Source organism: Dasypus novemcinctus, chromosome 19 (genome assembly GCF_030445035.2).
Source record: "Dasypus novemcinctus isolate mDasNov1 chromosome 19, mDasNov1.1.hap2, whole genome shotgun sequence".
NCBI lineage: Eukaryota > Metazoa > Chordata > Mammalia > Cingulata > Dasypodidae > Dasypus > Dasypus novemcinctus.
Window position 1 is genome coordinate 41,191,223 of NC_080691.1, and position 72,089 is coordinate 41,263,311.

Consider the following 72,089-nt stretch of genomic DNA (forward strand, 5'->3'; position numbering starts at 1 on the left):
TCACCATGCAGGCGTTTGCATGGGCACTGGCTCGTGGTACAGGCACACTTTCTCTTCTTCTTTTTCACTAGGAGGCCCCAGGGATCAAATCCAGGTCCTCCCATATGGTAGGCAGAAGCTCTATCACTTGAACCACATCAGCTTCCCTCTAATCCATATTTTATTCTTCTTTCCTAAGGACCCTTGAATGGTGATGTCCACTCCACCTCTAAATCAAGAGGAGGCTTAGATTCCACATGGCTGATGGATGAATTTTTCCTGCTTGCAGTTGTAGACACTCTCAGTTCCCTGGTGTGATGGCCTCACCTCCCTGTTAGCTGGCCTGGGTAAGTCCTATGAACTGGAGAGTAGGTGTTACAACTCTGCTGAGGCTCAGGGCCCAGCTGACACATAGACAATCCAGAGATTCAAGTCTTCTGAGCATACACCAACCCCAGGACCAACCACAGGTTCAGTAAACATGACACAAGAGGCATGCATAGAGAGGTCATATCTGAGTCCAACTCCATCACACTCAGGAGCACAAATTCCAAAGTAGGGCCCACTGGCAAGGCACTGAACTCCAGAGCCATCTGTCATGATTGTAGAACCTGTGTGTCTCCGTAGTCCTCAGGAGCACCACTACCTGGGGTTGTACCTATTTTGACTGTCTCTGAGATCTTGCTGAGTTGTGCATAAGCACAACCCTTCTGATGCATCCTGACTCATTTCGAAGTCTTTTTATTTTGAAAAAAATTAAAATTTGCCAGAATGGTGCAATGAATTTCTTTATATTCTTGACCTAGTTTTACCATTTATCATATATTCTCTTCCTCTCTTTATTTAGACAATAATAATTATTAATATTATTACAGAACCATCTGTATGTGTTATAGACATCAAAACTCTTTACCGCTAAGTATTTTAGTATTAAGAGATCCTCACCCCATTTCTCAAGTCTCTATTTGAACGTTCCTTCCTCAGAACAGACTTCCCTGAATTCCCAGGCTGGATTAGGAGCTCTGCCCCAAGAGCCTGAGTACTCTAGCATATCTGATTACTTGTCTTTTTCTTCCTGAACTTTCATATCTTGGGGGAAGGCATGGCATACAGCCATATCTTTGGCACCTTGCACAAAGGTAGGTACCATAGTGGAGCTAACTAAATATTTCTGAAGTGAAGGACTCTCAGATCTCCAACTCCAGCCCAGCTCTCCCTCCTGACTGCTTTCGGTCACCCAGTGTTTACAGGGCATCTCCATTTCAGTGTTCTAAAGGCACCCAAAGGGTTACCCAGTCCCAAAGTTCTCCTTCTCCCTCATAAATCTGACCACCCTCTGTTGTTTTCCAGCTGTGCTAATGATAACTTCATGTACCTGAGCTCTCAAGCTTGAAGTCTCAGGGCTGTTCCTAACTGTCCCATCTCCACTGTCCTCCCCAAGGGGCCAAGAAGGGATCATGTTGTTCTCACATTTACATTCTCAAAATGGCAAGGCTTAGCTGTTCTTTGGTGTATAGTCAAAGTACAGGAATTCTGAAGGTGAATTCCTATGATGTCTGTCTGTGCAGGTGATGGCCATGCCATGTATCTGAGGAAGAAGCTTGGTGGGAAACACTTTAGATCTATCTCTCTATCATTTTCCTCTTTAACTGTGTGGTTGTGAGAGTGACTCCCAGTCATTTTAGCTGTATGACTGGGAGAATGACTCCCAGTCATTTTGACCCCCAACTGAGTACCTTGGAGTGTCTGCAATGTTAAGAGCAGACAGCTATATCTATCCACATTATGTCAGGCTGAACCATTTGGAGTCTTAAAATTCTCTGGGGGTTTATCTCTATCAAGTCTTTGAATTTAATTTAATTTTTTTAAATTTTAAAGAAGCTTTAGATTACACAAATGTTACATAAAAAATATGAAGGGATTCCCATATATCCTACCCTCTCCCCTTCCCACACTTTCACACGTTAACAATATCTTTCATTAGTGTTGTACATTTGTTACAATTGATGAACACATATTGAAGCATTGCTACTAACCATGGACTATAGTATACATTAGGGTTTACACTTCACCCTGCACAATTTTATAGGTTTTTACAAAATGTATAATGGCCTGTATCTGTCATTGCAAAGTCATACAGAACAATACTAATGTCCTGAAAATGCCCCCATGTTGCAGCAATTCTTTCCCCTCCCTCCCCTCAGAAACTCTGGTGGCCATTGCCATTTCATAAATTATACAAGTTCTTCCATTTCTAGAATAATAATAAGTCTACTTTAGTCCATTGTTCATTCCCCAATCTTGAGGATCTACCAAAATAGATTACAGAAAAAATAGATGCTTCAGAGACTCAGTGTCCTAGATTTCTAGAAGTATGAGTTAGAGAAGACTCGATGCCTATTATTGAACAGATAAAGATATGGAAATGCAGAAAGGCAAAGTGTCTCACTCAAGGTCACATAGCAATTCAGTGGTAGAACACAGAAGGAGTTTTTGGTCTCAATCTATTCTCCATCCAGGAGCTTGTTCAACCAAGTCTTTGGAGCAAGACCTGGGTTATTTTTCTATTTAGCTTGATTTTCTGCTAAGAAGCAAAATACAGTGCTTTGCATTATTATCCACTGAATTTTCCAAAAGTTACTCTATTTTATCTAAGACTGTCTGTAAAAATGATGCCACCAATCTCTGGTGGGAAAAAGTTACAGTCCTTGATAATTGCTAGGTTGAAAGAGGAAAGGAATTTGAAGACTCAGCAGCATAACAGAAAAAAAAGAGCTTAATTTCTTTTACTTCTCACTTATCAATTACTAATGAAATACTCTGAAAGTTCATGAGTTCAAGCAATTGTCTAAAAGCTGATGAGAGAAGCTGAGCCACACAGTTGTTTTCCTGTTGAGTTGAGTCATTGTTGGAAGTCAACTCAAGTACTCAGATTAGATGTCTTGACCCTTTCTATTGCAATGTGAGAATTCAATGGGGCACTTGGTTTGGTGGTATACCATGCTAGGGCATACCAAGGATTCCATTGTTCAGGGAATACCTAATGCTTTTCAGGAGTCAAGTTGAACATTATACTTCAAACCAGTAGAGATTAAAAATCAAGTTACTATATGATCCAGCAATTCCAGTCATAGGAATATACATTGAAGTTGAAAACATAATGTTCACACAAAAACTTGTACACAAATGTCCACAGGAGCATTATTCAGAATTGATAAAAAAGGGGGAAGAACTTAAATGTCCATCTACTGATGAATGGATAAGTAAAAGATGGTATAAATATACAGTGAAATATTATTGAGCTGTAGAAAGGAATGAAGTTCTGATACATGCTACAGCATGGATGAATCTTGAAGACATCATGTTAATTGAAATAAGCCAGAAACAAAAGACCACATATTGCATGATTCAATTTATGTGAAATGTCTAGAATAAGCAAATGTGTAGAAACAGAAAGTAGATTAATGGTTTACAGGGACAGGAAGGAGGGGACAATAGGGATTGACTATTAATTGGTACAAAGTTTTCTTTTGGGGTGATGAAAGTATTCTGGAATTAGATAATGATGATGGTTGCACAACCTCGTGAATATGTTAAAATTGTATACTTTAAAATCATGAATTTTGTGTTATGTTAATTATATATCAATAAAAAGCTGTTAGGGTGCAAGATGACAAGACAATTTATGGCAATATGTAATATACTAAAATGTGAAACAATGTGTTGACAAGTACAAGAGGACGGGAATGGTCCCTGCTGGGTGGAATGTGGAGATCATCTTCATAGAGCGGGAACTTGAAGGAAGGAAGACCGTATGATGGGAAGGGTTAGGACAGGCAGGGGGAACCAGAGAAGTCTGTGGGTGTCTGGACCCTTGTGCTTACATTTCCACAGTTCCACAGTGGGTTGGACTCTCTGACTTCCCAGTTCTCCTCTAACTCGGTCATCTTTAACTTTATGGTTCTATGGAGCATGAACAAGGTGCTGGGGCAGAATGACAGTGGCCAAAAGGACCTTCAGGGGATGAAGCCTCCTGCAATGGAGGTTTCCTGGCAGTGAGGAGAGGCTGGAATGGTGGAGAGCTGGAGGGGGGTGGCACAGAGTAGTCCAAGAGCACGTGTGACTGTGCAGGGCCTGCCATCAGCTGGAATAATATGGTGGCAGGAGTCCATTCTTGTCTACCAGGTTTTGTTTTAGATGTTATTATAATGATTAAACTTAGACACGGCCTTTTGGTTCCTTGTCACTCTGGTAGCAGGTTCTGCCCTGGTTATGATTTAAATAGTAGTTCTCTGTTTCTGTAGTCAAGAAAGCGGGCTAGGTGATAATTATGACTCCCTTTTCTTTTCTTTTTTAGGGGGTCTTCTGGTCTTTAATCATTGGACTTGTCAGAGGTCTTATTTGTATGATTTAAGCCAGTGGCTGTTCCAAGATTTTCTGTGGAGCCACCTATCTTTACTTTGCCATCACCCTCTGTTCTGTGTCTTCCCCGGTTATTCTGGGAACCTCCCTGGCAACTAGAATATAAAAAGAGGGACTACTCCCCAGCTCATTCATGATACCAAAACCAGGCAAGAACAGTACAAGTAAGGTAAATTCTAGGCCAAATTACTCAGGAAGCAAAAAATCCAACAGAGATATGAAGTATTGATTCTCTCCTCAATGAGCAGGCAATATTTTTGAAGAAACAAAAATCATTGTAGACAAGAGAGTATTAGAAGGTAATTCAACTTAATATATAATTATGTTCTATGTCTTATAACTCATTTAAGAATAATAGGTAAAGGAAAAGACCAGTGGGGGTTAGAGTTGCTAGGGAAGTTTTCACAAAGGAAGGAGAATTTAATCCAGGTTTTATAGAACAGGCAAATGTTTAGAGTTAGTTGTAAAGGAAAACTATTCTGAGTGGTGAAGAGTTAAAACAGAGATAGAGACAAGGAGTCAGAGACAGACAGAGATACAAAGAGAGACAGACTGAGATAGAGAAAGACAGAGACAGAAAAAAACACAGAGACCAGGCAGAAAGGCAGAGACAGAAAGACAGAGAGACAGTGAGAGAAGAAGAGAGCGAGAGCAAGAGAGAGACATGGAGATGAGTAAAGAAACCTACCTGACTGGAGTGAGGATATATTTGAGGAGAAAAATGAGAAATTTCATTAAAGAAGTAGGTGGGAGTAGAATCTCAGACACAATCAGTCAAGCCTTGGTGTGTTGGATATTAGTTTGTTATTAGGAAAGAGAAGGGTTGGAATTGACTTTATATATATAAAGATTTTGTCCAATTCTCCTTCATAGGTTTGTACCGTTTTTGCATCTCCCCTACCCCCTGCAATGAATGAAAGTGATTGTTTTCTGCAGCCTTGTCACAGAATATTCTCAAGCTTTCAGATTTTGCCTATTTGATAGGTGAGAAACTGAATTTCAAGGTAGTCTTAATTTGCATTTTTCTTATTTTGAGCAAGTTTGAGCATCTTTTCTTCAGGTAAAGAACCATTTATATTTCTTTTTCGGTGAATGTTTCTTTATATCACTAGGTAATTTTCTTACAGAGTTCTTGGTGGTTTTCTTTCTATTTTTAGAAACTCTCTATATTAGGGCTTTTAACCCTAAGTCTTTGATCAAAGTTGCAATTATTTTCCCTTGTTTGCTATTGACCTTTTTGCTTTACTTATGACACTCCCCCCCCCCACCACACGTTAAGTTTTAGATGTTTACATACTCAAATTGATCAGTCTTTTCTCAGGAGTTCTTTTTTTATTTTAAAAAGATACACTTCACACAAAATGTTACATTAAAAATTATAGATTCCTATATGCCCCAGCCCCTACACCCCCACTTTTCCCACATCAACAACTTTTTTCATTAATGTGGTACATTCATTGCATTTGATGAACACATTTTGGAGCACTGCTACACAGCATGGATTATAGTTTACATTTTAGTTTACGCTCTCTCCCATTCCATTCAGTGGGTTATGGCAGAATATATAATGCCCTGCATCTGTCCCTGCAATATCATTTAGGACAACTCCAAGCCTTGAAAATGTTCCCATATCATACCTCCTTTTCCTCTCCCTGCCTTCAGCAACTCCAGTGGCCACTGTCTCCACATCAATGATATAATTTCTTCCATTGCTAGAGTAACAATAATAATTCTATAGTAGAATACCAGTAAGTCCACTCTAGTCCACATTTTATTCCCCAATCCTGAGGACCATGGGACAGTGATGGCCACTCCACCTCTCAATTGAGAAAGGACTTAGATCCCACATGGCTGATGGATGGGACTCTCTTGCCCGCAGCTGTAGACTCTCTTGGTTCCTTTTGCAGTGGCTGTTCATCCTCACCTCCCTTTCACCTGGGTAAGTCCAGCTGGACTGGAGAGTAGGTGCTGCAACTCGGCTGAGGCTCAGGGCCCAGGTGGCACATGGACAGGCCAGAGATTCAAGTCTCCTCGGCATACACCAACCCCAGCGCCAACCAGAGGTTCAATAAAAGGGACAGAAGAGGCATGTATAGAGAGGTCACATCTGAATCCAATCTCAGGAGCTCTTTTTACATACATCAGTAGTTGTAATCACTTTTCAGAGTTGTATGTGAAATTTTGCTTTGGAACCGATCAGTTTTAGCTGGCTTTTGGTTTTACTTCCTGTGTTTCATTTTTAAAAATTTCCTTTGCTCCAGATATTGCTTATACTCCTTGGGTTTATGATTTATTCTGCAGTTTGCAGAAGAAAAACTCAAAGCTGACCTAAGAGGAGGAAGCAGTCATAAAGAAGAAGCTGATGGACATGTCTGAAAAGCCTTATGGAAGATGATAGTGATCATCAACGCCTCCTCCTGCCCGTAATAATTCTCCTTTATCAATATTTTGCCTGAACTGTGTGACTTGAGCTACTGTGAATGCCTATAAAGCCTAACTTAATTTTTAAAAAAGATATATTTTATTTTTTAATTTATTTCTCTCCTCTTCGCCGCCGCCCCCCAGTTGTCCGCTCTCTGTGTACATTTGCTGCATGTTCTTCTGTGTCCACCTGTATTCTTGTCAGCGGCATCCGGAATCTGTGTCTCTTTTTGTTGCATCATCTTGCTGCGTCAGCTCTCCGTGTGTGTGGTGCATTTTCTGGGCAGGCTGCACTTTTTTTTCACGATGGGCAGCTCTCCTTATAGGGCGCACTCCTTGTGCATGGGGCTCCCCTATATGGGGGACACCCCTGCGTAGCACGGCACTCCTTGCACGCATTGGCACTGCACGTTGGTCAACTCACCACATGTGTTAGGAGGCCCTGGGTTTGACCCTGGACCTCCTATGTGGTGGGTGGATGCTGTATCAGTTGAGCCAAATCCGATTCCTCTAATTTAATTTTTATTGAATTTTATTTTTCTTAGTTTCTTTGGGTGGCAAGAGATGATAAACAGTTGGTAGTTTGGTTAAGATGACTATATCCATGACTATCACCTTCATTGGTCCTTTGTATTGGTAAAGGTAGATCAGAGTTGATACTTTACCTCTCTGGCAATTATTATTGCCATTTTATAAACTCAGTTTTCCTTTAGATATACCCACATTTCCCCACTTTCTTTAATTCTAATTTTGCTGATTATCTGTGCTTTTGACTGAGATTGTTTTCTATCTCTTTGAAGGTCAACCTTTACAACTTCCTTTAGAGCAGGCCTGCTGGTAGCAAATTCAATCGTTTTTGTTTTAGTGAAAAATGTCCATTTTGCCTTCTTTCTTTCTCTTTTATTAAAAATTTTTGTAATATAATAAACTCCATTTTTAAAGAGGTTTTAGGTTTCAGAAAAGAGGTTTTAGGTTTCATCAAAGTATGAGGAATTCTCTTTTTTATGTGACTTTCACATATCATAAGTGTACTGTTCAATGGGTTTTCACAAATTTATATATCTATATAGCTAACAGCCCAATTGAGATTTAGAATATTTCTATTACTTCAGAAAGAGGCCTCATACCCCTTTCCAGTCAATGTCCCTCAAGTCCCTTCTACTGATAACTATTGCTATTGATTAGTTTTGACTGATCTAGAACTTCATATAATTGGGTGTTACACAGTTTGTACTCTTTTGCAAAGGTTTTGAGATCCATCAATATTGTTTTATTCCATTCTACGTATATGCCACAATTGACTTATCCACTTACTAGTTGATAGACATTTGGGTTGTTTCCAAGTTTAAGCTATTTGGAATAAAGCTGCTGTGGATGAGAGCCTCAAAGGGGTTCCCAAATGATCCCCATTCCCTGGAATTCATGTCCTTGCATAATCTCCCCCTTAATTTGGGTTAGACCAAAATTTTGCTTCTAATGAGCATAACACAGCAAAGGGATGGGCTGTCACTTCCAAGACTGGGTACAGAAAGGCTGGTTTCTGACTTTTCTATCCTCTCTCTCTCAGTCTCTTAAACTACTAGGGCAAGCAAGCTGTCCTCTTGCTATGGAGAGGCCCAGAGCAAAGAACTTTTGTCTCCTGCCAATAGACAGTGAGGACCCAAGGTCAGCCAACAGCCATGTCAGTGGGCTTACATGTAGGTTCTCCTTTACTAAGCCTTCATGTGAGGCTACAGCCCTAGCTGATACCTTGATTGTAGCCTTAGGAGTGACCAGATCTTGAGGCAGAGGTGCTCACTTGTGCCACATATGGATTTCTGGCCCACAAAAACTGAAAGGTAATGAATGCTTGTGGTCATGGGCCACTAAATTTTAAGGTCATTTGGTACAAAGCAATAGGCAACTAATACAGCTGCTATAAAAATTCCTATGTAAGTCTTTTTGGGAACTAATTTTTTCATTTTCTTAGATAAAAGACCTAGGAGTACAATTCCTAGATCATGGAGTAGGTTAAGCTTAACTTTATAAGAAACTGCCAAAGAATTTTCCAAAACGACTGTACCACTTTAATCTTTTACCAGCAGTGTATGTTCAAGTGCTCTGCATTCTTGCCAAACATTGGTGTTGGTGCATTTAATAGCCTTTTTAGGGAGTGAGAACTGACATCTCATTATAATTTAGCTTTCCATTTCACTGATGACTAAAGATGTTGGTCATCTTTTTTTTTTTTTTTTTTTTTTTTTTTTTTTAATTTTTTTATTTTTTATTGACTTTGTAATAATATTACATTAAAAATATATATGTGAGGTCCCATTCAACCCCACCCCCCCCCCTCCCCCCCCCCCCCAACAACACTTGTTCCCATCATCATGACACATCCATTGGATTTGGTAAGTACATCTTTGGGCACCTCTGCACCTCATATACATTGGTTCACATCATGGCCCATACTCTCCTCTATTCCATCATGTAGGCCCTGTGAGGATTTACAATGTCCGGTGATTACCTCTGAAGCACCATCCAGGGCAGCTCCATGTCCCGAAGACGCCTCCACCTCTCATCTCTTCCTGCCTTTCCCCATACCCTTTGTCCATTATGTCCACTTTTCCCAATCCAATGCCACCTCTTCTATGTGGACACTGGATTGGTTGTGTCCATTGCACCTTTATGTCAAGAGGAGGCTCAGATTCCACCTGGATGCTGGATGCAATCCTCCCATTTTCAGTTGTAATCACTCTAGGCTCCATGGTGTGGTGGTTGTCCTTCACCTCCATCTTAGCTGAGTGTGGTAAGTCCAATAAATCAGATTGTAGGTGCTGGAGTCTGTTGAGGCTCAGGATCTGGCTATCACATTGTCAGTCCAGAGATTCAAATCCCCTAAATATATCTTAAACCCCAACATTAACTGCTTGGTCATCTTTTTACATGCTTACTGGACATCAGTATACCTTTTGTGACGTGTCTGTTCAAGTTTTCTGTTCATTTTAAAATTGAGTTATTGGCCTTTTTATTGTCAGGTGCAGGAGCTCTTTAAATATTTTGGATATAAATCTTTTGTCAGGTATATATACTGTAAGTAGGTGCTGCCATCGAATGCCTTATCAGGTCATTTTCTTAAAGGCAACTCTTGTTAAGTGAAAGCTTCCAATTTTGGTATGCCAATCATTTATTTCTTTTATGATTAGTAATTTTTAAAATTTTTAAAAATTTTATTTATTTCTCTCCCCTTCCATTGAAAGCTTCCAATTTTGGTATGCCAATCATTATTTCTTTTATGATTAGTAATTTTTAAAATTTTTATTTATTTCTCTCCCCTTCCATTGTCTGCTCTCTGTGTCCATTCGCTGTGTGTTCTGCGTCCACTTGCATTATCAGGCGACACTGGGAATCTGTGTCTCTTTTTGTTGCGTCATCTTGCTCTGTCAGCTCTCTGTGTGTGTGGCACCACTCCTGGGCAGGCTGCGCTTTTTTCATGCAGGGCGGCGCTTCTTGCAGGGTGTACTCCTTGTGTGCACCCCTACACAGGGGTGCCCCTGCGTGGCATGGCATTCCTTGTGTGCAGCAGCACTGCGTACAGGCTAGCTTACCACACGGGTCAGGAGGCCCTGGTGATCAAACCCTGGACCCTCTATATGAATGGCAGATGGATGCTCTATCAGTTGAGCCATGTCCGCTTCCCTGGTTAATAATTTTTGTGTCCTCTCCAAGAAAACTTTGTTTAAGGACATAAGGATATTCTTTAATAATTTTTATAGAATCTTTTTGGTTTTAGCTTTTATGTTTAGGGCTGTCATTCAAATCAAATTAATTTTTACACATGGAGTGAAGCAGAGGTTAATTTTCATTATTTCCATACAGTAATCTACGTGACCCATTTAAGAAAAGAACAAGCCATGATTACCTCTAGGGAAAAAACAAACAAACAACTTTTGGTAAAATTCAGCATCTATTTGTGATTTTAAAAAAACTTCTGAGTAAATTAGGAATCAAAGAGAGCTTCTTTAACCTAATAGGATATATAAGAGCATAACGATTTTTAATAGTTTAACATTGAGGAGATCTATTTAAATCAGGGATAAGAAAAACATTATGCATCAAAAGAGGCTTGTGAGTGTAACTGTATTGGGTCTTGGGAAGTGACATGTTAGAGTACAAGAGTTAAACCACATGCAGAGAAGCTCAAATCTGTCCCTTACAACTGCTATTTTTATTCCTTGTTACAGTCTTATCCAGTTGCAGTTGAAAAATATACTTGTTTGTCTTTTTCTCATTTATTTCTGGGAACTCATTTTAAATTTTGTTTGCACTGCCTTTTTTTTTTATTTTGACAATGCCCTTTATTTTTTTAAAAATTATTTATTTATTATTATTTTTTTAAAATTACATTAAAAAAAATATGAGGTCCCATTCAAACCCACCACCCCCGCCCCCCACACCCCCACAGCAAAACTCTCTCCCATCATCATGACACATCCATTGCACCTGGTAAGTTCATCTCTGAGCATCACTGCACCCCATAGTCAATGGTCCACATCATAGCCCAGACTCTCCCACACTCCATCCAGTGGACCCTGGGGAGATCTACAGTGTCCCGTAACTGTCCGTGAAGCACCATCCAGGACAACTCCACGTCCCAAAAACGCCTCCACATCTCATCTCCTCCTCCCGCTCCCCACACCCAGCAGCCCCCATGGCTACCGTTCCCACACCCATTCCACATTTTCTCTGTGGACATTGGATTGGTTGTGTCCATTGCACACCTATGTCAAGTGAGGGCTTAGATTCCACATGGGTACTGGGTGCACTCCTCCCGCTTCTAGTTGTAGACACTCTAGGCTCCATGTTGTGGTGGTTGACCTTCTTCAACTCCATGTTAGCTGAGTGGAGTAAGTCCAATAAATCAAAGTGTAGGAGCTGAAGTCTGTTGAGGCTCTGGGCCTGGGTGTCATATTATCAGTCCAGAGATTCAAATCCCCTACATATATCTTAAACCCAGCACCAACTACAATTCCAATAAAGTAGCATGCAAGTCTTGTGAAAAGCGATCCCCTCTGAGTCCAATTCCATCATGCAGAAACACCAGCTCCAAAGGGGCAGTGAACCCCTTCTGCCATGACCATAGAACCCGTGGGTCTCTTTATCCCTCAAAAGAACCAATACCTGGGGTTGTATCTACCTTATCTGTCTCTTAGACTCTGTTCAGTTGTACATAGGGCTATTCCTTCTGACAACCTCCAGACTCTTTTTTAGAGACTCACAGCCTTATAATCTCATTTCTCCTTTCCATTTCACCCTTACATTAGGTCAAACCGCTTCCCGAAGTCATGTTATTATATGTAGACAGGTATATTCTGCTGTTCCGCATTGAATCTTTAATTCAAGGTCATTTTCTAGTTGCTTCTTCAGCTGGTATGTGGTAGTGATCCCTCGGTGCCAGGGAGGCTCATCCCCGGGTGTTGTGTCCCACGCTGGGGGGAATGCATCGCATCTACACGCTGAGTTTGGCTGTGAGAGTGGCCACATTTGAGTAACATGAAGGCTGTCAGGAGGAAACCCCCAGGCACAATGCTACTCTAGGCCTTGTTCTTATTGCAGGTGTATAGGCTCAAAAGTGTAGCCATTAGTATCAAGAGCCCACTGTTGGGCCCTCCTTCCTTCCTGGTTCTTGCTGTTGCACCTGGAGGATTGCCGCTGCTCTCCCAGGGCCCACAACAGTGACCCCCCGGCCAGGAGCCCAGTACCCCCCCAGCTGTTGTTTTTAATTGTTTCCACTGTGAGTATATATAGACATTACCATATACCCTGGGCATATGCCCTGTATAACTCCCTGTCAACCATATATATCCTGTCAATAGCATCCCATATCAGTATTCCTCCGCTGCCATTGTTGAACCACTCTGTGATCCAAAACTTCCCGTAAAGTGAATCCCAACATAATGTCAGCTTCTGAAGAGTCTTAGATCACCGAAATTCATATATACAATATACAGTATTTCCCCAGATCCACCATAAAACCTTTTCCCTTCCACAGCAATAATCTTTTAACTTATTCATATCATATTTCCTGAAACTGATGTACAGATTCCGAAACTATAGTTTTCAAACAAGGTGACATTTGTGCTTACTATGTGGTCCATACTTTAGGTTGTACAGTTTTCTAAATTTTTTAGTTATCCTATGTTTTGTCTTATGGTTTTCATTATTAGTCTGTTGTCCCCTATATGTTTTTGGTGTAATATTAGCTGTTTTATATTCATCCTCGTGTACTCTCACATAACTCCTCTTTTGCCCCCTTATTTACCTTTGTTCCATCCATTGCACATCCATTTTCCCCTCCCCTTAGGGCCCACACCGCCTGCCAATCTAATGCCCTGGGAGCCGTCCTTTCTCACGAGAGATACAGTTCTCTCTATTCGACGGCATTAGTCTTCCCCAGGATATGGGTCCACCCCACCCAATGGTAGAACCCACCTTGGCAAAATGAGCCTTCAGCTATTCCCTCCGGAGTCCGTCCCGCATCAGACCATACCCCCTGAGCGTCCTAACCAGTGCACTGCCTTTTAATATGCAAAATTTCAACTGTTTTTTAACCAAACGTGTATTTTCACCTTTTGTGGTTTCTAGATTTATTGTTTTGGTTAAGAATGCTTCCCACCACAAACCACCAGATAGAAAAATAGCTAAAGGTTAAAAATAGGAAATGCACTGAAATTAAAAGAGGTGATTAATTAAAGCTCCTGTGAGGTTTTTCATCAATCAAATTAGTAATTTTTTGCAAAAGCAACAACTTTTAGAGCCAACCTTTAGGGAAACAGGTTATGCTATTGGTAAGAATGTGGATTGCTCTAATTTTTGCAAAGCAATCTGTGAATATCTATTACAATTATAAATAATCATATTCATGGTTCAATTATTTCGTTTTGAGGGTTCTATGCTATAGAAATAAAACCATCAGTGTATATTTCTGGTAAAGATGATGATTATGATGATTGCAACATTATATATGGTTGCAAACATTTTGTAAACATCCATCAAACGGAGGATTGTTAAAAAAATCAGAATAGATCTATATTATTTTTAGGCAAAACTTACAATGAGTAAGTCTGATCTACATTAGTTTGCCTTGGTGATATGTACCATGTTCTATAAAGAGAGAGAAGTAAACTGCAAAATAATGTGCAGTTGAGTCCATTCTTTAAAAACAAATAAACAAAATACCAAAAGCCATAAGGAAAAGATCTACAGTTTGACCAAGTAAAATTTAAAGCTTCTGTATACCAAAAGATAACATGAGCAAAGTTAAAAGGCAAAACATAGACTTTAAGAAAAAATAAATGCAGTTCATATGCAAATATACAAAGAACATGTGTAAATTAGTTACAAAATAGATAAATGATAGGAAATTCATGGAAGAAAAAGTATAGTTAATAATAAATATATATAAATATGCATAATCACACTAATAAAAGAAATACAAATGTTAAAAATGCAATTATTTCTCAATCATCAAACTGACAAAAATCAATTAAGATTGATAATATCCTCTGTAATTAAGGTATGTGTAGATAAGAAGTTTAATATACTGATGGAAGAATGTAAACTTGTGAATCCTTTCTGGAGCACAATTTAAATTTTTTATAACAATATTAAATGTTCATACCTTTTACTCCAGTATTCTATTTCTAGGAATTGATTGTTAGAGAAAATAAAACTAGCTAATGTGCCAAATGATGACTATACAGGTATGTCCAGTTGAGCGTTGTTGATAATAGGAAATGATTGAAATCAACATGAATGTTTCTCAGTGGAAAAGTGGCCAAGTTATGGTAAACCATTCTATGGAATATTCATGCAATATTAAAAAGAATGAGAGAGACCTATATGTAATGATAGGCAGAATCTTCAAGACATATTTGTTTTTTTTTAAGATTTTATTTATTTATTTATTTCTCTCCCCTTCCCCCAGCCCCCAGTTGATTGTTCTCTGTGTCCATTTTGCTGCGTGTTCTTTTTGTCCACTTCTGTTGTTGTCAGCGGCACGGGAATCTGTGTCTCTTTTTATTGTGTCATCTTGCTGTGTCAGTTCTCCGTGTGTGCGGCGCCACTCCTGAGCAGGCTGCACTTTCTTTCACGCTGGGCGGCTCTCCTGACGGGGCGCACTCCTTGCGCGTGGGGCTCCCCCATGCGGGGATACCCCTGTGTGGCAGAGCACTCCTTGCGTGCATCAGCACTGCGCATGGGCCAGCTCCACACGGGTCAAGGAGGCCCGGGGTTTGAACTGTGGACCTCCCATGTGGTAGACAGACGCCCTAACTACTGGGCCAAGTCCGCTTCCCTTTCAAGACATAGTTTAAGGGGAAAAGCCAGTCATAGAACAGCATATAAATAAAGATTGCATTATATAAAAATAGAGTATGTTCATATATGTTTATAAATGAATAGAGTTATTTCTCTGGGAAGTTAGTGAGCATGGATGAGGGGGTGGGTTGTAAGTGGATAGTATCATATTTAAATTTGTAGACTAATGCATTGTTTGAGTTTGTATGACAGTAAGATAGACATGTTCTTTGTGTAATTATTTGAAACAGCGTTTTAATTTGTTGACTTGTAAAAATGCGTGTTTTCAGCAATCCTATATAGAAATTGTCATCAGAATGTCAAATAAAACAGAGAAATAAGACAGAAAAATATGTATGTTCAAGTAAAGAATACCAATAAACAAATTAACGTTAATATCTAAAGTTAGATTGTGATGGTGGTTGCAAACTATGTTTGGTATGCAAACATACTAAAAACCATTGAATTGTATGTTTTACATGGGTGAATTTTACGGTATGTGAATTATATCTCAATCAATGGGTTTGATATTCTGAATTTAGTGGGAGATAGCTTTATTTAAAATATAAGCTAATAAGTCCCATTATATTCATAAAAACAATTTGACAGGGATTTCCAGCTTTTCCCCTGCCTCCTACCCTCAATTAAGAAGTATTTATATTTTCCAAAACCTTGAGATCAATGAGGTGAAGATGCGAGAAGGAGGTTACTACTATTTAATAGATGAGAGCTTAGTAGGTGAGGCAGAGTTGGAAGAGGCATTTCCAAATGAAAATCTCTGGAAATTGTGGAAAATAAGTCTAAGATAGGGAAAACTACCTGGAGAGCTATCAAAAAAAAAAAAAAGTAAGCCTCATGCTTCTAGTTTATGCACATATATGGTCACTTCACTGACTTTCTAAATGATCAATTCTTTTATCTTTATTGACACAACAGAACAATACAAGCAAAAAATCAGGTCAACTTCAGTAGATAGAATTACCAACTGCTCATCTTCCTTTTGCAATACACGAAAAGTCCTATAAAAGTAAAAATCAATAAAATTATTCTTACTTAATAAATATTCACAGTGACTGGGATAAGAGTTCAGGCAAAATAGCCAAAGACGAAGACCGCCACTGCCAGCAGGAGGATGGCATTGATATTCACTATAGTCCTCCACAAGGGCTTCTCGGTTGTATCTGTCAGCTTCTTCTTCAGGGCTGCTTCCTCTTCTTTGGTCAGCTTGGGGCCTTTCTTTTGCAAACCACAGAATAAGTCATAAGCATTTTTGAGACATCCTTGAGTTTTCTCAGAATAACCTGAAAGAGAGAAAACATGGATAAATTATCATAAAACACAAGGTATAGAACTTTTATTCTAAATGAAACATGCTGTTTCTTGTCAATGTAGTACAGATTACTGTAAGAGTGAACACGCCCCTAAAAACCCCTGAGAAAATATAGATAAGTTTGATTATACAAAAACTTTTGCATGGCACGTTGTTCGATAAACAAAAAGACCAATGACTCTAGAAAAAAACATCTGCATCTTATATCACAAAAGTTTTAATATTCTTAATATATAATGCATTTCTAAAAACAGAGAAGATGGTGAATAATCCTATAAACGTGCTAGAGATGAATAAACAGATCATAGGGGAAAAAAGACAAATGGTTCTTAATCTTACTTAAAACAACACAACAAACAAATGCAAATGAAACCTACACTGGGATAGTACTTCTCATCTATCAATGACAAAAATTCAGTTTCACAATATACTGGATTAATGCAGCTGTGTGGAAACAGGCACTCTCATACACTTGTTAGGAAGGAATAATTCAAATTTGGCAATATAGCAAAATTGTGTAGGCATTAACCCTTTAACTCCAAATCCAACTTTTCAAAATCTATCCCAATGAGACTGGCAAAAGCATGGATAAACTTTGCACAACACTATCTGTTGCTATTTGTTGAATTTAGACTTCTAAATTCAAGTGTCTTTGAAAAAATTATAACGAAATTATGAAAATACTTAGAAATAAATGATAATGAAAATTTTCCAAATTAAAAGCTGTGAGAGGAAGCAAAAGCATAACTTTGAGGAAAATGCATAGGCTTAGTTATTTACATTAGAAAAGAAGAGAGGCTGAAAATTAATGAAGTAAATATCCAATTTAAGTTAGAAGAAATAACAGAATAAACCCAAATAATGCAAATAGGCAGTATATAAATGAAAAAAGTAGTGACATAGAAAATAGAGTGGGGAAGCAGTTGTGGCTCAACTGATAGAGCATCCGCTTACCACATGGAGGGCCCAGGTTTCGATACCTAGTGCCTCCTGACCTGTGTGGTGAGTTGGCCCACGCGTAGTGCTGCCACATGCAAGGAGTGCCGTGCCACGCAGGGGTGTCCCCCAAATAGAGGTGCCCCACGTGCAAGGAGTGCACCCCGCAAGGAGAACCACCCCATGTGAAAAAAAAGTGCAGCCCGCCCAGGAGTGGCACCACACACATGGAGAGCTGATGCAGCAAGATAACACAACAAAAAAAGCAACACAGTTTCCCGGTGCTGCATGACAAGAATGAAAGCAGACACAGAAGAACACACAGTGAATGGACACAGAGAGCAAGACAATGGGGGGGGGGGGGGAGGGAAAAGGGGAGAGAAATAAATAAAATAAATCTTAAAAAAAAGGAAATAGAGTGAAATAAAAAAGGCAAAAGTTGGTTCCTTGCGAAAACTAAAATAGAGAAGTCTTCAGTGAGATTTCTATAAAAAAGAGAAATCATCAAATATCATAATAGAAATTAAAAGGAGGACATAACTACAGAAGTATCAGAAACAGAAAAGGCAATGAATAGATATTGTGAAAAACTTTATGCAAATACATTAAAAATTTTGGATCAAACGTATGAAATTCTAGAAAAATATACCTGCTCAACACAGATTCAGAAATAAATGGAAACCTGAAGTAGTTCTATAGTCAGTGATAAATTTAGTCTGTAATTTAAAAGCTTCACACACACATACACACACCCCATCACCACCAGACTCTAATGGTACTATTGGCCAAATGCCTAAACTTCAGTGGAGTTATAATTACAATATCATTGAAATATTTCCATAAAATATAAAAGGAGCTACATCCCCACTCACTCTATGAGAACTCAATAATCTTAATACCAAAAACGAAATAAAGACTAAATATAAGAAAAGTATAGACCAATTTTACTCAGGAACATTGTTATAAAAAAACCAAAGGTAGTAGAGGGCATTGATGCATCTTTCAACTTGAAGAACCAAATTAGAGAGTACAGTTCAAGACAACACATCCTGAAATGCTAAACCTTGTTAGTAGTTTAAAAAAATATTATGCAAACAACGACCACTGGGAGGCTGCTGGTGAAATTTTCATTAGGAAAGTGAGATTAGAATTAAGTTTTAGAGAATAGGCATTTTTTTTTCCCTTTGCAGAGGAGGTAGAAATATTCTAGGGAGTCAAGAGGATGGTGGAAAGCAAAGGAACTTGCCTGGCTGGAATGGAGGGCATATTGGGGGAGAATAGTGAGATATAAATTTGGAGAAGAAGGTGGGGCTAAATGCTCAGTGTTATCAATCAGGATTGATTTGTTGAACCCTCACTATTATATCTAGGAACAAGACATTTCAGAACTGATTGCCAGTTTCATCAATGTCTGACGGATGGACAGTCTGATGGATACGCAATTGAATGAATAGATTTCAAATGAGGCACATTGTCTTGGTTGTTAGGAAGTTAAGATTTTAATATTTGTTTCCCATAAATTTAACAGCTCTTTCAGAGGCTGAATTTAACGTCATTTGACAGGATTAAACCAAGCCAGGCATACAGAGTTCCTATGTGAAAAACAAAAACCAGATTTTACCTTCTTCAACACTGTCATCAGCTGCTTCTTGACTTTTCTCTTCAGCATCCAAATCGATTCGTTCCTCAGGACTGTTTCGAAGAGACCAGCAAAGGCGATATAGCTGACCAGAGACCATTCATAAGTACATTAGTGATGGGGAAATGTTTACAACAATACGGTAGCCCCTGTGTTTATTGGATGGCTTAAAAAAAAAATCAAACAATCCGAGAGAGAGCACAAAGGAAAGGTCTTCTACCACACCCACTCACTGAAACCCATAAAAATTTTTACTTACTTCTGTTTCTTATTCTTTGGATACTTTTTCTCAAAACTCTAAATATTATGTTTTAAACCTCTATTTCTGGATTTACAAATTTTATGAGTTGAGGATTTAGCTCATTTATTGTCACCTTGGCTTCACTGTCTCTATCACCCAAATGCTATTGGAAACATTATTATTTATCAGTTAATCTAGTCGTTACTTTATAAATTTAAAGCAGGGGTTCTTAAACTTTTGTTTTTTTCCCCCACAGACCCCTTTGCTAGTCAGGTGAAAACCATGGACCCCTTACTAAGTCCACACTATACTATGTATTATTTAATAAATATATCACACCTGCACCAACACAGTCCCGCAAGAATAATTAAAAAAAAAATTTAAATTCAAACTCATGGGCCCCTTGTTAAGAACCCTTGCTTTAAAGTAACTTTTAAAGCTCTCTTTCAGGACCAATCAAGTTTCTATAGTATCTCTGTATTATTCACAAGACCTTACAGTACTTAATACCCTTACACATCCCTTTCCCCATCGACCTCCCACCTTCTGACAACTTTTCCATGATTCTTTTTTTTTTTTTTTTTTGAGGTACTGGGGTAGGAGATTGAATCCAGAACTTGTACACAGGAAGGCAGCATTCAACCACTGAGCTACACCAGCCCCTCTGAGTTGGTTTTTTCATTTGTTTGTTGTTTGTTTTATTTTTAGGAGGTTCCAGGAATCATCGAACCTGGAACCTTGTATGTGGGAAGCAGGTGCTCAACCACTTGAACTATATCTGCTCCCTCTTCCATAATTTTTAAACTAAGTTTTATAGAATTTTAACTTTTCTGTAAAAATAATTAAGATTTCTATGCTTTGCCTGTAAGCTGATTAAAACTGAAAATAGATAGCACTTATGCTATTATGATTATGTAACTATTTTCTTTTTTGGCCACAGATCCAAGGCATGCATTCGGACCCAATGAATAATGTCAGCCCTAGGTCATTCTAAGGAAATTGTGCCAAGTATCCAATGGGGTTTTAAAATTTATAATCCATCATATGCTCAAAGTCATGCCTTATTTTAATTGGCCCCCTGTTCAGCCATGACTTTCTTGAAAAGATTTATTTGACTAGAATTTCTAATGGGCTTTCTCAAATAAGAAAGCAGACATGAGAAACAGGCTTTTTTATCACTAAGGTTATTAATCGTAACTTCTTAAGCTTCTAAATCATAGTGTCTCTTCTACTAAACATGCTTTCTTTGTGAAATTACACTTCTTGGGATTTCTTGAATTTCTTTTCTAATTTGGACCAGGTATATTCTAGTCTTGCTGAAAATCTGTCATCCTGTGATATCTCTTTACTGCACTGCTAGGTTGATTCCACAACATGATCCAAGACTTTCTCTGAAATATTTATCAGTCCATTTTGAAAGTTTACAATTCACAGTGTATTAATGAAACATAAATTATATAAATGGTCTTACTTGTCCTGCAGACAATTTTTTTCTTAAACCAAGGAATAAATTATGGTTATTTCTATGGCATAAAATAGTTTAACATTTAGATTTATTTCTTTGAAAACTATGATTTGTTTTCTAATGTTCTTTTTTAAAATATATTTTTTATTTATTTTTAAAAGGTAATTAAATTACATAAAATGTTATGTAAAAAAATATAAGGGGTTGCCATATGCCCCATTCCCCATTCCTCCCACTTTCCCCCACATTAACAATTTCTAATGTTCTTTTATTCAGTTCAACTCACAATACTCAGCATAAATATTTAGTCATGAGGTCTAGGGGCATGTCCTTGTCCTTGATAAATTTATTTGAGTTACCCTGGGCCTCAGGTTTCCCCATCCACACATAATCAGCTGGCCACTCCCCAAGGAAATATGCAAATAAGCATGAAGTGAAGATTATGAGTGAGAAAAGTTATACATGTTAGTGATAAATTTAAACAATATTAGCATATAAAGAAATACTTAAACTTTAAAAAGGTTTAGTATTTGCTGGCCCCTTTTACTATTTCCCCCAGAGATACCTATTGCTCACAATTTCGGGTATGTGTGCTTAAAGAGTTTTTCGTATGCATATGTATATATATATATATATATATCTACTTGTATTTTATTTTCACAAAGTGATATTCTGCAAGTGTTTTTTTTCTCTACTTAAGCATAGCATGGGCAGTTTTTCAAAGCTAGCTATAGAGTTCACTCATGCTTGAAACAGCTGCATAATAGTCAATGTGCTATTATTTGTGTACCTGTTCCTCTAGTGATGGAAATGTGGGTGGTGCCCATTTTCTCTCTATAGACCTTGCTACAGAGAACATCCTCAAATATATATATATATATATCCTACTTGTAAAAATATTACCACATAATAGACTTTTATAAGTGGAATTGCTGACTCATAGAGAATGGGAATTTAAACATTGATAATACTGATAAATTACCTTCCTACAAATTCATATGCTCATGGACAGTTTTTGGGAGTGGGCATTTCCACATATCCTGACCAATACTGGATATTAATCATAGCAAACATTTTTTTTTGCCATTCTGAAAGGCAACAAATATATCTCATTGTTTTATTTTTCTTTTACTTGCTCTCTGGTACCATGTGCTTTTTCATCTCTCTGCTCCTGTTTAGGCAGGATGTGAAATCCTATTTGCCCCAAACAGGCCTAACCCAGATGACATTCCCTGAAGTCTTTCTCAATCTTTTAGACAACACCAATTAATCTCTTCCTGCTATCATATATGATGGTGTAATTTACCTTGCATTGTAAGGCTATTTGAGGATGAAGCCTACTTCCTAATCTCTTATATTATAATTCTTGGGACTTTGCACACACTAGATGCAAAGTGTTGTTTGGCTGAATGACTGAATTATAATCTTTTAGGTTCCTTCTAGCTCTAGTGGTATGTAGTTCTGTGATTCCATAGGCTTGTGACTTCTAGGCCAGTTATAGCATTGGAAGATAAAGAACTGTTCTTTAAAAAATGGGTACAAGCCCATTACTCATTACTCACATGTACATCAGGAATGGGTTTGGTTATCAGGGAGATTCCCAGGACGATCAGGATACACATAAAAAAGAGAATGATGGCAAAGTACAGATAGTGCACTCCACAGATTATCTTGGGACAGACACTACCAGCCAAGCAATTCCCTGTCCCATAGGCAAACTCTGCTATCATACGAATAAGGCCAACCACAAGGCCAATGATTAGACCCCAGAAGGCTCCCTGCAAAAGAAACCAGACCGAAATCAGAATTTTAGAAAAGATGAGAAGTTATAATTACCACACTACTTGCTTTCTTGTTCTAAGGACCCAACAAATGGCTAAGCTTAAGCACAAGATTACCAAACCTGGAAAGCTCCAAATATGTGTGGTTAGTAGTGGGCTATTGCTCTTGATGAAATGCCTCTGCACTGTTGATTCTCCAAATTCCAGGAGACTACCAAATCCTCCCAAGCTGAATAGTTTTCCTTGACTTTTCATTTACATTTAGATTTTAAAAATTATGATTCAACTTGTAGAATAAAGAGAACTGACTTGTGTTGCACAATTTACAAAACCGACATTATGTAGGTTTGTCAGTTCCATTAAGTTTTTGAAACTCGAAAGCATTTACTTTCTCTGAGAAGTTGGTAGGAGTGGGGGTATATGCCCTTATTTCCCCGCTGTAGGAGTTATATTTAAGGAAAACAGTATTGTATTGAGGTAAAGAGAATGAAGTTTGGATGGAGAAAGACCTGAGTCTGAATTCCAATTACCCCACTTATAAATATTAAGTAATTGTGCAAGGCATAGGGATAGTAACTTCTCTAATCCTGTTCCTTATCTGATAATTATAATAATAAGGCTAATACCTAGGAACAATTAAGGGATTAAATTTGCATGATCTATTACAATTTGTCAATTACATATATACCATAAAAGCAATGAACGTATTTTGAATTCCTATTGTGTGCTAGGTCTGTTTAAAAAGAACTTTACGTATTTTATTTATCCTCAGAACAACTCTATAAGGTAATTACTATTATGATCTTCAATTTACGTATGAGGAAACTGAGGAACAAAGAATAGAGTCATTTGCTGAAGATCACATGCTATTAAGTGGCAGAGCCAAGATTGGGCCCTGGTAGTCTGACTCCAAAACCTGTGTTCTTTAGCACTGTGCACAGAGTATTTCACAAGAAGTATAAAACTATACTATGAATGTGCATTATATATTTATACACCTGAATGAGCATCAAAAATTGTGACTGGTTGCAAGTGAAATTGAGATGAAGCTTTGAGATATATAATTAGGGTGGGAAGGAAGCATTTTTTACACCCCAGTGAAATAAAACAATTTTTTTCTTATTTCGGCAGGGGAAATTTTTTCCCCCAATTTACCTACCTGTTCATTGACTCTTTTACAGAAAATGGCAAGCAGGAAGACAGCTGCAATTGGAGGCCCAAGGTAGCTAGAAATTGATTCTATGTAGTGGAAAAGTTGCCCATTTTGAGATAGCTCTACAAAAGGGACCCACAAAATGCTGGTGACAATTAATAGAATGATAAATAACCTGGAAAGAAAACAAAATAGTTAAATATTAAGCAAAAATATTGGAGCCCTCATTGGGTTTTTGTTCTTTCATTCACTCTTGTGGCTGTTCATTGGCTTTCCCAAATAAAATTAAGCTCCTGGTCCTAACATGAGCCCAGGCCTGTTTAATAATTATCAGTTAGTAAAATGCTGATAAAGCAACTGCTTTTTTGTACTTAGTCCTGTCTTCATCCATGTGATTAAATATCCATTCATAAAAACACTTTAAATGTCAGCAATTGATTGATCAGTCTCATATGCAATTCACATAATATACTGATTTGAAATAAACACAAAACGATTTCTATTAATAAGTAATCATTTGTGTGATAAAGAAAGCAGATTCCCATTTTTTCCCCCCAGTTTGAAGGACACTAAGTTAGTTTGCCTAGGTTAGAATTAAAACAGCCTCTATCCCTGAATCTGAGTGAATTGGCAATTAATACCACTTTGTGCATTTTACTACTTGAGTACTCAGGCAGAGAGAAAGACTTTTGGTTGGATTTTTGGTAAGTGATAAAAAACCATCAGAGACTCCTGGAGTCCAGGAGGCATGACTTGTTCACCTTTCTAAATCTCACAGTACTCTGTATTTGTTGTGTGAATCAGCAAATAAGCATAATTTACTAGGCTATCCATAAAAGGTCAGCATTTCTCTGTGCCCACCTGAAAGAGGTGGTGGTTGGGTGAAGAAGGGAGCAAGCATTTGGGCAGGAGACTGTGGCACAAGCATCTCACAAAACTGACAAAACTTCTGCCTCTTGTGGTAACTAAATGTTACCACAAAGTCTTAGCCTTAACACAGTAAGGCTTCCATGAATAACCTCTATTATCCTTATCGTTACCATTATCGGAGATGAAACCATGTCCCTCCCAGGCTCTTTTAGATCAATTGCTTTTTATCACATGTAGAATAAACTCCAAATTCTTATTATGGTCTCTGCTTCTTTTCTGACCTTGTTTCTTTTTTTTTTTTTTTAAAGATTTATTTTATTTATTTCTTTCCCCTTCTCCCCCACCACCGCCCCAGTTGTCTGTTCTCTGTGTTCATTTGCTGCGTGTTCTTTTTGTCCACTTCTGTTCTTGTCAGCGGCACAGGAATCTGTGTTTCTTTTTGTTGCGTCATCTTGCTGCATCAGCTCTCCGTGTGTGCGGCGCCATTCCTGGGCAGGCTGCACTTTCTTTCGCGCTGGGCAGCTCTCCTTACGGGGTGCACTCCTTGCACGTGGGGCTCCCCTACGCGGGGGGCATCCCTGCGTGGCAGGGCACTCCTTGCATGCATCAGTACTGCACGCGGGCCAGCTCCACATGGGTCAAGGAACCCCAGGGTTTGAACTGTGGACCTCCCATGTGGTAGATGGATGCTCTATCCACTGGGCCAAGTCCACTTCCCTGACCTTGTTTCTTATCACTCTGCCACTTGCTCCCAGGTGCCAGCCTCACTCATGGCTGTCCTCAAACACACCGAGCACGTGACTGTCACAGATAAGTGACAACCAGCAGCACTCGAAAGTTTATAAAAGTAACTCTTTCATTTAAAAGTATGGTACTGATTTTTCTATCTGGAAAAAAGAGCGAGTGGATTTAAATTTTGTTGTTGTCGTTGTTGTTGCCCTTTTCCCCACTGTAGAACCCTGAGTCTGGTTTCACAGGATTCAGATATGAGGGGGATTTAGTTTGCATCTTCATTTGTACTTTTCCAGAGAAATTTCAGGCAGAAACCAGGTTTCTCTTACCGTCCAGCTATAAGGAGCTCTCTCTCTGATGCCTGCTTCCGGATCTTGGTGTAGAGGTCCATGGTGAAGAGGGTGCTGGCGCTGTTGAAGATGGACGTCAGGGAGCTCATGAGAGAGGCCAACATGACGGACAGCATCAGGCCTCTCAGTCCTGGGGCCAGAAGAGGGTGCTTGGTTAGGGGCCAGGTGCCATGATCCACGAGGGTCTTGCAAAACCAGAGAGTTGTTGCAAGGTAAAAGGGTAATGGAACATTAACAGATTGATGTGTCTACCTACAGACATCATCATGTGGAGTTTTATGCATATTTCCTAGTTATTTGAGAGCAATCCAGTAAAGAATTTTAGTTCTAAATATAAACCTGGAGATCATCTGCTAGAACCTAATTTTGGAAAAGAGGAAACACTGCAGTGCTACCTTTCTTTGGGGAGGAACTATTGGTTTCCCAAAGACTTGTGATAACTGGAGAGGAAGGAGTCTAGTAGGAGTTTCTGCTGAAGAAGTCTTTGGTGGGGCAATCCTGAGGGTTTTGACACATCATGGCAGCTTCTTTCTCTACTTTTCTCTGTCAGTTAGTGATGTCTCTAAACTTCTTAAGACAGAATGTAGAATGGGGTGGATAGAAGATGTCACTTGTGGGTCATGTTCTCTTTCTCCTGCAAATGTTTATGTGTGTTGAGGAGGAGAATGGCAACAGAAGTGTTAACTAAACTTTGATGACCATAAGATCCAAGATCACTGGCTCATTCCCAAGCCTGTATCCTGGTCTGTTTCTTTACATCATGGCAATTATGACTTTCTAATATCCTATCTAATTTACTTTTAAAATAAGTGTGTGGTTTATTTTCTATCTCACAAAACTAGAAGTGAGCTCCCAGGAAGCTGAGAATTTTGTGACTTCTTCACTTGCATTTTTTAAGCACGAAGGTAGTGGCTGGCACATAATAGGCACACAAAAAGTCATTGTATAGTGACTAGATTGGGATCTATTATTTGGGTATCATTGGTCTAAAGATGATGACCAGTCTTTTGAGTTTATAAGTTTATAACTACGGAATTCTTTTACTGACAAAGTTACATTAAAATATTCTTGACTGGCTTAGAAGACAGTCTTAAATATGAGGGACTAAGAATTCTTCTAGCAGGAACTGTATCTCGTTTATCTCTGTATTCCCTGGGCCTAACTCAGGGCTGGTAGCCTATGGAAGGTGCTCAAGAAATGTCTGATAAATTGACTGAAACTAGTAGAAATAAGAATAAGCAAGTCTTTATCATCACCTTCCTTAATGGCCCATCTACAGATCAGGCTTTCCAGGCATCCCAGCAATGAGGTTTTCTTACCGTCAGGCATCAGCTCTAGTACCAGCGTTGGATAGGCATAATTGGTGCAGCCGACTTCAGTACCACAGTGTTTCACACATTCAGAAGGTACAACACATGCCACTTTATCTGAGGAGGAATTCAGAAGTGAGTTCAGAGAGAAGGCCCAAACAACAACCCACAGCCACTTGACGAAGTGACAAGCTGTAGGTTCATAGGAGAAAAAGATGTTTGTCCAGAGCTAGGAAACTCAAATTTGAATTATCATTGCTGAGCGTTCACACCACAGATCTGGCCCACCTTTCACACCTGTAGCTCCCTTTGCATTGACCTGGGGGTAAAAGTTTTCCTAGGGATGTGGCCCAGGTAGAGCAATTGTAGACATAGAAGGAGTTGATACCATCCCCCAGAAAAGCATCAGGATAATAAAATGCTCCCAGGAACACCAAGCACCATAGATAAAAACACAAACATCCAAGAAGCTTGTCAGAGTTAGCCCAGTATCTTCACCTATGCCTAAGAAGCAGTGTCACTCGTGATGTTCAGTTGGGGTGACTGCTCCATGTATGATGTGGTCTTACTCCTCTGTGATAGCTACCCAATATCTTGGTGATTTTTTATGCATAAAAATTATTATAAAATCAGATAGTAAAATTTGGTGAAGAATCATCCAGAATACCAATGTCTTAGCACATCTGCTTCTTCTCATTTAAAAAATTCCATTTGAATCAATTATCACAGAGAAATGTCTTTTTTGCATAACTGTGATAATTGAGACAAAAGTTTATAGCTTCCTTTATCTGTTTAACATAGTAACTTCATCATTTTGCCAAGTTTTGAGATAGTCTTCACTCTCTAGAGGGCAATTTTCTATAAAGCAGGTGTTCAGTAATGTCTTATTTATTTATTTTTAAAAGATTTATTTATTTATTTCTCCCCTCCCCCCCCAGTTGTCTGTTCTTTGTGTCCATTTGCTGCATGTTCTTGTCCACTTCTGTTGTTGTCAGTGGCACGGGAATCTGTGTTTCTTTTTGTTGCATCATCTTGCTGCGTCAACTCTCTGTGTGTGCGGCACCATTCCTGGGCAGGCTGCACTTCTTTCGCGCTGGGTGGCTCTCCTTCCGGGGCGCACTCCTTGTGCGTGGGGCTCCCCTGTGTGGCACGACACTCCTTGCGTGCATCAGCACTGCGCATTGGCCAGATCCACATGGGTTAAGGAGGCCCGGGGTTTGAACCGCAGACCTCCCATGTGGTAGACGGATGCCCTAACCACTGGCCACGTCTGCCTCCTTCAGTAATGTCTTTAGTCATTCCCTGCTTGTTGGAAATCTACACATTCTTTACTGTTATAAACAATACCATGTTATTTTACCCAAATAAAGATGATGCCCAATTGCAAAAACATGAAATGAATTCAATGTTATTTGGTGAATTGTCTCTATCACAACCAGAGGCTTTGATTTGCCAAGAAAGGTTGGATTGTATTTCCTTCACTCTTCATAATAAAGAAAGAAATTGTGTTTTTAGGAAGATTTTTCTTTTCTTTTCTTTTTTTTAATTATTTATTTATTTTTAAAAATTACATTAAAAAAATATGAGGTCCCATTCACCCCCACCGCCCCCATCCCCCACTCCCCCCACAGCAACACTCTCTGCCATCATCGTGACACATCCATTGCACCTGGTAAGTACATCTCTGAGCATCACTGCACCCCATAGTCAATGGTCCACATCATAGCCCACACTCTCCCACGTTCCATCCAGTGGGCCCTGGGGGGATCTACAATGTCCCGTAATTGTCCGTGAAGCACCACCCAGGACATCTCCTCGTCCCGAAAATGCCTCCACATCTCATCTCTTCCTCCCATTCCCCAAACTCAGCAGCCATCATGGCTACCCTTCCCACACCCATTCCACATTTTCTCTGTGGACATTGGATTGGTTGTGTCCATTGCACATCTATGTCAAGTGGGGGCTTAGATTCCACATGGATACTGGATACACTCTTCCTGCTTTCAGTTGTAGACACTCTAGGCTCCATGGTGTGGTGGTTGGCCTTCTTCAACTCGATGTTAGCTGAGTGGGGTAAGTCCAATAAATCAAAGTGTAGGAGCTGAAGTCTGTTGAGGCTCTGGACCTGGGTGTCATATTATCAGTCCAGAGATTCAAATCCCCTAAATATATCTAAAACCCCAGCACCAACTACAATTCCATTAAAGTAGCATGCAAGTCTTGTGAAAAGCGATCCCCTCTGAGTCCAATTCCATCACGCAGAAACACCAGCTCCAAAGAAGGGCCATCTGCCATGGCAGTGAACCCCATCTGCCATGACCATAGAACCCGTGGGTCTCTTTATTCCTCAAAAGAACCAATACCTGGGGTTGTATCTACTTTATCTGTCTCTCAGACTCTGCTCAGTTGTGCATAAGGGGATTCCTTCTGACAACCTCCAGACTCTTTTTTAGAGACTCATAGCCTTATATTCTCATTTCTCCTTTCCATTTCCCCCTTACATTAGGTCAAACAGCATTTTGAAGTCATGTTATTATATGTAGACAGGGATATTCTGCTGATCCGTGTTGAACCTTTAATTCAAGGTCCTTTTCTAGTTGCATCTTCAGCTGGTATGTGGTAGTGATCCCTCAGTGCCAGGGAGGCTCATCCCCGGGTGTCATGTCCCATGCTGGGGGGAATGCACTGCATCTACTTGCTGAGTTTGGCTGTGAGAGTGGCCACATTTGAGTAACATGAAGGCTATCAGGAGGAAACTTCCAGGCACAGTGCTACTCTAGGCCTTATTCTTATTGCAGGTGTATAGGCTCAAAAGCATAGCCATAGGTATCAGGAGCCCACTGTTGGCCCCTCCTTCCTTCCTGGTTCTTGCCGTTGCACCTGGGGGACTGCCGCTGCTCCCCCAGGGTCCACAACAGTGACCCCCCAGCCAGGGGCCCAGTACCCCCCCAGCTATTGTTTTTAATTGTTTCCACTATGAGTATATCTAGACATTACTATATACCCTGGGCATATGCCCTGTATAACTCCCTGTCAACCATATATATCCTGTCATTAACATCCTATATCAGTATTCCTCTGCTGCCATTGTTGAACCACTCTGTGATCCAAAACTTCCTGTAAAGTGAATCCCAACATAATGTCAGCTTCACAAGAGTCTTAGATCACCGAAATTCATATATACAATATACAGTACTTCCCCAGATTCACCATAAAACCTTAGGAAGATTTTTCAACACTACTACTTACCCTCAGATGACTCAGAAATTAAAATACCCCATTGACCCAATTCCAAAACAACAAAAGCTAGAAAGTTCTCCAGTCATCCAAGGGACCAAGAAGAAGTGACGGTACATCTCAAAGGATCTTCTCCATCAGAGATGCCACAGGACTCACCCTCCATAGCTCACTCAAATCTACCTCATCCTCCAGGACCCTTCTGCCTTATGCTCTAGACTTGCCTAAATCCAGGCTGCTCACCAAATCGGGACTCACAGACTTAAATGCCTACAGGAGACAGGCTGGCAGCATGAAAGAGCTAAGGGAAAGAGGGTCAAATCCTCAAATACACAAAATTCTCCTGCCTCTGCACAAGTTGTTACCTCAACCTGAAATTATGTTTTTACCTTCATCCATTTCTTTTCCCCTATGATATCAAGGTTTCACCACACCTTGGAAACACTCCTCAGAATTCAAGCATGTAAGTGAGGGCGTGTGGGTCAGGACTCACCTGTGTACAGGATGCGGCTGATCATCCCTGGCATCACCATAAGGAACATGGGCAGCAGCTTCAGATACCCGCACATGATGCAGGCGGCCTTCACGTGAGACATGTCCTTGCCCGACAGGCAGCGCTGCACGATGACCTGCCAGGAAGATGCAACCCACTCATGAAGTGACCAGTAGGTGAGTGTCTATTTTTGAGATTTAATGGTACACTAGGAAATGATGTCATGGCTAGTGGAAAATGATGGGCTTTGGAGTGAGAGCAGGATTCAAATTCTTGTTCTTTTTTTTTTTTTTTTTAAATACTAATTTGTTTTTTAAAGATTTATTTATTTATTTAATTCCCTCCCCCCGGCCCCCGTTGTCTGTTCTACGTGTCTATTTGCTGCGTCTTGTTTCTTTGTCCGCTTCTGTCGTCGTCAGCGGCACGGGAAGTGTGGGTGGCACCATTCCTGGGCAGGCTGCATTTTCTTTCCCGCTGGGCGGCTCTCCTTATGGGGAGCACTCATTGCACGTGGGGTTCCCCTACGCGGGGGACACCCCTGCGTGGGGCGGCACTCCTTGTGCGCATCAGCGCTGCACATGGGCCAGCTCCACATGGGTCAAGGAGGCCTGGGGTTTGAACCGCGGACCTCCCATGTGGTAGATGGACGCCCTAACCACTGGGCCAAGTCCGTTGCCCCAAATTCTTATTCTTATATGATATCTGGCCCTTGTGAGTCTCAGGCTGATCATTTCTAAATTGGGGTTATCCCTTGCAGGTTATTCTGAATATTTGGCATAATGTACCTAAGGTTCTTGGTGCACAGCAGTCAATAAGCATCAGTTACTATTAAAATAAGTTTATGGCCCCCAGGCCATAGTACAGGAATGGCTGTGCGCTTCTCCAGGTATAAAGCTATTGCTACTGATTCCAGTGTGTTTAAGTTGGGCCTTTAATGTAGAAGGCATGAAGTAAACCATATACTCATCAATATCTTTCTACTGTTATGGGGTAATTGCCTTCTTGGGAAATCAAGCCTGTTGCCGTGGTAGCACCAAAGTCAGGCAACTCTCAGAGTAGAACCCTGAGATGTTTATTTCTAGATTTCTTCAGAATGTATTTCTGAGAACCTCATCTAGTTATGTTTTAAATATGGTATTTGTCCTGGGAAAATGAATGCATGTAATTTCATAATTCCTATTTAAGTTGTGCAATCTCTCAACTAAGGAATTTCTAGCAAAGCGTGATTTCTTCTTAATAGTTTTCTTCTGAAGGACTATCAGTAGGTAGGGACTCCTTTTTTTTTTTTTCCCAATTCTCTTTGGAAAGGCAAATCCCTTAGGGACAACAGCCGTGTCATCCAGTGCTGGGAGGACAGGTGGCACTTTTAGACAGAGGGCTAGAAGCAGACAGTTGCAGAGACAACATGTCACAGCCGAGAAGGAGAGCCCTACCCACAGGCAAGCAGGCAGGTCAGACATCAAATCTAAGTGTGAATATGAGGCTACTTATAGGAGACAAATGGGGATGGTCAGAGGTGAAATTATTACTTATATTTCATCTTTATTATTTATAAGATGGTCCTGCAAATTAATGGTGAAAGAATGTATTCTTTGGTAGATACGTTGGAAACCAGTTCATTATATAGGGAAAAATAAAGCTGGAATCACACACTAATGTCATAGTAACCGTAGATTCGAGGTAAGTCAAAGATTGTGAAATCATAAGTTTGAAGGTGAGAGAAATGGTTCACAGAGGAAAAAAAAACAACAAAGAACCCCCCCAAAACAAAAAAAGGTGCTATAAACATGGAACATTCAGAAAAAAAAAATTTAAGAGATCTTGGAAACTAAAATACAAAGGTAAAGAAACTGGAGAAGAAAGTTGAGGAATATGCCTAAAGAAAGTAGAGCAAAAAGACCAAGATGTGGAAAATGAAGAGAAAAGGTAAGAATACTTGAGAACCAGGTCAGGAATTCTAACACCCAAACATATAAGATCCTAAACTAGAAAACAAAATGGAAGAAATCAAAGAAAGAATCCCCCAAATGACCAAAGATATCAATTACCACATTAAATGGGCTGATAGTGGCCCACTGCAATATATGAAAATTGATCTTTACCAAACCACATTGTGCTGAAATTTCAGAACACTGAAGACAAAGGAAAGAGAAGCTTCCAGAGAGAAAAGACAGGCCACATTCAAAGGTTCAAGGGTCAGAATAACTTCAGGTTTCTCAACAGTGAAACGGGAAGTCAGAAGACAATGAATCTATGACTTTAGGAAAATTACTTACAACCTGGAAGTTTGCTATGGCCAAACTATCAGCTATGGAAAGATTGGAGTGAAGACAGTTTCAGAAGTGCAAAGTCACAGTAAATGTACTTGCTTTGTGGCCTTTCTCAGGAAGCTACTGGAGGATTTGTCTGGAAAGGAAGAATAAACCAAGAAAGAAGAAGACATGGCAATAAGAGCTAAAACCTATGAGAAAGGCAAAGGGAATCCCAAGATGGTAGTGAAGGGGTTCCTGGGTGTGGGAGGACACCAAGCATTGAGGACAACCTGCTAGATGAGGAGAGGTTAAAGTGCTCGGGGAGAAAGTGAGGAAAATTAATTAGTACAATACTTGATGTGTTTGCAAGCATTGAAAGGAGATTTATGGGAGTGGATTTGGCTCAAATGGTTGAATGCCTTTTTCCCACAAGGGGGGTCCTAGGTTTTGTTCTCGGTGCCTCCTAAAAGCAAAAACAAATAATAAGGGAGCAGATGTGGCTCAGGCCATTGAGCACTCATCTCCATGTGGGAGGTCCTGGGTTTGGTTCCTGGTGCCTCCTGGAGAAAAGCAAGCAATGAGCAGACAGACTATAGAAACTCCTGGGGGAGGGGAAGAGCTAAATTAAAACAAACAAACAAATAAACCCCACAAATAAAAAGCAGGCAAACAAAAATATCCACTCAGGGGAGTAAAAGTGGCTCAGTGGTTGAGTGCCAACTTCCCACTTACAAGGTCCCAGGTTCAATCCTCAGCCCCAGTACCTTAAAAAAAAAAATAAAAGAAAGGAGATTTAGGCAATTTGCAGAGAGTTTGGGGTGCAATTAATAATAATTACCAAGAAAAGCTGCCCCCCAATTATTAATTCCAGAGGAAAAAAAACTATAGTAAAGAAGAGATCAGAGGATCTCTTTTAGCTCAGCTGTGAATTATATATAGTCACAAAAATGGAAGTACTGGATGCTGATCTCTCCCGTAATTATGATTTAAATCTATTAGAAGGATGTGGGACAGGAGGTGTGATTGTGTATGATCAAGGATGAAAAGGTGAAGGAGAACTAAACCCACATCTCTCATCAAGGAAAGCCAGTAGAAAAAAATCTTAATAGTGGAAAACCAAGGTGGAGTAACACAGCATGTTATTTGAATCAACAGAGGAGCAAGTTAACAGGCAAATGGGGCTTCAGCAGATCAGGGGAGTGTCTGAGAGTCTTTTGTTTTTAATGAACTCCAAGGTGATGTGCATGCTGATTATCCAAGGACCACACATTTAGTGCAAGGATAAATACCAAAATACTCAACTGGAAGAGCTGAAAGTATTTCAAATGCTTGCCTCTGAGGGACAGAGAGTGGGGTACTGGGTCACTATTTTTCATAACAACACTTGTGGAATTGTTTGACTCTTTAAACAAATATGTTTATAATTTTGACACAAAATAGAAACTAGATGCTTCTCTATGAGAAAAAAAATAACAACATGAACATTTAAACACATACACACACACTACACACACATCACCTGATCTGTGCACCAGTACCACACGGCTACAATGGTCATTCCAAAAATCATTCCTGGCCATGGAATATCTCCGGTGACAGCATCTCGGAAAATGTGGAAGGAGTCTGCTTGTGGAGTGTAGCACCTGGCGTTGATGGTCAGGTTGTCACCCTCGACTATGGACGGGATGGCATTCATGTACTTCTCTGTGAAGCTCTCATAGCCTCCAACTTCAGCGAATGCTGAAAAGGCATCAGATAAAATGAAATGTCTTACAGAAGTTTAAGACATTTGGTGTTCATGATTATTCCTCTGTGGTTAAGGTATTGTAGCACACCAGCCTGGTCATTTCCTCAGTGTCTTCTGGGATCCATGCTTTTCTAGTACTGACATGAGCATTGACCCTGCTACCAAATTTACTTTCACAAAGTGCATTAAGCAAATTGCTCTTTATCTTTTCTTGTTAATGCTCTTCAAATTTTTGATTACGTTTCTGTCTTTGCAGTAAAAATAAAACTGCTACACAACGGACTGATGCTGAAGTCTCACAGCCATCCAGAGAAGAAGCAAATTTGAAAGTGAGCTAATGAATGAGTCCCATGAAATTAGCCATCAGAAAGCCTCAACTCCTGTGAAAGGGTCAGGAAATGATGACCTCTCTTACTGACGCAGAGCCTGGCCAGTCTAACCTTATATACAGGTTGGTTTTCTGCTGAAACACTGTTTTGCTTATGTTATAATTTAAAAACTGGGAAGATAAGGAGCAGAAATTGAAGGCAGCAGGTTGGATGTGAATGAGAAGCACTGGTATGACTCAGCCCATTGGGGGGTCTGGAAAGGTTAGTTAGGAGTACGAAAGAACTACAATGGGTGGAAGTCTCAGAAAGATGAGCCGATGCATCAGGCCATTTCATATAGGTTCAAATGAGGTATACAACTGTATCATACAACTGTAGAGTTGAGGTCAACATTAATTCATTTCCTCATTAGTTATTTAATTACTATGTGCCAGACATTAAGCTTGGCAGTAAGGATTTATTATGTTCAAAACAAATGAGCAAGGCAGAAGTTTGTCCTAGAGGTAGACAAGCAACCACAAAACAGGGAAATTTCTCTGATAAGGGGAATAAGGTTTGTAACAAAAAATAACTGGAAAAAAAAATACATGGGTGTCTTTAAGAGATGAGGAAGTCCCATCTCCTCATCCTAAGAATGAGGGAAGTGAGTCTTAGAGAGGCTGAGTAGTTTCCCAGGGAGTGCATCACTGAGGCTAGAAACAAAAAAATCATGAACAAGAATAGTGTAGAGGTTCTGGCTAACAAATAGAAAGATACAGAAAAAATTGGTACTAGCAGTTGCTTCCAGAGCAGCACTGTGTAATAGAACTTTCTGCAGTGATGGAATTATTCTATATCTGTGCTGTCCAAATTGGTAATTACTAACCATACATTGGGTGCTTGAAATGTGGCTAGGTGACTAAGGAACTGAATTTTAAATTTCATTTAATTTTAATTAAGTAAATTTAAATAGCCACCTGTGATAGTATCATAAATATTGTGTTGAAATCACCAACTATCATTGTGAATTTGTCTGTCTTTGCAGTTCTATCACTTTTTGTTTCATGTGTCTTAAATCTCTGTGATTAGTTGCATATATATTCAGTATTTTTGTATTCCCTGCAGCTCAATTAGGTAGAGCATGGTGACTGCAGAACAGGGGTGGGATCAAGAGAGATTTATCTTCACCCCTTTTACTATGTACATGAGTTCCTATTAAAAAAAATACCATAGTAAAAGAAAACAAAAATAAGCAAATTACAAATTCAGTTAATCAATATTGCCTGCTGGCATAACTTAATCAAAAGACTGAACTAACTGTTGATACTAATAAGTCAGAGTCATCAGAAAAACTCAAGCTATCTTTATTACAATAAAGTGAGTAATGTTCTTAAGAGATTCCCATCAGAAACAGTCATATAAGGTTAATATTCAATTATCTAAATTTTTGCTCATATTTAATCTTTCATTTCATGAAGATTCTATGTAAATGAAAAGTTTTTGTGCACTGAATCCAATAACTCAATAGTTTTGCAAAATCATGAAACTATAAGTACTGATTTCATCCATTCTGAACCCAAAGAAACAATGTTAAACAGGATAATTTACCTAAGCAATAATTTTCTAAAGGGAGTAAAGTCCTTTTCCCCCATTTTTTCATGCTGAAATAGCACAGGAAGAAAGAATTCAGGCAGACATTGATGGGAATTCCCAGTGATGGGAATTATATAAACGACTGGAAAATGAGTCCTGCTGGAATTGGAAGGCAACAGATAAAAAACAGCCCAGGGAGGCTGAGCACGTCCCATGATTTCCATTCCCAGGCACTGCCCACACACATGCCATCATCTGTTTTTGTTCACTTACCAAACCCCATGAGAATAAAAGAGCCTATCAGCATGATGATGGTCTGGAGGGTGTCTGTGTATATCACTGAGGCCAATCCCCCTGTACATAAAGAGAAAGACCAGGGCATTTTGTCAATGAGCACTCGTGTTTGCCTTCACCTCTGATCTCTCCCCTACCCAAACCCTGGACATGCCTCGGCAGTCCAGGCTGTGCTACAAGTTTGTCTAGGAATCATTATTTCATTAGTACTTGTTCTCTTATTGATTCTCCTGTCTCCCTTGCCTTGTCTTGACTCAAAGTTTTCTGTGTCTTGCAGTGGACGTCTATCTTTGTGTGAGTTTTTGAATATTAATTAGGGAAAAAGCAAAAATTTAGTATTACGTAAGGTTCCCTTAACAATCCCTTAATTTGCCACATTTAGTAGAACATGCCATCTCTCAAAAGTTCTAGCAAAGCCATTTTTCCTCAATGTTGGAACATATCATCAGTTCTTTGGTCAAATAGTAGATATAGTAGTATAAACACGAGCTATGATGGTGTTTTGCTGCATTGTTGTACAAAAAAAAAAGACGACAATAAAAACTTTTCTTTAAACCCTAGATTCACTAGACTCACAGATAACAAACATTTCCTTTATGAGAGTATCCCAAGAAAAAAAAGACTGATCCTGAAAACTGTAGGTCTGTGCCTCCATCTCACTTATTGTGAAACAAAATGAACTTACATGTTCATTTTGTGAAAATCGCTTCAGAACTCTCTTGATTGTTCAGCGTGTTATTTTTCTTTATTTTTTCCCCAACTGAATTGGTATAGTTCAATTTTTCATAAGTTCATATGCATGTGACAGCACTCCAGATGTTCATGATGGCCTGCTTGGATGGTGCCTTGTAACTTCGTCGCATAACCAACCACAACCCACTGCCCCAGTTCTCTTCTCCCAACTCTGCCATTAGAATCCTTCCACCATGCCCTGGCACCCTGTATTCATTTGTGCCCCATCTTTCGTTTCCCAGTCTTATTTCTGACCCTGAACTTCCATGTGTATGATCCACTGGTGTCCTAACTGCAAATCTGGGTACCAAAAACACAGCTGAGCCAAATCACCAGTTCCCTTCTTGAGTGCCCACCTCATTATCCTTGATCAAGCTGCTCATGCCAGATTCTGTGGATTCTGTTTTCTTAGCTCTACTTACATTTCTGGGGCCTGTGCCTGCCTCTCATAGTGGGAGTAAGGCATTGTCTTTACCTTGGTGGTGACCAGGTTAACACTGAGGTTCCTAATTGCAGGTTGGAGCGGAACCAGAAGTAGACAACATGACTGAGCTAAACATGCATGCAACAGACTCACCAGTGATTGTGTAAATAGCAGTGATAGCCAAGAGGATGAAGATTGCCAGGTAAAGGTCCAAGCCCAAGGCCAGCTTGATGAATATGGCTCCAGAAAATATGTCTGACTGAAAAGGGAATGATTAGAATAGAAAAATTCTCATGCATTTTAGGCTTTCAGGTATCCCCTCTTCTTTTCCCTGTAGACTCCTACTCATCCTTCAGGCCCCACTCGGCTGCCTCCACAGCTATACCTTCCATAAAGTCTTGAACAGTGATCTTCCCTCGCTTTCCTCTATATCCTCAGAGCACTTTGTTCATTTCTCCATTGAAGCACTTATTAAAGAGGTCTAGGGTCAGGTGTTATATTTAGTTGTCACGTGTCTTTAGTCTCCTTTAATCTGAAATATTACCACAGCTTTTCTGTGTTGTACATAACATTAACAATTTTTGAAGAATAGAATCCCCCCACTTCTTTTTTTTTTTTCTTTTAAAGATTTATTTATTTATTTAATTTCCCCCCCTCCCCTGGTTGTCTGTTCTTGGTGTCTATTTGCTGCATCTTGTTTCTTTGTCCGCTTCTGCGGCTTGTTTCTTTGTCCGCTTCTGTTGTCGTCAGCGGCACTGGAAGTGTGGGCGGCGCCATTCCTGGGCAGGCTGCACTTTCTTTTCACGCTGGGCGGCTTTCCTCACGGGCGCACTCCTTGTGCGTGGGGCTCCCCCACGCGGGGGACACCCTTGCGTGGCACGGCACTCCTTGCGCGCATCAGCGCTGCACGTGGGCCAGCTCCACACGGGTCAAGGAGGCCCAGGGTTTGAACCGCGGACCTCCCATATGGTAGACAGACGCCTTAACCACTGGGCCAAAGTCCGTTTCCCTCCCCCCACTTCTTAATCTAACAACTTTACTTTTAGATTTATCTGATAGTTCCTCATGGGTGGATGCAGGTTACACATTCTTGGGTGGAATACTACACAAGTGATGCTGTGGCCTTCTCAGTGTATCCAATCTGGAGGCATTCCTTGTCCATCTGTTTCACAGTGGTGACATTAATTTTTTTTAAAGGAGATACCAGGGATTGAACCCAGCAACTCGTCTGTGGGAGGCAGGCACTCAACCTCTGAGCTACATCCACTCCCAGTGACATTAATTGGAACCCAATCTTTCCACTGTGTTATTACCACTTTAGTTTTCCCTTGTAACTAATAAGCAGTCTGTGACAAGACACTTTAAACCATGCAAATATCCTTCTTCAAAATTTCCCCTTAGATTTAGCATTCATAGATGGTTCTTTCCGGATCCAATTTTTACTATAATGGTTAAAAAATGATTTTCCAACTCTAGCACTCCTTCCATATTTATCAGTCAGCCCTCAGCATTCTACTGAGGGTAAAATCCCTCCCTTCTCCTCTAGCTATCTATATCTGTTTGCATGCATGTATGTAGGTGTAAACATGTACATACCATATTGTATAAATTTTACATATATGATTGATATAGACTCTTAGATTCATATTTTATCAATAGTTTACAAATCATTATTTTATGTAATTATTTTGATGCTCATATTATCCCGGATTCAGCCAGTGGGAGCTCCTTCAAGCTGGCTCCTGTATAAGGTCCATAGATTAGAAAATAGTTTGTATCCAAGTTCCTGATTTTAAAAATTTGCAATGTTATTTTCTAAGAGAATATTAATATTTTAGAAAATGAAAAGTGAGGGAAACGGACTTTGGTCCAGTGGTTAGGGCGTCCGTCTACCACATGGGAGGTCCGCGGTTCAAACCCCGGGCCTCCTTGACCCATGTGGAGCTGGCCCATGCACAGTGCTGATGCACGCAAGGAGTGCCGCGCCACACAGGCGTGTCCCTCGCGTAGGGGAGCCCCACGCGCAAGGAGTGCGCCCCGTAAGGAGAGCCGCCCAGCGCGAAAGAGGATGCAGCCTGCCCAGGAATGGCGCCGCCCACACTTCCTGTGCCGCTGACGACAACAGAAGCGGACAAAGAAACAAGACGCAGCAAAAAGACACAGAAAACAGACAACCGGGGGAGGGGAGGGGAATTAAATAAATAAAAATAAATCTTTAAAAAAAAAAAAGAAAATGAAAAGTGAAATCTTTGGGGATAAAAGGACATCATGTCTGCAACTGATGACTAATATATTATTATATATAATATATTGAATACATAAATAAATGCATATATATGAACAAGATGAACTTTTCCAAACCTGGGGCAGGGGAGGCCTATGAAAACAGCCCTAACTTTTCACAATAAGCTGTTTAATGAGTAACCAGGGCAGAATCTGTTATCAGAGTGAAAAGGACCCAAGAGGTCATGTCTAAGATTAATCTTTATTAATATCATCTAAAATATAACCTGGGAGGCAACAATGGACTCCTGCCACCAAAGCATTATAGCCAGAACCCCCATAGTCACTCATGCTTTTGGCCTTCTCTGCTTCCCTCACCCATTTTGGTGCCTCTGAGCTACCAGGAAAACTTCAGGTGGCTGCATCCCCTGGGGGCCCTTTTGACCACAGTCATTCTGCCCTAGCACCTTGTTCATGCTCTTTATTTTTTTCTGGTTTGGGTGTTATAATCTATATTTTTTATTTATAATCTATATTTTTTATTTTTTAAAAGATTCTTAGATTACATAAATGTTATACAAAAAATATAGGGATTCCTATATGCCCCACTGCCCGTACCTTCCACACCATCCCACACAAACAACATCCTTCATTAGTGTGGCACATTCATTGCAGTTGATAAACACATCCTGTGTCCCTTCTATTTAAACCTATACTTGGTGCTGGAGTTGGTAGGTGTGCTTCTAAGACTTGAAACTCTGGGCTGACCATGTGCCAGCAGAGTTGCAACACCTACTCTCCAGTTCACTGGACTCACCCAGGACAACTAACAAGGAGGTGAGGGTGGACAACCACCACACCAAGGAACCGAGAAAGCCTACACCTGCAAGAGAGTCCCATCCATCAACTGAATGGGATCGAAGGCCCCTCTCAATTAGAGAAGGAGTGTTCATGCTCTTTAGAGCTGTAAAGTTAAAGATGTCAAAGTCAGAGGAGAACTGAGTGGTCCGAAGTCCAACCCACTGTGGAACTGTGGAACATATAAGCACAAAGGCCCAGACATCCATGGGCTCCTCCTCTTCCCTCTATCTCGCCTACCCTTCTCCTCAAGTTCCTGTTCCATAAAGAGAATCCCAGTAGTGCCCAGCCCCCTTCCTGAGTGTTCTAGAGCACACCTCTTCTACCTGTCCACATACACTGTGTTCCAGTTCACATTTTACTATATTTGCATGTATTGTCATAGGGTGCTAATTATTTCATGTGCAAAATTTCTGTCTCCCTAACCATATGGTCATGCAGGAGTTGTAAAAACAAGAATCTTTGTTACTTCTAACCTGTTGCTCAATAAAAAATCTGTATGAGCTAGGAAACACGCTGCATTAGGAAGGTTCACGCCATCTAATCTGAGTGGGTGGCTTGTTTCCAACAACTCAGCTCAATACAAGAGCAATAGTGAGAATCAGCTTCTTCTCTCATGAACCTTGAGACAACTGCCTGGACTGTAAACTTGCAGGAGATTATTTCATTAGTCACCCATCCATGAGAAGCATATGAGTTGCTCTTTGTTTTCTACACGTGGTTGAGTCTTTGAATTCCTTTCATCTTTCCTCACTGGTTATCTCCTAGGAAAGTAACTTTTAAAAAACATTTAAATCCTTTGAATCCTGATTTATAGGGGCAGTCTTAGATAAAATAGAATAAATTTAAGATAAGAGAGTGTATAACACGTAGAACACTTTTCTTCTGGTTCACAGGTCAGATAGTGACTTGTGATATGAAAATAAAAGTATAAACCCAGACTGGCTCTGACAAAGAGAATAAAGAGGTTATTGGGCAGTGAAAATGGCAGGAGAACTGTGAAGTCCTCCTCTTCTCTATCTCTACTACTAAACAGCCATGCCACTTGAATGAGGCATTTTGTCCTGTCTGTGCATCTATTTTTTCTTATCCTTAATGAGAGGGTGGATTTACACTCTGGAGCCTCTCACAAGTTAAAAGTCTACTACTTGCCTACAAGAAATACCTAAATAAGGAAATTCATAGAGACATAGTAGATTGTGTTTCCCAGGGGCTGGGGGATGAGAGGAAGGGGGAGGTGTAATTGCTTGATGGGAGTAGAGTTTGTGTTTGAGGTGACAGAAGAGTTGGAGTCATGAATATGGGTGATGGTAGCACAATGCTGTGAATGTATTCATGCCTCTGAAATGCATATGTGAGAGTAGTTAAGATGGGACATTTTGAGTTGTATTAATGGTATTACAATAAAAATTTTTAAAAAGTTAACTATGAACACATGGTGTCTGAAGCTCCTGCTTTTCCACAAGTACTTGATGGTGAGACCCCAGGTTGCTAAGACATCCATAGGGTTTGGACTGTAAGGGCTTTCGACCTATCTCTGATCTTAGCACTTTTGCCTCATCAAGGGCAGCTCTTGAAGACAGTATACAAAATCAGGAGAACTCACCGAGATTCTCAAAGCCACACAGATGAAGAGGGAGAGCACAGAGAGATAGATCTGGAGTCGCTTCCCACCAAACCGCTTCTTCAGGTATTCCGGCATGGTCATCACCTGCACAGACAGATGGCATCAAGATTCACCTTCAGAACCCAGCAGATCTGGGTTAGTCCACACTTAGTATTAGGCACCTCCAGGCAGTAAAGCATTGTACGTGGTACCTTGGGAATACAGAGGCGAGAAATGCACAACCTCTTGTAAGAGCAGCAAGGAGCTGGAACGAACACAGGCATTGGAGTCAGACAACCTTGGGATCTGTTTCCAATTCTGGTATTTACTAGAAATGCCACCTTTGGCAAATGACAATCTCTCCAAATCTCCATATTCTCACCTGTAATGTGGGATTTAATGTGACAATTCAAGTAAAGTACCTACAATACCTAATTTATGGATGGTAGAAACTCAGCAAATAACTCTTTTCCCCTTTAATCTTACACTCTAGTAGAAATAATATTACTTGTAAATAATGAATCACAATTATGATGGCATAATAAATAGATCATCAAACAAATAGAAAATATACATCTGGGTATGCATTTATATGATCATCTTTATGGAAAGGAATAGAATTAACACTAAATCCCTACTTTGAGGAAAAAATGGAATGTATGGGTATCATAACTGAAATATGAGGTTGATCATGATAAGTAGCCTAAAAAGTGCAGATTTCTGATTTGTTCATAACAGATTGAGCTCACGATTTAGTCTCCCCTAGTATGAAATGATGTTAAGTAAATATTTATAAAACGTTATTGAAAACAAGAAGGGGAACTCGTGGGTGGACCAGGAATTGTGAGGATGCCCTGAAAAATGGAAGGCCACAGCCAAGGCCACATGAATGAGTTCTGAGGCAAAAAGTTGGCATTTGCACCAAGGACACTATAGTGTCCTTTAACAGAACTCGTTCAAGCCTGGAAATGGAAGGCACCCAAGGATGAGCAAAGGGTGAGCGTAGAAAGACCTGTAGAAAGACTGGCAGAGCTATGAACATCCTTGTCTCAGGGCTTCTCCTAGGATACAGCACCCCATGGTCCAAGAACCAGCAGTTGAAGGAATAAATGTGGGAACTTGGCTCAGGCAGACAGGGCAGTGCCCCAGTTGGTTAGCAATACCACGATTGAAAGGGAGCCACCATAGCCATGGTATATCCTGCTCCTCATTTAAAAAAGATTAATAGCACTGAATTATATATTTGAATGTGGTTAAAGGGGAAATATTAGGTTGCATATATGTTACTAGAATAGAAAGAACAAGCAAAATTAATACCATAGGATTGTATAATACAAACAGTGAACCCTAATGCAAGTCATGGACTACAGTTAATGGTACAATTATAAAACTGTTCTTTCATGAATTATAACAAATGTACCACATGATGCAAAGGGTGAATAATGGGGGAGGGCAATAAGGGAACTCTGTATTTTATGCATGCTTTTTCTGAAAATCTGTACCTTCTCCAATAAAAATAAAGTTAAAAAAGAGAGGCCTCTTTACAACTGTCAGAATGGCAAAAACTAGAATGAAGGAAAATACCATGTGTTGGTCAGGATCGGGGAAATCTCTTGACTATAGTGAGTAGCAGGAGGACAGAATGGCTCTTCAGCTATTCTAAAGAGCATGTTGCAGCACTTAGTGAATTTATGTAACTAAATGTCCTGAAGACCTGGGACAAATAAACTTAGAGCAGTGGTTTTCAGCTGGGGTGAATTTGCTCCCTGCCCCAGGTGACTCTTGAAAATATCTTGTGCTCCTGGTATCTAGTGAGGAGGTTCCAGGGATGCTGCTCACCATTCTAGAATGCACATGACAGGCCCCTACAGCAAGAATTATCTGGCCCCATATGTCCTTGGTGCTGAGGTTGAGAAACCTTGGCTTAGAGATCCATGAGAAGAAAAGTGCAAGGGTGTTCATCACCTTAATATTGATATTCACTTTTAAAATTATTCACTTAAAAATCTACAGTTCCAAAGGGAACTAACTGTTCTCCCTCTCACCCATCCCCTGGTCCTCTCTGGATTTTCCAACTTTGTTAATGGTAGCCTCCTGCATCCAGGCCCCTAAGCTTGATGTCTTAGGGTTGCTCTTGATATCTCCCTCTCCACTGCCTTCCCCTTTAATCTGCTACCAAATGTGTCATTCCCTACCCCAGACTCATCTATCCTTCCTCTCAGTTTTCTTGCCTAGAGTCTCATGAGGTATCATACGAATGTCCTCATTATCTCGCCTTCAGTAGATTCCTGCTCAATTCCATTCTCCAATCAGCTACCTGAATGCAACTTCTTAAAATATGACTCTGATCATGATTCTCAACTGCCAGAAGGTCTATGTTAACTGCCTGTTTCCAGGAGGATAAAAAACACATCTTTTAAGTCTAGAATGAACACAAGGTCTTCATAATTGAACTTCACCTATACCTGCAGACCCATTTGCATCTCCCACTCTTCTTTCCCCCATATATCTTCTATTTTAATCATAATTCTACTTGACCCTCAAACGCTCCAAGTCCTTTCATGAATTTATTTATTTATTTTTGAATTGTATGATTTATTAATATATATCAACAAAATCAGTTTGGGAAAAATTGTATGTACCCTCTGATTATGACACTGTAAACATTGAAAATGTATAAATTAAAAAATGAAAGAAAGAAACCAAGTTTCCTAATAGGTGATGGAGGTAGGTGCTGAGACTGCTCCTCTACCTTTTCTAGTTTGAACTTGCTTACCAAGTATTTCCACTGAAATAATTAGCATGTAATTAAATAAAAGCACTTTGGCCTCCACCCTCAGTCACCCTGAGGTCTGGAGGGCTCAAAGCTTGCCTGCTTTCTGCCACTTGCTGCCCCATCTGGCCTGCTCCCCTGCTCCCTTCCCAGGGACGGTGTGGAAGGCAGCACCCTGGGCCCAGCCCTCTTACTCCTGCTCCCCATTGCTAACCTGCCACCTCCACCTACAGAGGGGCCCATGTTCAGCCCGACTGGCACTGCCCTTCCTGCAGCAACAAGTGCTGGGTCAGGAGTGCTGTGCAACATGAAGGAGACCGCGGCAGTCAACCCCGAAACCAACACAATACCTGTGGGTGGCAAGGCACCTTTCGTGAATTTAAACTTTCATAGATTGTATCCTCTGAATCGCTGAGATCTTACTTTCCTACCTAAAAGGTGACCCTTATTTCTCAAGGTTCAACTCAGGTTTCTTCTGGGAAAATTTTCTTGAAGTACACAACTGACCCCAGCTTCAGTTTCCTGCATGAGCCTGAGGTTACCTCTGTCACAGTGGTCACTGTGCAGGGCCACCACTGATTTGTTACCTGGCTACAGCCACATTCTGCACTGGGAGATCCTCTAGGGAAGGAGCTGGGTCTTGGTCACCTGTGTATTTCTAGCAACATGCTAGATGAGTGCCGGGTACCAATATTCCATGATTGAGGAGAATAAATGAGTGAATAAGTGAATGCATGAAATACACATGACAGATGGACACACAATACTGAACTGCAGATACTCACCCCTGCCTTGATGTATATGGGAACAAAGAACCACCCTAGAACCAGCAGCAACAGCAAGGCCTACAAGAATCCAGAAAAGAGTGTAAAGTTAAAGAGGCTTGGCTTTGGACCATATCATTTCATGACCTGAGCCTGAAAGAAAAGAGTTTGCTTGGATTCTATCACACTCAACCTAATTATGACCCTCCAAATAGCTCTGGTTCTTTTTCTCTGTTTACATGAGTCAGAAGCTACAGTGTACTGGGGGCATACCATGTGACAAAAGATGTGTGGTAAAAAATGGACAAAAGATAAAGAACCACTGGAAGATAATACAGTCTTTGCCAAAGGGAATTCTTCTTCTTTCTTTTTCATTTTTAGGAGGTACTGGGGATTGAACCCAGGACCTCCTATATGGGAAGAAGGTGCTTAACCACTGAGCTACATGCACTCCCCAATGAGAGTTGGTTTTTTGTTTATTTGTTTGTTTGTTTTATGAGATACCAGAGATTGAACTCAGGGCCTTGTACATGGGAAGCAGGTGCTCAACTACTTGAGCTACATCTACTCCGGGGAATGATTCGTGAATTGTAGGAATTATAGGCAGAATAACAAAGCAATGAGAAAGTTGGACATAGAATAATATTTCCAGTGCCCCTCACGTCTTGCCAAATAATCATAATGATAGTAATGTAATCTTGCATTAATATGTAATGTTTACAAATTGCCTTCACATATATCACTCGTGTGCTCTCATATCAACCAGGTGAGGCAGATATGATAAGCACAGTCATTTCTCTATTATGGAAGGGAAAACTTAGGCTCAGAGATTAAGGAAGCCCAAGGTCACATGGTTGTAAGGAGAGCAGCCTGACTCTCTGCATCTGACAATCACACCCACTTGGTCCATAGGTCATTTTGTCCACGCCTCTGGAGGCTGGGTTCATTCTGGAGTCAATTACACTATCAAAGTAAAACTAGGGACAAAATTTCTCACAAGGGATTGGCCCAGGCAGTAGAAATGACTCCAGGGCACTTCCCACATCCATACAGGAGTGGTCTGTTTATACTTTCACTATGATCCAACTTTCTTCCACACTAACATCTCCCTCTGACTGGTATGTATTTGCAAACACTAGAAAAACTAAGAGAAAAAATGCTGGCAACTCAAGAAATATTTATATCATGCTGACTATGTGCCCAGCTAAGTACTGCAGGATGGCAGTGGAAAAGATGACATGGCCCCTGTTCCTAAAGAACTTAGGGTGTAAGTAAGTAGATACTGCTTCTTCAGGTGAAATGATAATAAGACAATTAGGAACTCAATCACAAAGCCTTGTCGAGTCTACCTGCTAGCCATCAAATTGTTCACTCACCATTACACTGTGTCTGCTTGGGTTATACCACACTTGGTTAATTCCTACTCATCCTCCTGAAAGCAGCCCCAGTAAGCTCCTGTCCTTGTATATTCTATACTATATGAACTCATGCCTGTCTCTCCCACTGGAAAGAAAAACTCCCCAAAAGAAGGGACCATGGATTTTTCATTAAAAAAATAATTCTGTGCACCTAGTTCAGCTCTGGATACCTACTGTTGATGACTCAGAGAGAACTGAGAGCTAAAATGGCCAATGAAGTTAAGTGAAAGAGGGCTTGAATTGGATAGAAATGAGATTCCTGGTGGCAATCACTCCTCTAGTAAATACTCATAGATGGGGATTAAACTGACTGGAAAAGTCCAGAATGAATGGGGCCACCTGGGGAAGGTCCTGAAGGTCAAACAAGGAGTGGAGTAAGGGAAGGTAAATTTAGAAATCAGACCAAAGAGGAGTTTATCCTATATGGTCTCGCAGGGAAACATACTTGGATATGGGGTTGATTTAAAGGAAAAAGTGATGTCACTTACATTCCATTCAAATGCTGCAGTGGCGATACCTGAAGCTGCTCCTGTCCCAGCCAACCCCACAAAGTGGCCACTGCCAATGTTACTGGCGAAGAGTGAGGCACCCATCTGGAATTCAAAAGAACAGACTAGGATCAGAGTTGAAAAAAAAATCAGGTTTCTTGAAAATGGAAATGTTGAGATGTTTGTTTCAATCACTACTCCTTCAAGCAGGAATTAGCAAACTGTAGTCCGTGGGCTAAATCTGGCCCATTACCTGTTTTGGTGTGGTCCATAAACTTAGAATGGATTTCACCTTTTTGAAGGGTTGGAAAAAATCAAAGGAAGAATAATATTTTGTGAAATGTGAAAATTATATGAAATTCAAATTTCAGTGTTCATCAATAAAGTTTTATTGGAACACAGTACCCCCATTGGTTTACATTATTGTCAAAGGTGACTTTTGTGTTATGACGGTAGAGTTGGGTGGTTGTGACAGAAATCTTATGGCTTCCAAAATCTAAGATACTTACAATCAGGCCTTTTACAGAAAAAGCTTGCCAACCTCTACCTTAGAAGAACATTGTGGTCCATCTTCCTTTTTCTCTGAGTTGAGTCTATCCTTGGCCAAGAACTACCAGACTGCCTTACCAGCCTCTAGCCCTTTAAACAGCCTCAAAGACCCCAAACCTAATTAAAAAGGACCTCCTTTCCATCTCTCAGTCTTTGGATCCTTTTCTCATCCCTATCCCTTTCCATCACATTTCCTGCTGGTCTTAAGTCTCAAAGGTCAAGAGAGAACTCCTGAGTGGGCACAGATAAACAAGATCCTAACAGAACAAAACTGGAGGTGGTACCCTTGTAGGGCCCATTCCTCAAGCACACTGCTCTCTGCTCCCACCTTCCCAGCCTTCTGTAAAATCATCTTTTCTATTCAGACATCTGGGGCTAGGGGATGGGGTTAAGCTGATTTGTAGCTATGGGACTGGTTAAACCATGAATGTTTCACAAAAACAATTGCAAGAAGGCCATGTCTGATTGAAAATCCCAATAAAAATCCATTTCAAACTTGCAGGTGGTTGTTCTCTAGCCAGTTCATTTCCCAATATCCACTTCCTTCATACTATATGAGTCAGTAGATCTGTCAATGAAGCACTTACTGAGCATCCACCGTATAGCCAACCCCATTCCAGTACCGTACGAGTTCAGAGGAGGAGACCCACCCTCTGCTACAATGGTCAAGCAAGGAGCAGGCCAGATATCAAAACCCAGCAAGGAAAGCACCAACTGGGCAAGAGCCAAAGAGGCATCACCATTAGAAACATCACAGGGGCACATGCAATCTGTTACTGGCTATATCCCAGAATATAAGGACTAAATGTGCAGGTGAGGGCTGGAATGAGTGGGGAAGCTTCTCAGATGAAGAAGAGCTTGAGCAGGGTGCTGAGGGAGGACAGTAGAGAGGGGTGGCTCATCCAAACAAGAGGGACATCATTAGCCCAGGATTGGGAACAAAGAAGGAATGTGCTGGGCACATTGAACGAAGCCAAGGCACATGTCCTTGATGAGAAATGGAGAAAAAGAATATGAGTTGACCTGAACTGGGGATCTTTAAATGCAAGATGAAACTTGCTTTCATAACTGGTTTTAAACTATAATTTACTGAAACTACAGAGCAGAGCCCTGGGGTCAAGGATTTAGGAAAATGATGCCAGCAAGTAGGCAACCAGTGCACATCAGAAATTAGATCATTTCCAATGTTTCCTTTATTCATACTTAAACACATGCAAGAAATTTAGTCCTAGAAAACTCAGACTTACTCACCGGCCACCAGGCCACATCTCGACCAGCCAGGAAGAAGCCACCAACAGTGCCTCGGTTCGTCTTCAGCATGGCCTGAGCAGAAGGGAGGACACAAAAAGCTCAAATTAGGGCAGATGCACCCAGGACGCCCCAGATGCACATAGTGCTGACAGAAGTGACTTTTTCAGCATTCTTAAAGTGAGAACCATTTTCCTGGAAGCTTTGAGATAGCATTCATATTCAAAGGACTTTAAAAATCATAGTTTCATGAAAATCTGGACTGGAAGGAACTTGAGAAATCATGTTCTTCACCTTCTCCATTTGCTTTCATTTAATCAAACATTGTGAAGCCCTGCTAAAATTGTGCTTGGAAGGAAAATTTTCAGCCTTAAACTCATTAACTAAAAAGAAAGAAGGAAAGTAAATTGACAAAGCATCCACCTCACTAAGTTAGAAAGTGAGCAAATAATGAAGGAAAGTAAAAGAAAAGAGAAAACAAAAATAAATTATTTATTCATGACAGGTGCTGGAGAGGCTGAAGTTTTCCATGTTGGCTCTGTTTTCAACAGTGAAATTGTTAGGAGAATGATTTAACTCATGCAGGTCAGTATAAGCAGTATCTCTGTCACACACTAAATGACTCATAGAAATACAATGAAATTTGTAGAAACTGTCACATTTTCTCAGCTTTGTCATACCACACCTTCCTCCCCCAAAGATGCCTTCCCCCATACCTTGCACCCACCCTGAGAGCCCCCACTTGAGCTCCCACATACCCACAGTCCAACAACCATGACCACCACAAAATAGACGACAATGACAGAGATGTCAGCAGCGTTTCGGATGCGCTCTGACATCTCAGGTGACTCCTGGGTCCTGACCGTGGTGCTGGGACTTAACGTGCTGGCCATGGCTGCAGGCAGTGCCGTCCGCATGCCGTGGCTGGCCTCTTCTGTATATACACTCTGGGTTAATGATCAGCCTTAGACACGTGGGTTGCAATATCAGAGCTGCTCCTGCATGTGGGGACCTTTAAACCTCTCTTCTAAGTCAAGCTTTGTTTTCCTGGCCCTCCAGTGGTCAGTCTTGGCCTAAGTGGAGTGTGAGGATGTGGGGGACAAGGCCAGAAATGGGGTATGAATTGGAGGTGCAGGGAGAGGGCTTCACTGAGCGGAAAGACAGGGCCTTTAAAAAGGTGTGACCAGATCAAGTGAAGATTTTATGGAGAAATGAAGGGGAATACAGTGGTGAAAGGGTTGGAAAATGGTCAGGTGGGGGTGGAGGATGGTGGTCCTGAAGAGAACAGATATGATCCCAGAGCTCTGTCACTTGAAATTGAAGATAATTATGCATTTTGTGGTTTCCAAATCCCTGCATTTCTCTGGAACAGTTATCCTGGGCTACAAATGACATATCAGGACTGTGGCAGCCAATGCAGGAAAAACAAGTGGCTGTACCAGCCCATCCTGTGGGAGGTGATGGCAGAGCTGTGTGTGGAGGCTGCATCAGAAGTTTTGAGGAAGTGAATCAACCTGAAAGCATGTGACAGTGATTCTCAAGACTCAGGGCCCATGATCCCTGGACAGTGGTCTACCAGCAATTAGAGGTAAAGCCCCAACCCTCTTGGTTTGCACCTATGGCAAAGCTGACTTGTTTGTTGTTTCTCCTGACCTTGTGGTCTTTGAGACTGCCCCGGTCCAGGAGGCATTCAGGAGACATCCCCTTTTCCTGAGGGAGAACCACAGCCAGCACATAATATTAACCAAGTGCTGGGAACCCCTGAATAGCCCATCTCAAAGAGGAGGCACATCTGTTTCAGGGAAGACAGTTGTCACCATTTAATCAGGGAGACAGAACCATATAGACTTCAAAATAGGGAGTACTGGCTTCATTGAAGGCTCATCTAGAGTAAGGCTTTTTATTTTATTTTATTTTATTTTTTTTGCTTCTTTATTTTTTTTTAATGTTACATTAAAAAAATATGAGGTCCTCATATACCACCCCCCCCTCACCCCACTCCTCCCACATCAACAACCTCTTTCATCATCATGGGACGTTCATTGTATTTAGTGAATACATTTTGGAGCTCTGCTGCACCACATGGGTAGTGGTTTACATTGTAGTTTACACTCTCCCCCAGTCCACCCAGCGGGCCTCAGGACATACAATGTCCAGCATCTGTCCCTGCAGGACAACTCCACATCAGGACAACTCCACATCATATCTCTTCTTCCCTCTCCCTACCCTTAGCAGCAACCGTGGCCACTTTCTCCACATCAATGCTGCAATTTCTTTCATTACTAACCACAATAGTTCCATAGGAGAATATCAGTAAGTCCACTCTAATCCATACTCTATTACTCCATCCTGTGGACCCTGGGAAGGTTATGTCCACTCCCCCTCTATGTCAAGAGGGGGCTTAGATTCCAAATGGATGATGAATGCAATTCTCCTGCTTGCAGTTGTAGGCACTCTTGGCTCCCTGGTGTGGTGGTTGACCTTCTTCACTTCCCTGTTAGCTGGCCAGGGTAAGTCCAATAAACCAGAGGGTAGGAGTTGCAAGTCTGATGAGGCTTAGGGCCTGACTGTCACATGGACAGTCCAGAGATTCAGGTCTCCTGAGTATACACTAACCCCAGTGCCAACCACAGGTCTGGTAAAAGTAACAGAAGAGGCATGTATAGAAAGGTCATATCTGAGTCCAACTCCATCACACTCAGGAATACCAACTCCAAAGTAGGGCCAACTGACATGGCACTGAACTCCAGAGCCATCTGCCATGACAGAACCTGTGGGTCTCTGTAACCCTCAGGAGAACCAGTACTTGGGCTTCTATCTACTTTGGCTATCTCTGGGACCCTGCTGAGGCATGTGTAGGCATTACTGCTTTGATGACCTCCTGACTCTTTTTTGGAGACTCATAGCCATATAAACTCATTTGTCCTTTCCATTTCCCCCTTTTATCCAAAGTCATAAAGCAGTTTTTAACACCTGATATTACATGTAGTCTGAGATATTGTGCTGGTCTGAGTTGACCCTTTTATTCAGGGTCTTTTTCTAGTTACATCATCAGCTCGTGTTTGGTAGTAATCCCTCGGCACCAGGGAGGCTCATCCCCGGGAGTCATGTCCCACATTGGCAGGGAGGTAATGCATTTACATGCTGAGTTTGGCTTAGAGCGTGGCCACATTTGAGCAACATGGAGGCTCTCAGGAGGTAACTCTTAGGCACCCTGCAGTTCTAGGCCTAGTTCGTATTTCAGGTGCACAGGCTCAAAATCATAGCCATCAGTATCAAGGGCTCATTGCTGAGCCATCCGTCTTTATTGGTCTTTGCCATTGCACTTGGAGGATTATTGCTGTTCCATTGGGGAATGTGATAGAGCTCCCCTGGCTAGGGACTCAGCAAAGAGTAAGGCTTTTAACCTCCTTGACTCCAACAATTTGCATCAATAAAATAGTATTGGTAATGCATTTCCACATGGATGGAGACCTTCTACCCTAATCTTTATGAATCAATGATCATTAATCAAAAGCCAGACTTAGGTGGAAGTAGAAATAGTCAATGAAGGAAACTAAGCTATGACCAACCATATAAGTTACAGTGATAGTTTGAAGTGATTTAATTCCTATAATAAAAGGCCCACATGCCTCAACTGAGTAAAATAAATATTATAACATAATGATGACTTGTTTACTAGGTGCTCTGCTCTCCTAGATATTTTTGTTTGTTTATGAGACAGATAATTTTTGTTTTTAACTTTAAATTTTGAGATGATTATAGTTCACATGCAGTTGTAAAAACTGGTAAAAAGAGATCCCATATGCCCTTGACCTAGTGTATTAGTTTTCTATTGCTGCCTCAGCAAATGACCACAAACTTAGTGGCTCAAACAACAGGAATTTATTATCTCACAGTCTGTAAGTCAGAAGTCTGGCACAGGTCCCAACTGGCAAAATAAAGGTGAATCAATGCACTACTATTTCTTATTAATCTTTCAATGCATTAAAATAATAAAAATATTTGAACCACGTTAACAAAAATGTAAAATTGCCGTGAGTTAACATTCCAAGACTTGTGCAGTATCTATGTAAAAACAAGTGCAAAACTCCCTGAGAAATATCAAAGAGAATTTATAAAATGGGTGAACCTTTTCTCTCTTTAATCAGAAAACCAAATATAAAGATGTAAACAGTTTCTGATAACTTTTATTTTCTCAGTTTAGAGTAAGGATAGAGGACTTTTTTCCCCCTTTTTATTTATTTATTTATTTTAATTTTCTTTATTTTCTTTTAAATGTTATATCAAAAATATGAGGTTCCCATATACTCCCCACCCCACCCACGCCACCCCTCCCCCATCAACGAACTCTTCCATTATTGTGGCACGTCCACTGCACCCAGTGAATACATTCTGGAGAACCGCTGCAGCACATAGACAGTGGTCCACATTGTAGTCCACACTCTCCCCCAGTCCAACCAGTGGGCTATGACAGGGCACACAATGTCCAGCATCTGTCCCTGCAGTACCACCTAGGACAACTCCAAATAAATGTCCCCACATCATATCTCTTCTTCCTTCTCCCAAGAATCAGCAGCCACCGTGGCCACCCTCTCCAGATCACTACTATAATTTCTTTCCTTACAAATCACAATAGTTCCCCAGCAGAACACCAGTAAGTCCACTCTAATCCATACTCTATTCCTCCATCTTGTGGACCTGGTATGGCTACATCCAGTCCCCCTCTACATCAGAGGGGGTTTAGATTCCACATGGATGATGGATGCAATTCTCCTGCTTGAAACTGTAGGCATTCTTGGCTCCCTGGTGTAGTGGTTGACCCTCTTCACCTCCTAAAGGACTTTTTTGAGGCAAAAAGAACTGTTTGAACTATCAGTTTTCAGGGAGGGTAGGCATAGGAATGGATTACAGAAGTTGAGGATGATGATGGACGCCCTTGAGGAAAATCTTCATAAATCTAAAGTGAATGTAGTAAGCTTCAGTTATATGTTTCAGCTGGGTAGGTTCAGAGAGTCAAAAGTATGTGATTTACACAAAATGGGGTATAATGAGGTGGGTAGGACTAAGCCAAAGAGGGAAAGGACCAGAGTGGTTTTAGGGGACTGACTATGATGATTATAATGATGGACCACTATTGAAAGCAGGGAGGTAAGGAAATGAGGAAACGAGAAGACCAAGGGAAAGAGAACATATTTTTTACATATTCACAAATATTCTTCCTTGATAATGTCCACAGTCTGAGTTGTCTGGACACTCCATTCAGCCATGGGTACCCTTGGCCTCCAATTTCCTGCCCAGCATCTTGTCTCCCACTTCACCTATTATATCAATCCTCATTCCCAGTGGCATTGCCCTGTCTGCAGTCCACACCCAAACCTCACTTTGGGCCTCAAGGGGGTGGTGTTCTCTCCCAACTGTGCCTCCTACTTTTCATCTGCACCCCAAAGCAAAGTAGCAATAAATGCACTGTGATGATTATTAAGCTGATAAATGGGACGGGCTTCCTCAAACTATCGAGTAGTATCAATGATGGGGTTCCTCAATCCCTGACTCTTCCAACCCAACATAGTCCCCGCCAGTGATTGTGCTTTTCATATGGCCGCCCCATCAAGAGAAGTGTTGATTTGCTGCCAGTAGTCATGGACAGCCACACCTTACATTGCCATATGTCCACCCTAGCTTTTGTACTTTCAGCTGATTCCCTGTATGCTCCACAATTTTTGAAAAAGAGAGAAACAAACCGATTACCTAATAACCCACCAAGTCAAATGACATCAAAGTCTACCTAAACAGAATCCTTAAATTCATAATCAGCTTTCTGTCTTCCTCACAGCAGAGGTCTTGGTCAACTCTCCTGTCTTATCTCATAAACTTCTTTTCATTAGTATCTTCCTCCTCAGTGCCACTCCTCATGTTTTCCTTTACACTATATCTTGATCCCTTCTGCCCTCTGAAGCCTGCAATGCTTTCCCACAAACCTCCCTGCTCCTTCCTGTAATGCCTTCTCCTTTCAAGGATTTCCATGTTTCATCAACATACTGTGATACTCCACATCTTTGTCTATCAATATATACTCTCTCTTAATCTAGGAAGATGAATCTAGGACACCCCTTCCTACATTTTTCTCTCTCAGGAACAACACCTATACTCACCCTTCAAGAGTCAGGTTAAGTAATGTCTCTTTTTTTTTTTTTAAGATTTATTTATTTATTTCTCTCCCCCTTGTTTGTGTTCACTGCCTTCTTCCTCTTCTTTTTAGGAGGCACTGGGAACTGAACCTGAGAACTCCCATGTGGTAGGCAGGAGCTCAGCTGCTTGAGCTGCATCTGCTTCCCTAATGCCTCTCTCTTTTTTTTTTTAAATTATTGAATATATCATTCATACATGAACATATATAAACAATACGTGTATAGTAAAAGTTGTGAACTTACAAAACAAGCATGTGTATCATCAAACAGTGCTCCCACACATCATCCCACCATTAACACCTTGCATTGTTGTGAAACATTTGTTACAGACTATGAAAGATCATCATCAAACTATTATTCTAACTATAACCCATATCTTATATTTGGTGTATTCCCCCCCCAAATCCACTATTAATGCCCTGTATTAGTATTATATATTTGTTATAGTTCATGAGAGAAAGTTCTCATATTTATTCTGTTAACTATAGTCGATTTTCTACCACAGGATTCATTGTTATACAATCCCATTCTTTATGTACAATCCATTCAACGTGTATACTCGGTGGCTCACATTTTCATCACCGAGTTGAGCTGTCATCACCTCAGTCAATTTTAGAATGCTTTATTTACTCCAAAAGGAAAAAACCCATACCCCCTTACACCTCCCATTGCTGTCCCTTAGAACTGACATAGTATCATCTCTGCAATTGTTAAGGAATGCCTCTTTTACAATACCTTCCCTGAATGTTGTAACTGGGGGGTTTCTCAGGCAGCACTTTACTCTTATAGCAACTTTCACATTTGCTTTTCATTTGTGGAAAATTCTCCTTTAAATAACAAGTGTCTCAAACATATGGAGCATATTAACATTCATTACATTGGACCTGGTCACAGAGTTGGCCATGCAGATTTTCCCCATCACTGTTGCATGACAGTGACAAGGTCAGATAACAGAAATCTGTAGGACCATGGAGAAGACTGAAGATTGACTGCGGCCAGCAGGGGCTGCTGTGGGACTGCACTGTGGGACCTGCGTGGCTGGTTCCCATAGTTGGGTGTGTCCCTAAAGCCAGCCAGCCTGGGGCTGAGCCCTGTGTTCATGAGTGGGTTCTCTCTGGGCTAGCAGAGCCTCTGCTCACAGGCCCATTTGGTGTGTGAGCAGCTGCTTCCTCCTGGGGCTCCCCCAAGGGGCACATGGAGTAGCCCTGCCCTTCAGCCTCCTCTAAACACAATATCCTCAGCTTAGGGAACATGGGGCAGAGATGAGTTGGGGCCCAATTTGCATGACCTGCCCCTGTCTTTGGTGAGGTCAATAAGGAGGGAATAAGAGCAGCCCAGGGCCATTGGGGGCTCAGGGGCTGTTTCCACCATGGACTGGGTTTCTTTCCTTCTCGTGCTCCTCTTTCATTGCACAGGTAGGGACAGGCCTTGGGGACTCAGGGAAGCCCCCACAGCCTGCATCAGCCCCTCCCATTCAGACCTGCAGGAGCTTCACCCTGGTCCCGGTCCCATCACCCATGTTGGTCTGTGTCTGCAGGTTCCTTCTCCCAGTCTGTGCTGACACAGCCGCCCTCCCTCTCTGCATCTCCGGGAACATCTGTGAGACTCACCTGCACCCTGAGCAATGACATCAATGTTGGCAGCTATTCTGTAGCTTGGTACCAGCAGAAGCTAGGGAGCCCTCCTTGGTATCTCTTGTACTACCACACAGACTCGGTTAAGGACCAGGGCCCTGGGGTCCCCAGCCGCTTCTCTGGAGCCAAAGATTTCTCGGCCAATGCAGGGCTTCTGCTGATCTCCGGGCCCCAACCTGAGGATGAGGCTGCTTATTACTGTGCAATCTGGTACAACAGTGCTTCTCACAGTGACACAGGCAGACGGGGAAGTGGGACAAAAACCCCAGATTCTCAGGCTTTTGGACCATATCTCTTTTTTGTGAAAATAGCTTTCATGCCCATGTACTAGGCCTGGAAGTGTCTCCAGGCTCACAAGGGCTCTCCTCCAATTTCCCAATTCCCAGTCAGTGTTTCTGAAATCTCAGAAAACAAAAACCAAACAAGAACCCAATTCATGATGACAGTGAAATGAAACTACTCCAGGTGACAAATACATCATAAAATCAAAGCCCTGTGGGGCTGGTCTTACTCTCCTGGAGGAGAGCACCTCTGTCATTCCTAGTTTTCTCTTGAGTCAGAGTCCCAGGGATGTCCCAGCACATGGACAGTCCCTTGACAACACATATGTTGCTACTTGGAGGTCAGAGCACAGGCCTCCCCTTCCCTCCCCACTGCCTGTGCTCAGGGCTGGCTGAGTCTCCCTGTGTTCCCAGGTGGAGGCACCACGGCATGAAGAGCTGAGTGAGAATGCAGACCTGGGGGGATGTCCACATTCAGACTGGGCCTGGCTCACTCACTGGGACTTACACCTTCAGTTGTAATTTCAGGGAGAGGGGCTTAAACATGGAGGGATTTTGGAAGCCGCATCAGCAAACCTCTTTGAGGGATTGAAATGATGAAGGTACTGGAGGTTCCGTTATCCTGGATAACCCAGAGACTGCTCCAGGATGTTGAGTAAGAAGGTCCCACTGATGGGACTTACCTAGAGCTGATGCCACTCAGTACCCAGAGGAACTCCTGTGGGTGGGTTATCCTGAGGCTGCAGGAACAGCCTTGGGTTTTTGCTCCTGTTGCACCCCACTGGAACTTTTCAACATACCTGTGTTTAGGTATGGGTCTGTGGAATATCAGGGAGGAGAATCCCCCCATTTTTGCATGATGTAAGTCAACTTCAGGAAGCTCCTGAGAAGCCCCCAGGGCCCCAGGGGGAAGTGCAACAATAACCTCCCCATTGGGCCCCTGGCCTGGAGCTGGCATCCCTGGCACTGGCTCTGATACTGGAATATCAGGGAGCAGAATCCCCCCATTTTTGCATGATGTAAGTCAACCTCAGGAAGCTCCTGAGAAGCCCCCAGGGCCCCAGGGGGAAGTGCAACAATAACCTCCCCACTGGGCCCCTGGCCTGGAGCTGGCATCCCTGGCACTGGCTCTGAGCACTAGCTCATGGAGGTGACTTGTCTACCTGCTCTGTACCCTGTTGGTGAAGAAGGGATCCCCCACCCTAAATAGTATGAGATGGAAAAACCCAGGCCACATGCCACTGGACCCTTTAAACTGGCAGCAGTTTATTCAGCACCTGTCCTTCCAGCCACAGGAGGAGGACACTGCATGCCACGCAGGACAACCTGGGCTTGTACTGGGAAGCAGAGGGAACCTGAAGTAGATGGTGGGAGTCAGGCTTTGTGATGAACAGAGAGTGGGGTGCACCTTGTTCCCACAGAGGAGGTGATGGGCTTGTTTCAGTGATGACCCTAGCTGGCAGGGTCCTGAAGCCCTTCAGGCTGAGGACCACATTAGGTGCAGCTGGTCTGGCTGGGAGGGAGTTAGCCAGGACTTTCCTGCTGGGTGGGGGCCTACCTGAGAGGAAAGAGCAACTCACTACTCAGCATTGAATGCCTGGGAACCTCAACAACATCAAGGCAAACTTTTAATGTTCCATCTTTATTTCTGATCTTATAGTAGTCAACCTATCTTTTCCCTTATTTTCCTTCAAATTTTAATTGGATTCTTTGCTAATGTATTTTCATCCTGATCCTGTCTATGTAGGCCAAAAATAACTTTCTGAGGGCTCTGTATTCTTCTAAGGAGATGTCAGATGAGAAAGTGGGTGGTTGAGCCTATCTATGCCCAGGCATAGGTCTGTGTGTCCTTCAGAGAGGTGTGTAGTCTGAGAGCTGGTGGTTGGTCCCTTCGACCCAGCATGTCCCAAGCCCAGCTCACCTTGGGATCAACTTCCAGAAATAGACCTTTCTCCCCATCTACTAATCCCAGGGCCAGGGTCATCTATTGTGCATGCTAAGGCACAGATGAGGCCTGGGACCCTCGAGGATCAGGGACATATTGACATGAAGAACTTCCATGTTCCAAAAACCTCAAGAGGCCTCAGTCTTATATGGGGCACTAGATCTCCATTCTAGGGTATCATAAAACATATTTTGGGGAAATACTCCCTTCCTCACCCTTATCCTTGCACAGGGCACTGCCCGAAGCATCTCTGGAAATGGTCCAGCAGGAGCACCTTGGAATTGATGAACATATTTTGGAGCATTGCCACCAAGCACGGATAATAGTTTGCATTGTAGTGTATACTCTCTCCCACTCAATTTTGTAGGTTATGGAAGGATATATAATGGCCTGTGTCATTGCAATGTTATTCAGGACAATTCCAAGTCTCAAAAATGTTTCCATATTTGACCTCTTTATTCCTCACCCCCGCCTTCAGCATCTCCAGTGGTCACTGTCTCCAAATCAATGATAAAATTTCTTCCACTGCTAGAACCACAATAAGTCTATAGTAGAATACCAGTAAGTCTCTCTAGTCCATACTTTATTCCCTGATCCTGAGGATTCTGGGATGGTGATGCCCACTCCACCTCTAATTGAGAGGGGGCTTCGATCCCATATAGCTGATGGATGGAACTCTCTTACTTGCAGTTGTAGACTTGGTTCCTTGGTTTGGTGGTTGTCCATTCTTACCTCCTTGTAGTTTGTCTGGGTGAGTCCCATGAACTACAGAGTAGGTGTTGCAATTCTGCTGAGGCTCAGGGCCCAGCTGACACATGGACAGCCCAAAGATTCAAGTCTCTTGGATCTACCAATTCCAGTACCAACTCTAGGTTCAAATAGAAGGGACAAGAGAGGCATGGGTAGAGAAGTAACAACTGAGTTCAACTTTGTCACACTTGGGAACACAAACTCCAAAGTCGGGACCACTGGCAAGGCACCAGACTCCAGAGCTATCTGCCATGACCATAGGACCTGGGTGTCTCCAGAGCCCTCAGGAGCCCTACTATTTGGGGTAGTATCTGCTTTGGCAGTCTATGAGATCCTGTTGAGATGTGCATAAGCATTACCTCTGGGATGACCTCCTGACTCACTTTGAAGTCTCTTAGCCATATAAACTCACTTGTCTTTACATTTTCTCTTTTTATTCAAGGTCTTTTTCCAGTTGCAGTGTTAGTCAGTACCAGGGAGGCTCATCCTCAGGAGTCATGTCCCACATTGGGGGGAAGGTAATGCATATATATGCTGAGTTTGACTTAAAGAGGGGCCACATTTGAGCAACATGGAGGCTTTCAGGAGGTAACTCTTAGGCACCCTACAACACTAAGCTAAGTTGCAATTTCAAGAGGAAAGGCTCATAAGCCTAGTTGTCAACATCAAGTCCCCATCAACAGATCATCCTTCACTAGTTATTGTCCCTGCACTTGGAGGATTGTTGCTGTTCCATTAGAGGATGTGGTAGAGCTCCCATGATGGGAATTCAGTATTCTTTCAGTTATTGTGTGAATCTTGACCCACTGTGGGAATACCCTGTGAATATGTGAACACCTTTATATACCTTATATATGTGCCGGTGAACTTCCTCCCAGGTATTCCCCATCACTGACACCCCATAACAATGGTCCTCTACTGTCACAGTTGTAATTCTTCTGTGATCCAAAATTTCTTCAAAAATGAAGCCAAGGAGGCAGGGCAAGATGGTGGTTGAGTGAGTGCACCTTATAGTCTCTCCTGCAAAGAAGCGACTGGGCAGCATTAGAAATTCTTCAGGACAAGGCTGTTTCGGGATTTTGCAGGGCAGGAGGTGTCTGGACATCGATTTGGTGGGAAGGTAACGGAGAAAATTTGTGTAAAAGATAAAATTGAGGCTCTCTTACATGGAGTTAGGGGCTGCTCGCGGGACGCTCCCCCCTGGGGCGGGCGGCACTGCTGCACCGCACCACGGCAGCAATTCCTGGAGGCTCTGCGGTACTGGGGAATTCATAAGCCCTGAGTGGGCTATTCAGGGGCTTTCAGGGCAGGAGGCCTTTGCAAACTGATTTGGTGAGACAGACGGGAGTTTTTTGTGAGGCGGGGAATTTTTGATTTCTGACATGAATAATAGCACTTCCAGCTAGAGCCCCTCCCCCAAGGCCGGCTGCCGATCTGCAGCAGCCTTAAATCGCTGGCAATAAAGAGACGTCACCAGGAGGCTGTTTTGGGGGCTTGCAGGGTGGGAGGCTTCTGGAAGCCGATTAGGGGAATCTTTTGCGAGGTGTGGGATTTTCGGTTTCGGACACTGATATCAGTGCTTCTGGCTAGAGCCCCGCCCCCTAGGCCTGTCTGCGGATCTGCAGCGTCCTTAAATTGGCTGCAATATAGAGGCACCCCCAACTGGCTGTTTTGGGGGCTTGCAGGGCGGGAGATGTACTGAAGTTGAATTGGTGATACAGCCACAGAAGAGACCCTAGTGAGAGGAGGAATTGCGGGTTTCTGACACATAGTTCAGAGTTTGTGGATGTGACCTCCCCCATAGGGCTGGCACCCAGCTGTGGGGATCCCTGAAGGCACTGCGGTGCTACCAGGCTCCCTGTTAACTGGATTTGAGGTTGCCAGGTCTGTGTCCCCTAAACCCTGGTGGCCCACACCCCAGAGACTCACACCTCTTGAGTCTGCAATATTGCAGACTTTCCATCCCTGAATCCACCACGCCCTGATGTCCATCTGAGGTCCTTGATTGTCCTACCCCTCAACACTTCATTTTTTTTAAATTTTAATTTTTTTTATTTTTTATTGTCCTGGTTGCTAATATTGCATTATTTCCTAGTCTTTTCTCCCATTGTATCCCCCAAGGTCTTTTTTTTTCATTTATTTAGGGATTTTTTGTCATTGCTGTTGTTATTGTTCTATATCTTCTTTTCTTTTCCTTACTTGTTCCCCTCCCTTTTCTTTACCCACCTCCCCCTTTTCTTTCTTTCTCTCTTCTCTTTTTTTTTCTTTTCTCTTGTCCCTCATTTTCTTCTTATTTTATTTTATCTTAATTATACAATAGGTGCTGCAGGGAGCACCTCACATTTGCTGGGTTTCCTCATCCTCCATTGCCTCATTTCTGTGTGAATTGATTTTGGCTACCTACACTATACCCTTTCCCCCACATCTTGATATCTGCATCATCTACTGTCTCTCCTATATTCCACCTCCATTTCTTTGATCCCCAAATTGTCTAACTCTTAATTTCTAATACCTTTGTTTTGTTTTCTGTCTTTTATCCACTCTTGAAACTATTGCCTTTCTTTTCTCTTTCCCTCTCTCATGAAAACACTAGCTTTTTAATTCATACCATATTCCTCTCATATTCAGTAGACTTCCTCATTATAGGTACTCCACTTATTGCTGTAACTCTACACAACTTACATGAATCTAATATCCATCCTCCCAGATCTCATATTGTTGCTCTGTTAACATTTATTACCAATACTACTTTACACATTTTCCTTGCTTACACAATTGCCTTTCCCTGGCCCTAATACTTTCCTTCAAAGTGAACTCAGCCAGCAATAAGAAATTAGAATAAGAAGAACAAAGTGACAAAGAGAAGATATAACACTTACACAAAAACAACAGCTAATTAATCCCCAAGACTAGATAAAGAAGCTAAGGAACTGATTAAACTGTCAAGATAAAATGATGACCAGACAGCAACAAAAATCTACAAACCAAACCAGTAATCAGGAAAACACGGCTGAATCCAATGAACAAACTAAAAACCAGGAAGGGGAGCAGAACTTCACACAAGTAATTAAAGATCTCAGAACATATATCAGAGACAAATTTAATGAAGTAAAGGAAGAGATTAACAATATGAAGAAAGCACTTGGAGGGGAAATTGCAGACATACACAAAAAGATAACAGATATGATGGTAATGAACACCACAGTTTAAGAAATCAAAAATATACTCGCAGCAAATAGCAGCAGATTAGAAGAGGCAGAGCAGAGAATTAGCGATGTGGAAGACAGTACATCGGAAATCAAACAGATAGTAGAATTGATCAATAAAAAGATAGAAAAAAATCCAGCTAGGACTTAGGGACCTGAATGACAATGCAAAATGCACAAACATATGTATTATAGGCATCCCAGAAGGAGAAGAGAAGGGAAAGGGGTCAGAAGGAGTGTTGCAGGAAATAATGGCTGAAAACTTCCCAAATCTACTGAAAGAGACAGATGTACATATCCAAGAAGCACAGCGCACCCCAATCATCATAAACCCCAACAGGCCCACCCCAAGACATATACCTGTCAAATTGTCTAATGCTCAAGACAAAGAGAAAATTCTAAAAGCAGCAAGAGAAAAGAAAACCATCACATATAAGGGAAGCTCCATAAGATTAAGTGCTGATTTCTCATCTGAAACCATGGAGGCAAGAAGGCAGTGGTATGATATAGTCAAAGTACTAAAAGAAAAAAATTTCCAACCAAGAATACTCTATCCAGCTAAACTAGCGTTCAAAAATGATAGAGAGTTCAAAATATTCACAGATAAACAGAAATTGAAAGAGTATGCCAACAAGAACCTCCCCATCAAGAAATTCTAAAGGGAGTTCTGCAGGAAGAAAGGAAAAAACAGGACAGGCAGAGTTGGAGGAGAGTGTAAGAGCAACAAAAAAGACCAAAAGAGAAGAAAAAACAAACAAACAAAATATGACAAACACAAGTCCAATCAAAATATGGCTAACATAAATAATTCCTTGAAAGTAATAACACTGAATGTCAATGAATTAAACTACCTATCAAAAGATTCAGACTGGGACATTGGATAAGGAAATATGACCCATCTATATGCTGTCTACAAGAGACACATCTTAGATCCAGAGACTCATGGAGGCTGAAAGTGAATGGTTGGAAAACAATCTTACAAGCAAACAATAACCAAAAAAAAGGCAGGAGTAGCTATATTAATATCAGACAAAATAGACTTTAAATGTGAAACAATTGTGAGAGACAAAGAAGGATACTACATATTAGTGAAAGGGACAATCTGTCAAGAAGAATGAACAATCATAAATATTTATGCTCCTAACAAGGGCACCTCTAAATACATGAGGCAAATGCTGGAAAAGTAAGTGAAAGAATAGAAGCATCTACAATTATAGTGGGGGATTTTAATACACCACTATAAACTCTGGACAGAACATCTCAAAAGAGAATCACTAAAGAAACAAAATATTTGAACAGTATATTAGAGGAGCTGGATCTAATAGACATATACAGATCATTACACCCAAACACAGCAGGATATACATTTTTCTCAAGTGCACATGGATCATTCTCCAAGATAGACAATATGCTAGGCCACAAAGAAAGTCTTAATGAATTCAGAAAGATCAAAATGATACAAAATAATATCTCTGACCACAGTGGAGTGAAACTGGAAATCTGCAAGGGCCAGAGGCCCAGATTTCACACCAAGATATGGAAATTAAACAGCACACTGTTAGAAAAACACTGGGTCAAAGAGGAAATCTCAAAAGAAATCAATGACTACCTTGAAACAAATGATAATGATAACACAATATACCAAAATTTATGGGATGCAACAAAAGCAGTACTGAGAGGGAAATTTATAACCATAAATTCATCCATTAAAAAAGAAGAAAGAGCCAAAATTGAAGAACTAACTCCACATTTGGAGGAATTAGAAAAAAAAACAACAAAGTAATCCCACAGGAAGAAGAAAGAAAGAAATAACAAAGATAAGAGCAGAACTAAATGAAATAGAAAATAAGAAAGCACTTGAAAAGATAAACAAGACCAAGATCTCGTTTTTTGAGAAGATCAATAAAATTGACAAACCTTTAGTGAGACTAACAAAGAAAAAAAGAGAGAAGATGCAAATACACAAAATAAGAAATGAGAAAGGAGATATCACCACTGACCCCACAGAAATAAAGACTATCATAAAAGATACTTTGAAAAACCATATTCCAACAAAAATGACAATTCAGAGGAAATGGACAAATTCCTAGAAACACATAAGCAGCCTATATTGACGAAAGAAGAAATTGATGATCTCAACAAACCAATCACAAGTAAAGAGATAGAATCAGTCATTAAAAACCTCGCAACTAAGAAGAGCCCAGGGACAGATGGCTTCACAGGTGAATTCTACAAAACATTCCAGAAAGAACTGACACCAATCCTGCTGAAACTCTTCCAGAAAATCAAAACAGAAGGAATATTGCCTAACTCATTCTATGATGCCAACATTACCCTATTACCAAAGCCAAACAAAGACACCACAAGAAAGGAAAATTGCAGACCAATTTCTCTAATGAACCTAGACACAAAAATACTTAACAAAATACTTGCTAATCGTATTCAACAACACATTAAATGAATTATACACCACGACCAAGTGGGATTCATCCCAGGTATGCAAGGATGGTTCAACATAAGAAAATTGATCAATGTAATACACCATATAAACAGACTGAAGGAAAAAAATCACTTGATTATATTTACAGATGCAGAAAAAGCATTTGACAAAATACAGCACCCTTTCTTGATAAAAACACTCCACAAGATCGGAATACAAGGGAATTTTTTGAACATGATAAAGAGTATATATGAAAAACCCACAGCCAACATTGTTTACAATGGAGAAATCCTAAAATCCTTCCCTCTAAAGTCAGGAACAAGACAAGGATGCCCACTGTCTCCCCTTCTATTTAACATTGTCTTAGAAGTACTTGCTCGAGCACTGAGGCAAGAACCAGATATAAAAGGCATTCAAATTGGAAAGGAAGAGCTCAAAATTTCATTATTTGCAGATGACATGATCCTATACATAGAAAACCCTGAGAGATCTATAACAAAGCTTCTAGAACACATAAATGAGTTTAGTAAAGTCACAGGTTATAAGATCAGTGCGCAAAAATCAGTAGCTTTTCTGTACACCAATAATTAGCAAGATCAGGAGGAAATCAAGAAACAAATACCATTCACAATAGTCAATAAAAAAGTCAAATATTTAGGAATAAATTTAACTAAAGATGTAAAAAACTTATACACAGAAAACTATACAAGACTGTTCAAGGAAATCAAAGACCTAAATAAATGGAAGAATATTCCCTGTTCATAGATAGGAAGACTAAATATTATTAAAATGTCTATCCTACCAAATCTGATCTACACATTCAATGCAATCCCAATAAAAATCAACACAGCCTTCTTTAAGGAACTAGAAAAAAACTAACTATGAAATTCATTTGGAAAGGAAAGAGGACCCAAATAGCCAAAGACATATTGAAAAAGAAAAACAAAATTGGAGGAATCACACTACCTGACTTCAAAACATACCACAAAGCTACAGTAGTGAAAACAGCATGGTATTGGCACAAGGAGAGACACACAGACCAATGGAATTGAATTGAAAGTTCTGATATAGACCTCATATATATAGCCATATAATATTCAACAAAGACACCAAACCCTCTCAACTGGGAAAGAATGGCCTATTCAACAAATGATGCCTGGAGAACTGGGTATCAATATGTAGAAGAATGAAAGAGGATTACCATCTCACACCTTATACAAAGATCAACTCAAGATGGATCAAAGACCTAAATATAAGAGCCAAGACCATAAAGACCTTGGAAAGCAGTGTAGGGAAACATCTACAAGACCTTGTAATAGGAAATGGCTTCATGAACATCACACCAAAAGCACGAGCAGCAAAAGAACAAATAGATAAATGGGACTTCCTCAAAATTAAAGCCTTCTGCATCTCAAAGAGTTTGTCAGGAAAGTAAAAAGGGAACCTATGCAATGGGAGAAAATATTTGGCAACCATATATCCGATAAGAGATTTTTACCTTGCATATATAAAGAACTCCTGTATCTTGAAAATAAAAAGATAAACAACTCATTTAAAAAATGGGAAAGAGATTTAAACAGACACTTCTCCAAAGAAAGATACAAATGGCTAAAAAGCACATGAAAAAAATGCTCCAAATCTTTAACTATCAGGGAAATGCAAATCAAAACTACAATGAGACTCCATCTTACTCCCATAAGATTGGCAGCTATGAAAAAACAGAAGAATACAAATGCTGGAGAGGATGTGAAGAAATGGGAACACTCATCCACTGCTGGTGGGAATGCAGAAGGATCCAACCATTCTGGAGGACTGTTTGGCAGTTCCTCAAAAAACTAGCAATAGATTTGCCATATGACCCAGCAATTCCACTGCTGGGTATATACCCAGCAGAACTGAACGCAGGGACACAAACTGATATATGCACACCAATGTTCATAGCAGCATTGTTCACTATCGCCAAAAGTTGGAATTGACTCAAATCCCCATCAACAGATGAGTGGATCAATAAAATGTGGTATATACATACAATGGAATACTACTCGGCTTGAAGAACAAATACACTACAAATACACGTGATAACATGGATGAATCTTGAGAACCTTATGTTGAGTGAAGCAACCCAGGCATTGAAGGATAAATACTACATGACCTCAATGATATGAAATAAGCAAGCTGCCTTAGAGAGCTAGAGACTGGAAGATAGGCTTACAGGAAATCAGGGGGTAGAGGAAGGATGTAAACTGACATCTACAAGGGTGAAATCTATGATAAGCTGTAGGTAAGCATGTGTACAAGGAAGGGATAAAATGGGGGCATAGGGTTACCTTTGGGTGGGGCTTTGCAGGCTTGAGGGTGGCTAGGGATGGATGGATGGGTAATAATGCCCAAGAAATTGGTGGGAGGGTGGGGCAACATACGAACATAGGAGATTGTCAGGTGTTGGTTGAGAGTATAATGCTGAGAAAACCGTATCAAAATATAATTAGGAAAGTTATCTGTTTAAGATACTCAAAGGGGATAATCTGATGCAGGACAGACTCATAGGGAATATCTGAATGCTCATTTTGCCAGAGTGAGTTATACCATTGGGTAGAGACCCATATAATGAGAGCGAAGGTAGACCCACATCCTGGGGAGGACTAATGCCATCAAATAGAGGGAACTCTATCTCTCAAGAGAAAGGGTGGCTCCCAGGGCATTAGGGCAGTTGAGCATCAAGCCCTCAACACTGTTGCAAGTATCTCTGATCATGCCTCCTCAAGAAATGAAGATTGACTGTCACTGTGGGCCCCAAGGGGAGGGGGAAATAGATATTGAATAGATGGAACCAAAGTAACTGTGAGGGCAAAAGAAGTGTTTCACAAGAGTACACAAGGAAGGTCATAAAACATGTAATATTACCCCAAAAACATATAGGGGATGACAGACTAATAATGTAAACCATAATGTAAAACATAGGGTAACTAAACAATTTAGAAAACTGTGTAGCCTAAAGTATAAACCACAATGTAAACCTTGTTTGAAAGCTATTGTCTCAATATCTGTACATCAGTTTCAGTAAATATGATATGAATAAGTTAAAAGATTATCGCTGTGGAAGGGAAAAGGTTTTATAATGGATATGTGGGAGTACTGTATATTGTATATATGAATTACTGTGATCTAACGCTCTTGTGAAGAGAAGCTCAATAATTAGGAAAAAAGAAAAGAAAAAGACAGGATGTAGAATTTTCCCAAATCAATATGTATTCTATATCTAACCTTTAAACTCATTGCTATATTCCATTTTACTAGTAAGGGAACCTGACATTATATTGGGATTCACTTTTCAGGAAGTTTTGGATCACAGAGTGGCTCAACAATGTTAGCAGAGGAATACTGGTATAGGATGTTATCGACAGGGGACATATGGTTGGCAGGGAGTTATACAGGGCATGTGTCCAGGGTGCATGGAAATGTTTGGATATACTCATAGTGGAAACAATTAAAAACAACACTGGGGGAGGGGTACTGGGTTCCTGGCAGGGGGGGGCTCTGTCGTGGTCCCTAGGGGAGTAGCGGCAGTCCCCCAGGTGCAACAGCAAGGACCAGGAAGGAATGAGGGTCCAACAGTGAGCCCCTGATACTAATGACTATGCTTGTGAGCCTATACACCTGAAATAAGAACAAGGCCTAGAGCAGCACTGTGCCTAAGAGTTCCCTCCTGACAGCCTCCGTGTTACTCAAATGTGGCCAGTCTCGAAGCCAAACTCAGTGTGTAAATGCAATGCCTTCCCCCCAGCGTGGGATATGACACCTGGGGATGAGCCTCCCTGGCACCGAGGGATCACTACCAAGTACCAGCTGATGACGTAACTAGAAAATGACCTTGAATTAAAGGTTCAATGTGGACCAGCAGAATATCCCTGTCTACATATAATAACAGGAGTTAAAAATGCTATTTGACCTAAAGTAAGGGGGAAATGGAAAGGACAAATGAGTTTATATGGCTATGAGTCTCTAAAAGAGTCTGGAGGTTGTCAGAAGGATTGCCCTTATGCACACCTGAGCAGAGTCTCAGAGACAGATAAAATAGATACAACCAGGTATTGGTTCTTTTGAGGGCTAAAGTGACCCACAGGTTCTATGGTCATGGCAGATGGAGTTCACTGCCATGTCAGTTGGTTCTTCTTTGGAGCTGGTGTTTCTGCATGATGGAGCTGGACTCAGATGTGATCTCTTTTCACAAGCCTTTCATGCTACTTTACTGGAATTGTAGTTGGTGTTGGGGTTTAAGATATATCTAGGGGACTTTGAATCTCTGAAATGACAATATGATAGCCAGGCCCTGAGCCTCAACAAACTTCAGCTCCTACACTCTGATTTATTGGACTTACCCCACTCAGCTAACATGGAGTTGAAGAATGTCAACCACCACATCATGTAGCCTAGAGTGCCTACAACTGAAAGCAGGAGGATTGCATCCAGTATCCATGTGGAATCTAAGCCCCTTCTTTTTTTTTTTTTTTAGCTCTATTTTAATTTTATTTATTTATTTATTCTTTTTTAAATTCATTTTTTAAAAAAAGATTACATTCAAAAAATAGGAAGTCCCAGTCGACCCTACCGCCCCCACTCCCCACTCCCCCCACAGCAACACTCTTTCCCATCATCATGACACATCCATTGCATTTGGTAAGTACATCTCTGGGCATCACTGCACCTCATGGTCAATGATCCACCTCATAGCGCATACTCTCCCAAGTTCCATCCAGTGGGCCCTAGGGGGATCTACAATGTCCTGTAATTGTCCATGAAGCACCACCCAGGACAACTCCAAGTCCCAAAAACACCTCCACATCTCATCTCTTCCTCCCATTCCCTGCACCCAGCAGCCACCATGGCCACTTTTCCCACACCAATGCCACATTTTCTCTGTGGACATTGGATTGGTTGTGTCCATTCCACATCTATGTCAAGAAGTGGCTTAGCCAAGGTCCACAGGAAGGAGGAATACAGTAAGGATTAGAGTGGACTTAATGATATTCTATTCATGAACTATTGTGGTTAATAATCAAGAAAATGTGGCATTGGTGTGGAAAAAGTGACCATGGTGGCTGCTGGGTGCGGGAAATGGGAGGAAGAGATGAGATATGGAGGCATTTTCGGGACTTGGAGTTGTCCTGGGTGGTGCTGCAGGGACAATTACCGGACATTTATGTCCTCCCATGGCCCACTGGATGGAACGTGGGAGAGTGTGGGCTATGGTGTGGACCTCAGGCTATGGGGTGCAGCGATGCCCAGAGATGTATTCACAAGATGCAATGGATGTGTCATGATGATGGGGGAGAGTGTTACTGTGGGGGGAGTGGTGGGGTCGGGGCGGTGGGGGGAATGGGGACCTCATATTTTTTGAATGTAATATTTAAAAAAATGAATAAATAAAATAAAAAAATATTTATTTTATTGTTTATTTATTTCTCTCCCCTTCCACCCCCCCCCCCCAGTTGTCTGCTTTCTGTGTCCATTCGCTGTGTGTTTTTCTGTGACCGCTTCTATCCTTATCAGTGGCTCCAGGAATCTGTGTTTCTTTTTGTTGTGTCATCTTATTGTGTCAACTCTCCATGTGTAGGGCATCATTCTTGGGCAGGCTGCACTTTCTTTTGCACTGGGTGGCTCTCCTTATG

General features: G+C 41.0%; 1 protein-coding gene across 1 annotated transcript; it reads right to left on the bottom strand.

Moving 5' to 3' along the window:
- Positions 1 to 16,245: 16,245 nt before the first annotated feature.
- LOC101447555 (solute carrier family 5 member 4) lies at positions 16,246 to 50,866 on the bottom strand. Its single transcript, XM_004477115.4, has 15 exons — positions 50,732 to 50,866; positions 49,977 to 50,048; positions 48,177 to 48,281; positions 46,292 to 46,351; positions 42,734 to 42,838; positions 38,200 to 38,305; positions 36,870 to 36,950; positions 34,468 to 34,688; positions 30,697 to 30,832; positions 26,976 to 27,083; positions 25,636 to 25,786; positions 23,711 to 23,879; positions 22,333 to 22,548; positions 19,047 to 19,149; positions 16,246 to 16,460 (listed from the first exon to the last, which is right to left on the bottom strand). Exons 1-15 carry the CDS (start codon positions 50,864 to 50,866, stop codon positions 16,246 to 16,248), a joined length of 1,983 nt encoding a protein of 660 aa, XP_004477172.1.
- Between the last annotated feature and the right edge of the window lie 21,223 nt (positions 50,867 to 72,089).

Bases quoted from the DNA above. Each gene is read 5' to 3' on its own strand.
- LOC101447555 (XM_004477115.4), bottom strand. From the start codon at position 50,866: ATGGCCAGCACGTTAAGTCCCAGCACCACGGTCAGGACCCAGGAGTCA. The intron at 36,951-38,199 runs GTGAGTCTGTTG...CTTTATGTACAG, and splicing joins TGCTATTTACACAATCACTG to GGGGATTGGCCTCAGTGATA. The intron at 34,689-36,869 runs GTAAGTGAACAA...ATGCCTTTTCAG, and splicing joins TTTTATTCTCATGGGGTTTG to CATTCGCTGAAGTTGGAGGC.